The sequence below is a fragment of the Poecilia reticulata genome, chromosome 22 (genome assembly GCF_904066995.2).
Source record: "Poecilia reticulata chromosome 22, P_reticulata-male-v2, whole genome shotgun sequence".
In the NCBI taxonomy this organism is placed as follows: domain Eukaryota; kingdom Metazoa; phylum Chordata; class Actinopteri; order Cyprinodontiformes; family Poeciliidae; genus Poecilia; species Poecilia reticulata.
This window is the reverse complement of record NC_088851.1, coordinates 15964894-16026899: the sequence shown is the minus strand read 5'-3', so window position 1 is coordinate 16026899 and position 62006 is coordinate 15964894. Positions and strand designations below refer to the sequence as shown.

The 62006-nt window shown below is 37.8% G+C and overlaps 2 protein-coding genes and 1 long non-coding RNA gene across 9 annotated transcripts; 2 read left to right on the top strand and 1 right to left on the bottom strand.

Annotated features, from left to right (window-relative positions):
• The first annotated feature begins 29262 nt into the window (after positions 1-29262).
• nkx2.2a (NK2 homeobox 2a) lies at positions 29263-44902 on the top strand. 5 transcript variants are annotated; one of them, XM_081603250.1, is made up of 4 exons: positions 29263-30717; positions 31361-31693; positions 41114-41157; positions 41248-44902. In XM_081603250.1, exons 1-4 carry the CDS (start codon positions 30453-30455, stop codon positions 41302-41304), a joined length of 699 nt encoding a protein of 232 aa, XP_081459376.1. In that variant the 5' UTR covers positions 29263-30452; the 3' UTR covers positions 41305-44902. The 5 variants fall into 5 exon arrangements, with proteins under 5 accessions (XP_081459376.1, XP_081459375.1, XP_017158146.1 ...); XM_081603249.1 differs by having other exon boundaries at positions 41114-44902; XM_017302657.2 differs by lacking the exons at positions 41114-41157; positions 41248-44902 and having other exon boundaries at positions 29267-30119; positions 30355-30717; positions 31361-32626.
• Positions 44903-45000: 98 nt separating this feature from the next.
• Positions 45001-58845, bottom strand: LOC108165820 (uncharacterized). 2 transcript variants are annotated; one of them, XR_001776135.2, is made up of 3 exons: positions 56058-58845; positions 49983-50049; positions 45001-48275 (listed from the first exon to the last, which is right to left on the bottom strand). It is a non-coding gene; the product is annotated as an uncharacterized LOC108165820 (long non-coding RNA). The 2 variants fall into 2 exon arrangements; XR_001776134.2 differs by lacking the exon at positions 56058-58845 and having other exon boundaries at positions 49983-53110.
• A 494-nt stretch (positions 58846-59339) lies between these two features.
• On the top strand, positions 59340-61055 carry nkx2.4a (NK2 homeobox 4a). Of its 2 annotated transcripts, none has more exons than XM_008399562.3 (2): positions 59340-59871; positions 60307-61055. In XM_008399562.3, exons 1-2 carry the CDS (start codon positions 59502-59504, stop codon positions 60996-60998), a joined length of 1062 nt encoding a protein of 353 aa, XP_008397784.1. In that variant the 5' UTR covers positions 59340-59501; the 3' UTR covers positions 60999-61055. The 2 variants fall into 2 exon arrangements, with proteins under 2 accessions (XP_008397784.1, XP_008397785.1); XM_008399563.3 differs by having other exon boundaries at positions 59343-59871; positions 60334-61055.
• Positions 61056-62006: the final 951 nt, after the last annotated feature.

The following is a 62006-nucleotide window of genomic DNA, read 5'->3' as shown; positions in this document are numbered from 1 at the left end:
TCACACAAAATCATAAAAAGCAGAAAAACTACCAACTTATTTTGTGGCTTGTTATATAATATGTTTTTTTTTTTTGCTAGATTGTTAACTCTCCCAGCTAATGTGATCTATTCAAAAAAAAACTTTTCTCAGCATTGCTACACATGTCTGTATGTTCCCATGGTTTTTGTTTGGCTCTCAGGCCTTGCCTGTCTGGATCTGTTGTCAATTAAGAGGAGGGCCCTTAATTACTTTCGGAGCACTTTAGACTCGATGCTGATTCATGGCTGTCGTACTTGGAAGTCGGCCAGAGAAGTTGAAAACAGTGGGTCACATGTGGAAACCGATATAAACACTGCATTTTAACCTTGTTATTCCACAACCTCTATGATTAACTTTTGACTTTTACTTTTAGAACTGCTTTTTATTTATATTTTAAGTGTGTTTTCTCTAAGAAGTATATATTTTTTTCCCTTTAAGGCACCTGTGATTTAAAAAGATTTCTAACCTTAACTGACCCTTTTCTTTGAACAGCCATGTGAGATTACTATTGTTGCACGAGTCATAGCTTAAATATGCCAGATCTAAGAAGGAAAATTGTGCAAGAGGACATTCAAGGCCTTCTGTCAGGCACAGTGTAATATTGTTTTCCGCCAAACCAGAAATTACGGCCTTGGAGGGGCCTTTTCTATGTCAGGGATAGGGGTACTGTATGTCTTCTGACAGTTACTCCTTTTAAGATTAATGAGCTTATAAAAACCCTGTGTCTTCTTTCAAATGCCAAGCTCAATGTCAGTCAATGTTACCAGCATAGTCTTGTTCGTCTGAGAAAGAAATCCCAAAGATGGATTGGACACTGTTGACACAGCGCTGTAGAAACAAAATCTGGGGTTTTATGTCTCTAAGAAGGTGTAGGATACTGAGAATAGAAGAAGAGTATTTTTTGTTCTAAACAGAAAAACCTTATGGTTTTAGTATGAGTAGGAAAAATGAATTATTAAGTCACATAGTTTTTTTTTTTTTTTTTTTTTTTCTCAGATGAATATACAGGGGGTTCAAGGATCTTTTCATGAATGATATCAGTGCTTTGACCTCACTGTACCAGAGCCAGACGCCCATAAATACGTTCCCTTATTTCTACCCTGCTTTGGATGCCAGTTGGGCCAGGAAGTGGGTTTGTTTTGGGTGTTCTCAGTAGCTTATATTCCAGCAAAACCTGCACTTTTCACGTTTCTCAAAAGACAGCTGAGCCAATTTCCTGAAATGCACCTGAATTCCTGCTTGTGGTCGTCTGTAATGTTGGTGATCTGTTGAAAGCTGTTGAATCACGGTCCAGTGTCCACATAATGGAGACTTGTTTGTCCCCCTCACCACACGTGTGGACTGATCAGCTGGACGTCTCTTTCTCCTCGTTGAGTAGCTGAAGTTTTGGAAGCAAGTTCAAGAAAATACATGTGAAAAACCTGAGTTGGGATTTGATAAAGCGAACGGTAAATCTTAATCAAGGCGTCTTAAACTACTCCAGTTTTCAAACTGATAATAGAGATTTTTTTTTTTTGCATCTTTAATTAAAATGCTAAAAAGATAAGCATTTACTGTCTTTAAGCCCAAATTAGTTTTAAAGCCTGTGATGCAAACATAGCAGAGGAATAAGTGAACTTCGTTCCGTCATACCGGTGCTGAAATATTTGACATGTTTGCACTCAGTAGGGATACATAGACTTGCAACCAAGCCCGGACTTGCTGGCCAAGGAAAAACCCCTTAGCGCCCCCATTTTCTTCAACATGCCGCTTCCTGAATGAATGTGCTGCTTATAGCGCTGCACTCCCAGTCTCTTGAATCACAATATTCAGGCTCTGTAGTAATTTTTATTCAGACTTTTTTTCTCCTATTAATCATGCGTTCACAATTCACAATATGGTACAGTGGCTAGTGGATATTTTTTACGGTTTTGAGCTAGACATTTTCTACTATGTCAGTGGTACAAAAGACCCAGATTTTAAGGTAATATGAATTATTTGGAAACTCTACAGTCTGTGAAATGTGCAGTGTGCTACAGAGGATTTTGAGGTTGAAATGCACCATTGATTATGATTAATTTCCGCCTTTTGAATTAGAGAATTTGTCAGCCAGTCTGTAGGTTCTAATCTGTAAACCGATCATTTCCACTGATTCCCAGTGAGACGACATGATTCTAAGGTGACTTGAAAAAATATCTCACTAATTTTTACTTGTTTAACATGTATTTTTATTATTATTATTTTAGGGGCTTCTTGGAGAACATATAATTTGTGTATTTTTAACATGATCCTGCTGAAAAACAAAAAGGTTAAAATTACTAAACAGAAAAACCAAACACGTATGGGACAGGAGTCACTTTTAAACTTTAATTAAGGTCTACAAGTAATCTACAAGCAATGTTATTGTGTTATCTTTGGAAAATATCCATGCTTTTTTCATTTAGTTATTTCTTTATTTAACAAGGAGGAAATACATTTTCCACACATTGCAATGTTTGTTTGGAAAGCTTTTTATTTATATTTTTCTTTTAATAAAGACTGACATTGATTTTTATCATACATAAAGCATGAGGCAAAAAATTATCCTGGAGAGTGCATTCATTGGTGTTGTTCAGGATGTTGAGTATTAATTACCGCCGTTAATGCTCAACAAATTTGGAAGATAAGAACCAGACGAGCAAGTGAAGGAACACATCCACGAGTTTTGCTGTGACCTGCATGCCTGTATGCATCTTATCTCAAGATAGGGTTTCTATGAGCTGCTCCCAAGCCTTTCAGGAGCAAAGCCATGTCAGTGTGCAAAAGTGCAAATACCATATGTAGGTGTGTAAAATTTATGAGCATAGTATTTAATAACTACCCATATAAACATATCAATTACTATTATCAACTTATTAATGTGTAATGTATATATTACTAATATAATACTTAACTTACAGCCTGAATTAATATATTTATTTTAAGTTAAATTATATTTTGCACATTTTGTATCATCCATCTATTTGTTATGGCTGCCTAATTTTCACAGGATTTGTAACTGCAGCAGTCATTGATATAGAGGCAGGCAGGGTACGTCCTGAAGGCAAGTCAGTCGAGAATCAGTGATTCTGAGTCTGAGGTAATTTTTTTTTTCTCAACAGGAAAAGGTAGACTGCTAGAAGGTTCATCTATTAATCAAGTTGGGAAGTTCAAGTATCTTGCCTCTTGTTTATGGGTGACTATAGGATGGATTAGAGATGTAAAAAAAAACAGATTGGGACTTTGTCTGCCGGCATTCTCCAGTCTGCTCTGGTAAACAAAAGCTGACCCATAAAAATAAAGCTTTCAGGTTTCCAATATATCAATGTTCTCACCCGTGGCCATGAAACATGGATTGTGTTTGGGCTTTATTCATGGTTATCTTAAGCAGGCTATCGTGTGAGAATTTGGCCTTGAAGATTGTCCCTCTGACTTTGACACTTTCATTTCAGGCACAACTGAGGTGCTATAGTTACTAGATAGTAGAGGGTGCTGCAGATAAAATTTGCCGGTGTGTAAAACTGGTAACAGAAGAACAGTCATAGAGGAAATGTATTCCTAATAGACATCTTGCCAGATATTTTGACCTCATAAGAGTCAACATTTACAAGTATTTCAAACATTTTTTAATTTTTAGTCCCTTAGTGTTTTTATTCAACCGTGCAAATACTTTATAAAAAAAAAAAAAAGCCGTTCTTGGCGGATTCCTGTTCTACCTGTTTGATGAGCAATACATTTTTTTCATATCCTTTGAGTCAGATCAGGTTTTTGTCCACTCAGCCATGCTGGGAGACACATTCAGCACTGCAGACAAAGTCCCTGACTTGCTATAATTTTAACTAGAAACAAATGTCAATCTGAAAGCCAATAGAAAGCCATGGAACTGTGACTCAAGTAAATTTGTGTCACAAGATTTTTTAGCGGATTTTTGCTTTTATTTTCAGTCTGATATCAAAATTCTAATTGTACCTAGATCTAGGACAACCCAGCAAAGGCCCGCAAGACCAAATAAAAGACATCGGGTGTGGTTGCACAACTAGGAGTTTAGTGGTAACAGTTACAAGTAAGATTACGAGTCCCATCCAATAGTGTTGACAGCAGCTGTGATAATGATGGCGTGTGTGGTGGAGCCCACATGAGATGATGTTATTCTTCGGAACAGCTTTGGAAAATGTAAAATAAAAAATAAAAAAAAAACTGAGCTCACTCAATGTCAGTGTTGATGTAACCATATTTGAGTTGTGTGCACCCATATTACAGCTAATTATGGGTTTGGCCTGAGGTCTCAGTGAGTTTCCTAGACAACACGCAGCATTATGAGAAGTCAAGGAGAACGTAGCTTCATCCATGATAATTAGAGGGCGTTAAGCTGTGTTGAAATCTGCAACATCTGTCAGCCCCTTACAAACACCAACAATTCATCAACTCATTGCACTTCAAAGAATCTGTTCAAGATGATGAATCAAATTACATTTTTTTTAATGTTATCTTTATGGCTATTTGGCGTTATCGTGATGTTTTGGTTATTATTGTAGATTTCTCAATGGAAAGTTTGAAGTGGGGGGGAAACTTGTGTTGATAAATCAAAACCTTTTTTGATGTGATTCATGGTCCAATTGTCTCAAAGGAAGAGTCTTAGTGGAGCTTTTAAAGTGGGCCCAAATGCAGCAGACCACAACCTGCTGCCACTTCTCCAAAACATCTATGGAGATGGGTGCTCAAGTCAAGCATCCTGAATTTCTAGAACGAAAGAAAGTATTCAAATTAAGTGGCACATGGGGAATACTGTGATAAAAATTTCAGCTACGAATGACAAACTTTAACTTCATCAAATATTATACCCAAGCAGTGACTCGTGATTGTGATGTTGCATGGTCGTAATGGTGATTGCGATGTGGCATGATGATGCTGGGGGTGTTCTGTTGGAGATGACGATGCAGGCATGCAGAACTGGGGTTTCTATGCCCTCTTCTCTCAAAGCAGCGGAGAGGGAACCAATTAGACAGCTTAATTAGCGACCCCAACCTGTCAGATTGTTTTCCCCAGGAGCTCTGACAGACCGGGTTCAGCAGATCCACAACCAGCAGACTGTAATTTATTTTGGATCCAATGTTCCTTCAAAGGCACAGTCTTTTACTCAGCAAGTCTAAGACATTCAGTTGCATGTCCTCCTGAGTAAAGACGTAAGACAAAGAAATATGCTGTTTTGTTAGTCCTGTAATGTCACTCAGATTCCATCTGTGGAGCTCGTCCTTCCTGGGAACTGTGCATGAAAATGGTTCAACCTATAGTGCATTCTGGAATATTGAAGATGTTAACAATCTCCTTTGTTTCTGCGTGTAATTCAGTGCTTTTCGTTCCTCCTGTGACTGAGCTCAAATCTGCGTTGAGTTTTTTTTACACATTATAACTTAAAAATGTGTATGAATCCGTCTGAGACTCTTTAGAATACTTTGCAGAACCACACCAAGCCAATCAGGCTTTGCTTCTTTTGGATTTGCGCATATCGAGACGGAAATTTATAACCCGTTTTATTTTTGGAAAGTACCTTGTGCTCAGTCAGATTTCATTGAGAACATGAGTGAACATTAAATCTGTATTTTAAAAAGGCCTTTCTATCATATACATTGAGCAAAATCATTCCACTTCCTTCCAGAGGGTGAACATCTGCCTCAGTTTCAGGTCTTCAGGTCAGCCATTCTTCCATGCTTGTTCTGTACTTTGCTCCATCCATCCTCTAATCAATGTGCTTCTCATATTTCTGCATATGAGACAGCAAGATGCTACCAACAGGTTTCTCAGTGTTGATGTTGTCTCAGGAGGACATCCAGAGTTAATTTTCCACCTCACCGACCACGGTGCATTTCCTTCTACCACAAATTTGATTCCTACTTTGTGCTGTTCTGGTACATAAAATCCCAATAGAAGAGAAGCTGCGGTTTTGATGTTCCAAAATGTGAAAAGAAAAAAAAAATCAAGAAGAAAGATCACTTTGCTGTTTTAAGTGTGAGTGGATTGGGAGGTAATGGAGTGTCAGTGATACTGTCTGCAAAGAGAGACCCCCTGAAACTGATACCCACCCTTCAGTGACTGTTTAACCAAACCAACCGAGACGTTATTAGCGTTCTGGAGCTAAAATGTTTGAGCAAAAACTAAAAATGGATCTGTCACTGTCTCCTTGTCTTCAGATGATTCATCCTTAGCCATTCTCAGCACTGTGTTATTTTCTGTTTTTTAATGGAGCCTAGGCAAGTGGAAGCAAGCCCAGGAGGACAGGTTTGATGGGCTCCTTATAATAGTTTAAACGTTTTCTTTTCTCGTCATGCAAAATTGATGGAAAAAAAAGTCATCGGTTTTTACAGCTGAACAAGAGATAAGGTAAACATAGGTTTTAAAAAGTAAAGAGATCGTGTTCCTCAATATGTTTTAAACGATGTTGAAAATTCAATGTATGCAAAAACAATTGCTATGTCATAAAACAGGACCAGTCCCATTACTGATACAATACCACAGCGAAAAGGAGGTAAAGGAGGAACATGGCAGTAATTTGAACTCTGACCTTAAAGGACACAAGATAAAAAAAACATTCCTCTGACTTGTCTTTTCAGTCGATATGACAGTTCTATAGGTCATATCAGGTTCTCAGGAAAAGACGAAAAAAAATAAAAATCTGCGATCATATCTACAAGATGGTGCAAAGTGATGACACGTTTGCAGAATCAGCCTGTCTAACAAGACATGGTTCACGGGTGACTGAGGAGACGTAGCTGGTCGTGCGTCTCATCGTCTTCAAGCACTGACAAAAAGCTCAGTTGCATGGTCTTGTCTTGTACGACATACAGGATCAAACTATGTTAGAGACGGACATGGTGTAATGGGAAGCAACACCACTAGCATCTTTTGTTTTAAATACTTGACTAGGGGGGCTAAGAAAAGTGAAAACAGATATTTTATGATCAATATTATTAGCATTTATTTTTTGCGCTAGGTTGTTAAAGTTGTGCATCTAATTGTACTGCCTGTTTTAAGGGTGCCAGATCTTTAATAATCCCAAGAATATTTATACTTAAAACTAATAGACAAACCTGAATAAATAAATACATACATTTTGCAATGTGGGAACTTTTTCCCTCTTCTCGTACATATTTTTGCATTTATAAAAATATGCATATATGAGAGGCGTGTGGTGGTGGGGACACAGCTTTGTTATATAACCCTGAAAGAATAAGAAATTTGCTATTTTTGCATCAGGCATCCTTAAATTACTTACTGACTAGCAGTAAACACAATATTCAAAAAGTGAGCCTTTCTCCTGATATGAGAGACTCATCATTCAATGCATTAGAAGTTCTTTATTTGCTCAAGCCGTGGTTTAATGGAGTAGTGGTGTAATTTATAGCTCAGCGAAGAGTCTGAAAAATGTGCTTTCTTTTTCCAGACCTTTCCTGCATCTTCACACACTTCACACGGACAGATGAGGACGTTTCAAGGGTGAGGCAGAAAGACAGAAGAAGCAGGAGGTAAAAGAAGCATCACTGAGGTTCATCGCCTGCTGACAGAACAGAGACCTTGGGGTGAATCGACTCCCTTTCTCTGGAGTTTACACATAAACACATCCAGTGTGCAGGTGGAAATACGGGTGTGTGAAGAGGGTAAATAAATATCCCTGCCATGGGGCTCTGAACATTTAGCAAACAATGGAATTTTTCACACAAACTTGGATTTGAACTCTGTGTGGATAAAAATAAATTTCTGCTAACAATAAAACTTGAATCCTCCTCCGTGAAATATGTGATTGGAGAGTACTTTTTCAACTTCAAGTGACCGAATCAGGGACAGACTTTTGCAATCCCACATATTAGAGTTTCAAATGTAAAACGTCTTTCCACCTGTGGAAAATTTCAGTACAAAAATCAGAAATACTGGACATAATACTTCCATATTATATATTCCACCAGCTGGTCTAGGCGTTGCCAGTTCAGACATCTAGGAAATGTAGATCTAAGAAGTCTCTGAGCTCTCACATGTTGTCATCCTATGTAGTATCCACTAGATGGCAGCATAGGCTTGCATGATGAATCTTCATGGTTCAAAGATGCTCTTGACCCTGTGCTTGAGTTGAAATCAAGCAAATAGATGTTGAAATATAAAAACAAAACAAACTAATTGGAGACCTATTTAAAAACAAAATAATGCATAATAAATGTCAAATTCTTCCTTGGCTTTACAGCAGTCTAGCTCCATCTTATATAATCTGATCTTATTTTTGAATATTTCCACCGGTATTTTGACCATTTCTATTTGATGTTGAGATCCAGGCGTGTGAGGCTGGAAAGGCTCCTTGCCATCTCTATAATCTTCAGCTCCCTCCAGAAATACCAGGTTCAAGTCAAAATTCTGGCCCTACCACTCCAAATCAATAACATTACTTCCAGTAAGAAGAAAATTTAGAATTAAAATATTTTTTAACAACAGCAGTTACTCTTTTTATATTGTTTCACTGTTTTTTAAGCTAGGTTAGGTTTAGTGCTAAATGATTATATTAAAATAATCAAATCTAAATGCGAATGACTAAATGAACTGAAATGTACATACATTCATTTTCTGTTAACTTAGCTTGTATTACAAAAGGACAAGGTTAAATGAGTTGCAACATGAGTTGATTACATTATATTATATTATATAAATAACTTTAAAAACTATCCAATTGAAAATAAATTGGGATCTGTGAGGTCACCAGCAGGTGGCAGTCTTCACCCAGAGAAGAAGCTTATTAGTATTTATTTATTTATTAAGTGAAACTATAATTGTTTTAAAAATGAATTATTTCTGTATGATAAGAGCTGATTGTTTGTGTATACATCACTAACCTTAACTAGAACACACACACACACACACACACACACACACACATACATATATATATATATATATATATAGAGAGAGAAAGAGAGAGATTTTTTATTTTATTTTTTTATTTACACATCTTCCAACTTTTTTTTTGCTCAGCTGCCTGTGTTGTGCTGTGGTGGAAGCGGTGCAAAAATAAATACATCCAGAAAAGAAGAATAAAAGATGGTGTTTACTCTCTGATCTTTCAGAATGTAGACAGCATTTACTCCTGTTATTGTTTACCATGTGGTAGTCGCAGGCGTAGTTCATGCTGCCAAGGTCCTCTTCTGATTTGAATATGATACAAAAGATGAAACGTTTGACCTCACATTGTCACCGTTAATCACTCCATGTCCTCTCATGAAAATGTCTCTGACAAACGATGCACAGTCCACACGTTGAGTTCCGGGGGAATGAAATAGCTCCATTACAAATGTCCCTGCAGAGCTGCAGAGCTGCAGAGCAGGAAGTTCAAAGGCGCCCTGATTGATGTACCACTGTATGAAAAAAAAACATTGACAGCAATAGCCCACATTCCTCATCGGGTTCGGCAGTGTCAGCTTCCTTTTCTCTCCATCCTTCATCTGCTCACCGCCCCGTCCCCTCCACGATGAAAGTCGAACAAATCTGCTGACATTGATCCTGTCTCCTCGGCCGGGCTAATTTCATTCCAGCCGGAGAGAGACGGCTATCTCCACAGATCTTGACAGACAATTGTATTTACTATTTTCTTTTCACAAGCCAATAAAGGGGGAGCAGTTATTGCATCAGATTATATGAAAAACCGTTTAATGATTCCAATTTATAACTCTAGACTGAATAATGATACAGTTAAGAGCTGACAGGCCATGATAAATGAAGGCTCATATAAAACATATTTAGAGTGAAGAATGGCTGGAGATGAATTGCGCTGTGATACAAACTCATGATAAAGAACAGTAAGAGCCACTAGAAGACTTAATAATGTGCTATTCATTTTGAAGTGATTTTGCTGGTTAATAAAGGAGCACAAATTAAAAATATATTTATTGTAGAAAGATGTCTCAGAATATTACCCCCATGACGCTGCCACCCATGGCTAATCTAATCAGGGCCCATCTCTTTAGATTGAACCTTTCAACTCCTCATTTTCTTTTTTTTTCTCCTTGACTGCAGACTTGGTGCTTTTCAGTACACATTAGCCGCTTGATGTACATACAGTACGATCGTTTTCGGTAGAATACATTACAGAGATGGGGACTCAAGTCACGACTTGGGCACAAGTCGCACTTAATTCATAAAAACAAGGCCTTCAGACTTCACTTTGAGTTGCGATCTAAAGATTTTCTTGGACTTTAATGGACGGTCTCCATGGATGATCTTTCTCTAGTTTATCAAACTTGAAAGTAACCCAATAACTGCAGATCTATTTGAGTATATAATGCTAGTGTTGCACAAAGTTTTGAGGCATTTCACTAGTCATCTGCTGTACGAGAAGCAAATGAACTTACCATCCACTCTAAGTTTGCCTGTTTTTCTTTTATGCAACCATCAAGAAACATTTACAGGAAGTGCACTGATAAAGATCCATATATTTTCCATCTTAAGAGTGTGCTGGATTTACTGAAAAGGAACATTCACAGACTGTAGGCTATCAGTGGTTGGTAATGATGCTTGCTTGTTGTGCTGTTATATTTTTGACCATAAACTGAAGTGTTTATGAATAATTTTTAGGTTGTTTCTGATCAAAACAAATTTACATCACACAACAAAAGAGCTTTAGGTCTGCTTTAAATGAAACGTAGTTCACTTTCTGGGAAAGTCTGTCTCATTTGGACATGTAAAAGAAAATGGATGCTGGTGAAGTCCAAACACACAGACTCCTAGAAACATGGATCTTGATTGCCTGCAAGTGAATCTGGATGCAGTTTGGTTATAGGAGCAAACGTAAACAGAACATCTAACAAACCAACGCAAAAAAAATCAGCCTGTTGTGTCTCTCTTGTGTATACAGCTGGGTATTAGTGCTTCGTTCGTGGCTCACACTGGGCAACTTCTAGTGAAAAGTATTTAGGTTGGAACAAATCAGGACTGACAACCCTGGAGGCCTCTAGTCACTGATACTCATGGACACAATTCTAATTAAATTCACATATTATGGTAAAAACAATTATGAGTCTTTTAATAATTACAACTATGGTAAAATGAAAGTACAGCCTGAAGCCATAATCTAATGACGCCCGTTAATGTGAATACTTTAGTCTATTCTAAATTTAACAAAGCTTTTACTTAAATCTTTTTGACCCAATGACATAACATTTTGCACAGAATTAAAGATGAACAATAAATGAATTATTATATGCACAGATCGCTTTATAGGCTGCACAGTGGCGCAGTTGGTAGAGCTGTTGCCTTGCAGCAAGAATGTCCTGGGTTCAATTCCTGGCCCAGGACTGCAAATATTTCATGAACCTCAATAATACTTCAACAATTAGGAAAAAAAGAATTTATAAGCATTTCCACAAAGTCTCTTTTTCCTATATGGGAGGTATCTCCACCTTTCTGTTCGCTTCGTTGGGGATCAGTTATGAGACAGGATTGCTGGTTCCCTACAAAAGCTTTAGATACATTTGCACATCTTTGAAGCTATTTCACCCACTACTATTTTACATAATATTGTTCATCTGCCTAATACTTTGTGCATTATACTGTACCTTTAGGCTCCTCAAGTCACAATTTCAGTTTCTTCCACTGTCACCATTTTAGTTTCTTTTTATTGTCTTTCCAAACTGGAAAGAAAATTTGAATCCAGAAAAATGCCATTTCTCTTTTTTAATTGGATCAAGAAATAAATTGTTCTTGGGTCAGTATTAACTTGCATGTATTGTTCAACCCTGCCAGACATTGCTCAATTAAGAGAAATTATTTTGATTGATTGCCACTGAAATAGCCTTGTAAAAATAAACCAGTTCATTGTTCAACGCTGTTTGCTTCATTCAGAAGGCCTGGGTTCTCAGCTACGGAGAAACTCTGTATAAGTTTTAACTTTTAACGAATTGCTAATGTTTGCCCATGACAGTTTGACCATATGAACCTTAATGAAAATTGCTTCAACTGTAAAAATGAAAATGAGAAAGCCCAGATTGTGCTCTTAGCCAGAATTGTTCTGAGAGAAATTGCACAGGAAGGCAATGGCAAGGCTACTTGAACCCTTCAGAAGTCAGCTAAAATCCTATGCAAGATTAATTCACTCACAAATCAATTTTGATTGGTTGAAGTTTCTTAGCTTACATCATGCTTTTTTTGTTTTGCCCATCAGAAACAAGTCTCTCTGAGAGAACGCCCACTTTACACTTATAGAAGATTCAGGATAACATTACCAGAACCTCAAAGTTTGAATAAATTTGGTGTTTCTCTATCTGTTTGTTGTTTTTTTTTAAAGACAAAAATAAAAACATGCATTGTTTTACAGTGTGGAACTCACAATTGTTGTCCGGAGGATAGAATGCCTCTGAAAACACTTGTATCTAAACAAATGTGTGTGAGAGAGTGCTAATTTATATAGGGTTTCAGAAAAAGGTATTCAATAGACATGATGCAGACAGGAGGAAAACTTGCTTGGAGGGACCAGGGGGCCCAGGTCATACCAAGCAGTCACCAGGAGTGAGCCGACACATACCTGAGCACTGACCTCCAGGCACCAAGGGACCAGCCACTGGCATGAAGAGTGATGGAGGGACGGACAACATAAAACTAACAATATGACACTTTAGCACATATGTAAGGCAGTCAGTGTACAGCTTGTATAACAGTGTAAATTTGCTGTGTCTATTATTAGCCTTTAAACAAAGTCATGTGACTCAAGTGTTAAAAGGGCTTAGACGTGAATGGGGAGCAGGTGTATTAATTTGATGTTATTACCCTCACACTCGTTGAGAATATTAGAAAAAATACCCGTTTCTTTGCGTTAGGATGGTTTAGGCTATAAGAAGATTGCCAACATCCTGAAACAGAGCAGCTGCTTATTTTAGGGTCTTTAGCATCCACCAGCTCTGCAGTAAAGTCATTGTCACGAAGGAGTGGAAGAGGTTTGCAGTAGCAACCTGCGAAACTCCAGTAAACTTCATGCCCAAGAGACTAAAGGCAATGCTAAAAAATAATGGGTGGTGGCCACACAAACTGTTGACACGTTTAGCTCAATTTGGACATTTTCACATCAGCATGTACTCAGTTTTGTTACCAGGGGTTTAAAGAATAGTGGCTGTGTCTTGAGTTATTTTGAGGTGACAGCAAACTTACACAGCTACACAAGCACCGAAGCACTGTCAAAGTGTGATATCTTCAGTGTTGTCCTACGAAAATGCGGCAAAATTTAATTATACTAAAACATTAGGGGTGTAGTCACATTTGTGGCACACTGTACTTCTGAATGTCTCTGATACATTAGCAGCTAATTCACTGAGGAGGCATAATTTCTGCTGCATTCCAAATGTACAACTCAGACCACTACACCAAGCGTAAATTACCTGCACCAACACAGTATATTGAGTACTAAGTAATTAAAGCTGGAAATGGAAAAGCTTGCATTTCATATAGTCCACAGCTTTGAGACATCCTTGACTTGCTGCGGTAAAGTCACTCATTAAATACAGTTCATATCATTTAAATAGATGGACTTCTGCACTTTCAGACAGTTGAATGTTGTGGGAAAACCACAAAGGAGGGCTGAACCTTTTAAAAGTACGGTGAAGGACTTGACTTTCTGCAGAGGTCATGGGACACAGGCTGTGAATAATATCTCCACAGTTTATTTTCATTCAAAAACAAGACATTGAACTTAGTAGATGAAATGCTCCCACATTCTTGCAGGGATTAGACCCTCATTCTAAAAACACCGACATGTAACCGTAACCCTTATAAGAAGGTTTGAATGATGTCTTGATTAAGATTGCAACTACTTAAAGTGGGTGGGCAGTTTTCATGTTCATTGGACACTGCAATCGGGCTGGTGATGTTTTATTCTTTCGTATGAGAACTTTACAGCACAACTCAAACAACAACACAATATCATAAAAACAGATCACACTCAACATGGGATTCAAATCACTGAAGGGGGTAAAAGCAAAAAACAGTACCTTAATTCAAGTAATTCTCTGGAACATAAAGGCTGAGATTTCAGTATTGACATAAGTGGCTTAGCATGTCAAATGGATATTAGAAAAGCTTAGACAGTGTGCACATGTTTGCATATTCAAGTAGAACGCTTTTTTTTCAGAATTCTCAGTTCTTAAGTTCTCAATTTAAACTTTGTAGTCAGGTCTCTTGGAAGATGAAAATTCCAGTAATCTTAGTGTTTTTCAACAGAAATCAGGGTGAATAAAGACCTTGTTTTCCAGTTTGATCATTAATTCAAAGTGTAATAACACCACAGGACAGGAAAAAAAAAAAAGGTGAAAGATGAAGGACACCAAAGCAAAGCAGCCAGCGGTCTATAAAAACACAGAATCTTCCTCTCAACAACCGCGTCCTTGAGATGCAGATCAACCGTGATCACCTGACAGTTCAGGACACAGGAAGGGCTAAGCTCTTGTCGACCTCTTAGAGCCAGCCTAGCAACACCCTCTGTCCTTTTTGTCTCTCTCTCTCTCTCTCTCCGGACACCCATGCACTGTCTTTCTCATCTTCACCACCTCCCCCAGGCCTCCCACCCAGACCCTCAACCCTTGGAGAACGCCGCCAAACCAACGCAGTAACAAGGAGCTTCTGAATGGACCTGAACTGGCCTTTGTCTGGCCCTGCTGCAAAGTCCCTTTATTTACACAGTCTTTAACGCTATATGTTTTCTTGCCGCTTAATTGCATTGGCCTTTGCTGCCCCTTGGTCAATCAATACCTCCTCTCCAATGACATCAGCCGGCCTATTCATCCAGGTGATGGGAGTTTTGTGGGAAGGTCGGTGGGAAACAGCATCCATCCATCCATCCATCCATCCATCCATCTATCTATCTATCTATCTATCTATCTATCTATCTATCTATCTATCTATCTATCTATCTATCTATCTATCTATCTATCTATCTATCTATCTATCTATCTATCTATCTATCTATCTATCTATCTGTCTGTCTGTCTGTCTGTCTGTCTGTCTGTCTGTCTGTCTGTCTGTCTGTCTGTCTGTCTGTCTGTCTGTCAGTCCGTCCGTCCGTCCGTCCGTCCGTCCGTCCGTCCGTCCGTCCGTCCGTCCGTCCGTCTGTCTGTCTGTCCGTCTGTCTGTCTGTCTGTCTGTGCTGAAGAACAACATCCCCATATCACATATTAGTGATCAGGGTAACGTGAATTTAGTTGTACATCATCACTTAAGGAGTTGCCGATTTTGAGCCGGAACAATTCAACTTTGATTCATGCCACAGTCAGCGCCATCAAAACAACATTTTCTGAACTTTGCAAAGAGAAGGGGTTGACATGCCATCACCACTCCCGAATGCGTGTGACCAACACATTAATCATAAGAGGTCCAATCCTCTCCTGTGTCCAATTCAGCGGCGATTCTCTAGTGCAGCACTGTGGTAATGTTTAGACAGAGCTGGGCATAATTATCTTTTTTGTGTACTTTAATAAGGAGACATCCGAGTGCTAGGATGACAGGAGTGCACATGCACACGCCACCAAACTACCGTACAGTGATATTATCCCCTTCATTCTGTGTAATTAAAACATAAATAATTAAATGCCACTAACTAACGTAACTCATATGCAAATTTAGATGATTTAGTGAGTTGAAGAACACAGGGATTTTTTTTTTTTTTTTTTTTTGCCAAATGGGGGCCATTTAAAGCTGACCTTTGGAAATGTTATTTTGAATGCAATGTGATGGCGCTGTTTAATTTGAAGAGGTGCTTATCCCAAAGTCAACATCTTACTTCTGTTTTCCTGACGCACACTCAGTCACCATATATTAGGCAGTAGCCTGGCAACCACAAGAGTAGAGTCGTACCAAATGGATATGTTTGCAATATGACGGGCCCAGTGCACTCCTTACTGCTGACCTGCCTGCCATTTTGTTTCTGTCCTGTGAAGGTGTCAGTGATAAACGTTACCTTGTCTCAGCAGGTGTGCCTGTATGGAGGGCCCTGCGGCACGGAGGGGGTCACCAACCCCAACAGTTTTTTTCCCCAGTTATTTGAATAATGGGCCATTAGGACGGCTGGATATCCAATGTTAAAGTAGCCGTATGTGTCTCCTGGATAAAAGACATAATTACCTGAAAGAGGGAGGATGTGTTGGTGCACACTTTTCCTCAGCTGGGCTGCAAGGCTCAGAAACTGGCACACACTCCTGCCATTAGATGGCGACAAAGGGAAAGAGTAGAGTTGTTTTCAAGAGGTGAAAAGACTCATCAAGGATTACACACACAAACAGCAGCACAAATGTTCTGAAAATGTTAATGCAAAATCAAATTAGGAACACCAATTATATCTTTAAAAAGAAGTTTTGAAAAACTTTCAGATTAGCCATAATTTGGGACATTTAAATCCATTTAAGTAGAATGCCATTTGATTCTTCTACTTCTTTTCTGATACGGGACTTTTTTTTCCAGATTCATATTATATTTATAAAAACCGATTACAGTTCTCACAATGAATGTTTTCCTAGAACACACCATACATATTTAAAGCCATTTTTAATATTGTCTTTGTTGAATTTCATAGTATCATGATGAAGAGAGAGTTGGCAATTTGTTTTAAAAGGAGGAAGAGCTGTCCTTTTTTATCATCATTGTGGATCCCTTTTGCCTTTCAGAAACCTGGTTCAAGAGAGACTTGCCTTGCTTTCACCGAAAACGTGGATACAAAATTTAGAGTAGTATTCATATGAACTACAAAGATTGCCAATTAAAGATGAGTTCTTTATCATTTATGTGCCCTTGGGTTTTTATTCCTCAATTGCTATCACCTTATAAAAGCATCCTTTTAGTGCAAAGAATGGAAGCCCATTTTCATGACCTCCTCTAATGCATTTCCATCCATCTTCACTGCCTCAAAAAAAGTTTTCACCTCTCTACAAAACATGTTAATTGCCATCATGAGCCTGGTATAAAGAAAATATCTACACGTTAATTATCCAAATATGTTGGCAACCCATCTGCAGAAAGCCATTGAAATTACTAAATTGTGTTTTCTCCTTTTCGGCTTTCATTTTGGACACATTGTTAATCAAAAGGCTTCAGAAATGTGCAGATGGGTAATCCTTATGTTTGCAAGGAGCAGCTTGGTTCAAGGTGACTGTTCCATGCTCCCAAGCCCTTCTGTTTCTCCCATTGTGTTACTTTGGTTACATATCCTGATGGGCTGTTCACTGTACCCAAATAGGGACTTTGCTTGCACACATGCAGACTCCCACATAGGAAAAAAAAAAAAAAAACTCACACAGTTGTAAAGATTCATGCACTCTTCTCTACATGCAGCTGAAGCTATAACCACAGTGGTATAATTGATTTTTATTTATGGTTCACTAATTAGAGTCAGGCTTTAAGGTATAAAAAGTGTTTTCTTAGAGTAAGAGAAGAGTTTTCTTGCCTAAAACACGAATAATTATGCAGAAAATAAATAGCTGAAAGTTACAACGCAACAAAGCAAACTGAATGCTTAACCTTTTAGATTTTATGTGGCACACTGACATAAAATTTAATAAATCTTTCAAATTAATGTTTTTTTTTGTGCCTATAACCAAATATTAAACAAGTCGAGGAAACTTGTTTTAAGGACGTATTATCATCTTTACGTGATTCATGTTATTCTCTGTATCTCTAAGCTAATTCGGTTCTGACATTTAAAGCATTGGATTTTCAGAATTACTTTAAGGTGTATCTCCGGCTTGTTAAGCTGGAGATACAGCTTAACAAACCAAATTCAAGACCTGAAAATTTCAAAAATATGTTGATTTCATTTTTTTTTTTTTTTCAATTTGATTTCCTTAAAAGAATTTGACTTAGGGACACTAATATGATCATTTTACATTTACTATAGCTATCAATTTGCACTACAATACAGAGTGAAAGAGTAAAAATGGAAAGAAGTTCTACTTTCAATGAAACCTTGTGTTGCTCTTATAACTTCTGGAAGATTTTATTGTGTCATGCAACAGTAGCATTTCTTTATGGTTTTGCATTGGGTTTTTTTTTTTTTTTCTACTAAATGTATATGGTATGGTAAGGTAAGGTAAGGTAATTTTATTTAAATAGCACATTTTCAGCAACAAGGCAATTCAAAGTACTTTACATGAGTTAAAAGGAAATACAAACAAAATAACACACCAAAAGAAAGAAAAAAGAGGAAAGAAAACTAATCGAATGTTGTTAATATTCTAAGTTTACAAACCCAAGGATCAGTTAAAATGTCTAAAGAAGCGAATAGTGAAGCACAGCAGTGTCTCAGAGATTCTTCGGGGCTGTCATGCATCCTTTAACACAAGATACTTGCATAATGTGAAGGGAAAGAAGAACAGAAGAATGCGATCAAGTATGAGAAAATTCTAGGATAAAATGCTGGCTGTGAAGAAGCCTTAGCTTGAGCGTCATTGGACCTTGGCTTTTTTTTTCCTGTGAGATGTCTTAAAAAATAAAAGGGTGGCTGCCATAGTTTCCTTAACTTGAACTTTTTAGAACACTTCTGGTGGAATGTGAAAGGGTCGACTGCAACACAACAAAGAAAAAAGAATGTAACTGAACTGGACATGGCAAGGAAGCAAATGCTTAGATGATTTGTTAACCTCATTGTTGCTGTAAAATACAAGAGAAATCCTCCACTTGACATACCTGCAAGAACTCCTTCTATACTTTGTTCTCTCAGCTTTAGGGTACTGTTAATTTCTGTTTGCTTAATAAAGTTCAAACACTTAAGTCGCTCTGTTGGATTTTTTGCGCACTAAGTGAAATTCTAAGATTTCCTGTGTTACCTTTGCCAAAGAGGTTTTAGAAACGTATTTCATGGAAAGATACATTTGTAAGAATGAACGACCTTCATGTCTCCCCTTTTATAATTTCAATTTGTTTTGTCAATCTTTGGGTTTCTATTGAAAAACAAGAGTTATATTCATGCAGCCCTGCTTCAGGGCAGACACACTGTGGAAGGTAACAGACAATATCTTTGTAGTGCTTTGAAACCTTTTCTCAAAAGCGGTTCTGTTCTGCTGAAGAGAAGACGCGAGGCCAACCTCGGGTTTGCTTCCAATGATCTATCCTTGACTTATACTTTTTTGTTTTGGAGAATGGCGGTACTGGAAGATTAAAGTAACTGCACTATTACTATCAGTATTTCTTAGCTTTAAGTTTTCACAGAAGATTCAAAATATCTCCCGCAAATTTACACAGGCCGTCTGCATTGACAGACTATCAGATCTGATCCACTTTAAGGCTCGTCCCAATTCATTTGCAGGTCTTTATTCATTCACAATTTGATTTGAAAGGGTTTTTCAAAGGCCTCTCCAACAGAGAATGCTTCTTACTGTAAAGGTGGTGTAGCCCCTCGCAGCTAAATGACCTTATTGTCTCTAAACCTGTGGCGAGCTGCACCTCTCACAGCAGTACCGTCTCTAACCAAAACATAAAACTCAATAACAACACCACCATAAGAAACCAGACCCATTTCTACTTTTAGGAAAATGATGAGAGTTATATATCATACCTAAAGGATCAATATATTATATATTATACCAAATGGATCATATGTAACACATACCGTAAGTTAAGTTTTTTTTTTTCTTAAATAGCACCACCAACTTGCACAGATTTGAATTGTAACACATACGTCACGTTAATATTTCCGTATTAGGAAATGAATTGCCTAAGCATTTTCTTGCTTATTGGCACAAAATTTACTTTTTATTTGCAACTTCCTAACATGTCTGATGCTTTTTCTGGTCAAGACATTCTTCATTGCCAGTCTTCGAAACTCCAAAGTATTTTCTACAAAGTGTTTCTACTTTCATTAATGAACGGGAATTCAAATGGAAAGGAGAATAAGAATTCATCAGCAAAAACTTTGTAAGTGCAGTAAAATTAAAAGGTTATTATTATTATTATTATTATTATTATTATTATTATTATTATTATTATTATTATTATTATTATTACTCCCAAATGAGATCTTCTTCCTATTGCCACCGCAATGAACATAAAAATCACGGAGAATTTCATAGGATGAGTAGCAGGCCCAGATTTTTAATCTCCAACAGTGGGGACAGCCCTACTGAGTTGTGTTTGCTCATCAAAGGAGTTGTATTCATCTGTGATGATATCTAGGCATTATTTCTGCCAAACATATCAAGCCAAGAACAGATTCTCCAATACTTATCTTTCACAATTCTATTTGACAAATCTAAACTCACATCGTAGAGATGCCAATAAGATCTGAAATCTGATTTGTGATGCGTTGTCTTCCACTCTTGGACAATTTGCCAAATGTCAGGAAATTGAGAATATTGCAAAAATGTTTGAAGACCCATATGCAGGTAGATGCCTATTAATATTTATATTTCTTTAACCATGGTGTTAATATTTCAGTCACTGTTAGATTCTTGTACACTATTTAAATTTGCATGTTCCAATGTCAATTACGACATTTCTTATGAGGCGAACTTTCTGTTGTCCTACACTGGATCTCATCAGCAGATTTGGGGCATGGTATCCTGTATGTGCTCTAAGGGTTTAAAAACTTTTATTTCTCCAAGAAAATTTTTGCCCTGGCTTTTGCTTTCCAAGGTTGATTTGGCCTGCATGTGGTTCTGTATATAAATCATTGGATTCACGTGTATCTGAATTGCTAGACCCATTTGGTTCTTCACTCACCAAATCTTTGTTGGGGATGTAATTAGGGTGTTTGTGACGTACATTTGAGCTAATTTAACAACTCTCAAACTCTCTGTCATGCCCAGTGGTGAACTCTAACGCATCTTGAACACTATATTCAGTGGTGCAACTACACATTATTCAGGTGGATGCGAAAACATAGATCGGCGTCTATGTCTATTCACTCTCAATATTGGACAAAGCTGGAGAGGATATAACAAGGCCAGTCTAGCCAACTGACAAGCAAAGCAAACACAGACTAAGAAAATCAGCTAACTGCAACTAGTTAAATGAAAGCTGCAACAAAAAATACGTTAGTTATTTTTCCAAGTATAACTAAATAAAATCTAGAACTTGTCAAGTGACTGTTTCTCAGTTGATAAGTGTGAAGATGCTTGGGTGCTCCAAATTAGAACTGCAATGCAAAACCTTTGAAAGAAAATGAAGGAACTTAAAGTTTCAAGAACTTTAGGGAAAGAACAAGTGGAAATAGGGCCTGATATGGGTGAGACAGTCTCAGAACCACTAGTGGTTATGTCCATCTGGAGGACTCTCCTAGATTCAGAACCAGGTGACCTGCTTGAAGAAAGTCTCTGAGAATGAAATTCTCAGAAGGACATCCATAAAAAAAATTAATAACCTAACCTGATATATTTAGCAAAACATGAAATGCAACCATAGCTCTGAGCAGTAGCCAAAGAAGAAATTGGAGAAGATTTGCATTGTAAGGCCCTTTCACATCCACTCCTAAGAAGATCTGACTTCTGCTTGGACTTTGTCCACCAGGACGGCTTAAAGTGCTTCATAACAAACATCCTATATGTTAACGGGAGTGTAAAGTTTGTAAAATACAGTGTTCCTCGTTTATGCTATCAGAAGAAATTGTCAGTGGGAGATTTTACCCAAACAATTTCAAGATTGTAGAGAAAAACATCTTAGTATGAGAAACATGGTCTATTTTGGCCAAACTAAGAGTTGATTTGGTTTAAGTCGTACAATTCAGCTAGTCAGCGGAAATGGGCTTCAGATCAGAGAGTTTCCGGAGATTAAAGGTGAAAACTTAATTGTTGATTTACACTACAGTGGCTATAACAGCGATATAATGTTTCCACCTTGAAAAGATAATTGAAGTCCACAGCGTTGGAATCAACACCTTTAGGAGACCTTTTTGCTTGTTGAAGCCACATAAGTGTATAATGATAAAGCTGTCTAAGATCAAGGCAGCTTTAGAGACATAAATCTGGTCCTTGCCTTTCAATTTGTTAACAGTACTTACAGCATCTTGAAGGATATAGATCCGGCCAGTTTCTTCATTTGTGTCTTTGGATTTCCGCAGCTATAGCATCCACATTATCCAGGCTTTAGAATGGCATCTGACTCAGTCTGATGGTTCTTAAGAGAAGATTGTGATTATTTAGGTCTTCATCATTATTTGCGGCTAAAAGGTTTTCACACGTCTTACCCAGACAGGGCCTTTTCTTTTATAACTGCATTGCTCGGGGGCCAACAGGCATACAGAACATGTTGGCTGGCCCGTGACCTCAGCAGCAGCATTTACAAATGGCTATATGGCTCCTCAAGGCTGAGCACTGACCTCGCACCAAAGGCTTAGCTCTGAAAAAGAGGTATTCGAGTATAAAGTTATTCATGTCAAGTAATGCCCACAAAACCCTTCCATGCAACCCATAAATCTGATATTTTGATGGAAAATACCAGACATTTCATGGGTGCCCTTGAGGAACTTTTTTTTTCTTTCGCTCAGTTAACACTTGGACAGAACTCACCACTTTCACTCTCATTGTTCTGTTTCTTCTCTTCATCCTCACTTTGTAATAGCAGGGCAAAAATGTTAAGTTTCATCACCCTGCACTCAACTGCTCCTCAAATTCACAATGTTCTGTTGTCATTTGAGAGATGGGCTATTTCACAACTGCGCAGAATTGGACACTTTGTTGGAGAACAACTCAGTTCCTCTTACCAAGAGCTAAAAACTGCCATCTACTCGCCTTAATGCGGAGGACTTTGTGATCTAAACCTCGGTGAGTGCATGTATTTGTGAGAAAAAAAATTACCCAAGCCTTTCATGCTGATGGGACTGGCTATGATCGCTTATGAGAACAAGTGCGTCCTCAGGTTTAATTAAACTTTTTTTTTTTTCAAAGTGTATCTTCCTGGTGAAATCAACCTCATCCATTCCTGCATTTGTGTGTCGAGAAGCTTGCCCTCTTTTAGTCCTCCTTGAGCAGTCGATACATTAAAACTTGAACTGATTGATTTCAGAATAGCTGTGGCATCAGTGTTCTTACAAAGCCATTAACCACATCTGAAGTATGTTAGTCATCAAGCTCTGGGCCTGGGATTGATAATAGCTTGACCGCCAAGGCCTATCTTACCCATCCTTTTTGCAGGAGGTCTTGTATTTAGCACCTAGAGCACTTGTGGCACATCTCAAACAGCGCGGGGGCATTCACAGAGCGGCTGAGTGGAAAGCTTTCTTTTTTTTTTTTTTTTTTTTTCACATTTGTCTCAACCTCATGAATACATTCCAACTCTAACTAACTGCTTTGCCTTAATGTGGAATTTCAAAGAAGGTATGAGGCCAATTTATTTATATGTATTCTCAGCATCTTAGTGATACTCTTGAAGACAGCAGCGGTAGGCATGATAATCTCTGTCTTTCATCAGCAAAGTGGCCCAGCACAAAACCCATCAGTAGTGTATTCTCTATTGATTGATGGTCGCTCCTGCTCTACTAGGCAACACCATTATCATCATGCATAGATTCCAGGCTGCCCACAATAAAATCATTGTCTTGATTTCAGGTATTCACTCTCAACGTGTCATTATAGCACAATTGGTGTTTGCCTCATATTGCTTTCTTCCTGCCTGGACAATTACCTGCATTCCCCGCCATCATCTTTACACACGTGAGGCAATATTCACACAGGAAAAAAAAATGTGGCCTCTCCTCTGCTCATCTTTAGAAGCAACAGGTGTGAAGTTGGCTTAAGGAGACCTATTTTACCTTGGAAAAAAAAAAAAAACATTCCAAATTTTAAATTTCTTTCAAAATGTTTAAATACTCCCATAAGATGTGCATTAAACAGGACTTGATAAAAATGTATTATAGTTAGCAAAATATGAGAAAAAGCCCCTGAAAAGTCTACTTAAATCATCAAAATGTGTTTTAACGCAACAGATTGACTGTTATTATTAATAATAATAATAATAATAATAATAATAATAATAATAATAATAATAATAATAATAATAAATCATTATTATTATTAATATTATTATTATTATTATAGTTAACTCTGCTTGCTCTCACTGTTCCAGGTGTTTCCATTGTGGATGTTGCCAATATGTGTTAGTCGCATGTCCCTCCTGGGAGCTGACCTGGTTATCAATCATTGTATCAGGGTATCTAATGTAAACGCAACTGTGGTGTGGATAACATGCCACATCTGCTCTTTAGACTGCGCCGCTTCTTGGTTACCAAGCGATTTATTAGAGCGCCTGGGTGAGGAATAATAGGTGGCGGCGTAAAGACCAACCGGCAGCGCTTCCATAGGCGCACAATTATCTCTTAAAACAAGCTGTTGCGACAATATCATTTACCGTCATTGCGCACCGGATGGTTCCGTGTCCCCCCAAAAAAAACATCTCGAAAGGAGAAAACTTGCCATGTGGGTTTAAAAGCACCGTGCTCTGGAGGGGGATGTTGTGTTTGCGCTCAGGGCCAATTTATTGCAGATGAACATATGGCCAATATTTTGTCTCACGTCACACCAAGGGGGAAAACAAACACCGCACAATGTTAGCGAGTCAGCAAGTGCACAGCCACTTGGCCAGCTATGCAAACGCTCTTTGACAATATGAGAAGAGGAGCACTTGCTTTCTGGGTATATAAACCACATCAGGCTTATCTCTGCACGCACTCCTGACTCCCATTTGGAGATATTTCATTAACTCTGCTGCGCTGTCCTAACGCTGCCAACACAGAGACACCTTCCAGTTTAGGTAAGCGCATTGGCTGCTCCAGTCAGCTTTGCACACCGTCATTTGTGGTGGTACCTCTTCACGGAGACAGCTGGTTTTCTTTGTCTAGCATTGCTTGTTTTCTTTTATTAAAATAACTTTGAGCTACATACATCTTGATAAGAAGGACCCTGATAAGGCTGCGTTTTCATTCTGTCTTTGGCCAGTCTGTGTTTGGTACAGGCCCAGTCTGTGGTTTTAGGGCACAGTAGCTGGTGAATCATTACGCACTCACCTGAGGAGTCCATGCTTGGTTGGGCATTGTTGTTGAGATCAGAGTGGCCTGCACCTTCGAAGGCTAATGGTTCTCAAGGCTAATGATGTGGGCAAACCTCCAACAAAAGTAAAACCTAATCCTAACAAACAGAAAATAACTCTTTTATGCAGATTAAAGAAACGCAGGCTTTCTGCGGGAATACAAAATAAAAAGTTCCTTTAGTGATTTAGATCAGAGTCACAATTTAAGTAACTCAAAATGCAACTGCACCTTAGCGTTGTTATTCAGACTATTTTCTGTAATTAATCAAATTAACTTTGGAGATAGGTTGTTACCTAGAACAATGAGCGTCAGGTTTCTGGATTATTTTTTGCTAAATTATAAATGAATCAAGATAGCATTTACGCCTCCAAAAAATATCCACGTTCAGATGCATCTAGTGACTAAACAGGAGGAAGTGATTGAAGGTCTTTCTGGACACATTTTCTTTGTTTTCTTTTTGATTTTTATTCGTTCTTGTTTTCATTCGTTTTAAATCAATTTTGTCCTCATTTGAGAATGTCGAATTGATTTATGGAATCGATTAGTTAATAAAAATAACTTAAATATCTAAATTTAACACAAAAGTAGTTCTCCCGTCTCACTAAGACATATTAGATAAGTTTATTCCCTTTTGTGATTTAATCAAGTCAGGTATAGTGAAAGAAGAATGACTTTTCCCCCCTGTATTCAATTCTTTGAAAACTTTACAAAGTGGAGATCAAGACTTTTACAACCCAGCTGTATGTACTGTATTGTATCGTATAACTGTTAGTGAAACAAAACTGTGCCACTGGATAGTTTCTTTAAATGAATGATGAAACATTAAAAGAAAAATAATGTGCCTTGTGCAGTTTAATGACCATAACCTCTCCACCAGTTGTACAGGCTTATGCGCCTGTACAACCGACATATCGTTGCCTTCAAGTTGTTTAATCTAACGTTCACCCCCTGTTGTTTCTTAATTTTACCGGTAGAGACCGCTAGAGCTCTACAGATGTCAACAGCTGTTAATGTTATTGCCACTCTCACAAACAAGACAACTCACAAGGAGGATAAGTTATCTGCTGTTTCTTGTGCCATTCAGAAGCAGCCACATCAAAGCCTCCTAAAGAAATTTTTTTAATGTTATTTCAATAGTTTTTGGTGTGTGTTTTTTTTTTATGGCATTAATATCGTCCTGTTACAAGTAATGTTTGCCTCTTTGAATAGGAATCTGAGCTGAGTTCCCCCCCTCATAAGTGCCAGTACCAGTGCGACACTGAAAGAAGGAAGTGATTAAAAAATAATAAGCGTCTTTTTTTTTTTTCCAGCGATTCGTCTTTACACACACAGGGGAAAGATTAGGGCGAATGGCTCAGCGTGGCATGAAATTCGGCGTTACAAATAAACTGGTGGTTTAACAAATGAAGGCATCTCCTCGGGTCATGGGCGCGACTCCATAATCTCGCAGTGACATGTTTAATCATTATAGAAAGGAAGACGAATAAAGCTCTTTTTTTTTTTTTTGCCTGGAAGGGAAGGAAGGTTGGCTTTCTGAGGAATAAAAAAAAAAGAATCTTCCCCTGAAGCAAAGTGTCCCCGGGCTATCTTGGCCGCAATAAATAAAGCAGCACCCGACTTTACCTTCCTTTAATATATTGGCTTTTAATCATAGGAGGGCTTGTCACTCTGTACATTTATCACGGCTGCCCTGAGGCAGGCGGGGTTACCTTTATCAAAGCCCAACTCCTTCCCTCAGGCGTCCCAACACGCTGAAACTCAGCGATTAAAAGGGGAAGCACTGATCAACATTATTATGGATCCTCCCGCGGCATTCTTATTTGCGCTTTCAATCGAAAGATGTATTCAATCAGGCATATAAGCCCCCCCCCTCCCCCTTTCTTTACTTATTTGAGAACAATCGTGGGCATGAATTTTTAGGAGGGAATTATAATTAATCAGCCTGGATTCAAGTTTTTTTTATTTTTATTATTATTATTATTATTATTATCATCATTTTTTGAGGGAGGATTTGTCCGAAATATTAATTGTTTTTTGAATGACTATGGCATTGAATGAAAACACAACGAGCTTGAATACTGATCCAGTCTGCTCTGCAGCTCACATTAAAATGGGAACAATGGTTTTAGAGTGGTGACAGCAGGAATGATCAGATGAAACAAACAAACAAAACAAAAAAACAACAACAACAGATTGTTCTTGTGCATGCACTCTGAGCAGTTTGCTGCACAAAAAGTCATTTGAGAAATTGTGTCCTATACGTTTCTGCAGCGAAGTGATATAATACAGCAACTTTGCACCTCCTTTGTTGTCCTCTAAATCCTGACACATCTGCACCTGAGAGGCCCTCCCTAAGCATTATCTTCTGTGAGGAGTCACTCGGTCTCCACAGAGCTACAGCTGCAAAATTGCTTTAACTTTGAGCCTGTGACGGAGGCTGCCTTTAAAAAAAATGTTGCGTCCCCAATAATAGTGAAAAAGAAAACAAGCCATAAGAAACGCAGCACGTATCTGTTACAATGCATATCAATTTGTACATAATGAACAACTTGTTACTATGTTGTTGTTTTTTTTTTTTAATATATATATATATATATATATTTTTCTAAATGCAGATTTGCGCGTTCAATATCTTATATGTTAAACTGGAAGCGATTTTATGTCAAGACATCCTCTTTTGCAAAAGATAAAATAAAAAAATAAATAAAAACAGTCTGTACACTGGCCACTGTCACAGAGGCGAGAGGCCTGTTTGAACTACCTGCGAAAGTAAACAGGTAAACACAGTGCGATAGGCTCTCCAAGTGGAGTGCGTCCACTTAGCCAGTGCACATTTACCTTTTCTTTAGGAAACCCTCGGCTCAATTGATCAAATAGCAGCTTGGTATATCCCCAGCAACTGAGCAGAGTCTGGAGCCCAGTGCCTTAAACCAAAAAAAAAAAGAAACACTGCTACTTCCCTCCCCCGCCCTCACACCTCCTTCCTTGTCACCGTCGCGGGATGTCACGGGTGACAACCCAGCGTGCTCAAACATACCCTGATTTGGCTCCACGCACTTTTTAAGGCACTGAGTAAATCTCAGCGAAATAAAGCCCCGCATGGGCCAAGAGAGTTTCCTGATGAGGTGCGCGCACTGAGTCCCATGCTGCCTGTCTGGGCCGTTCCCCCGTGATGCGTGAAGCTCCCTGGGTGTCTGCTGTGGGTTTGCATGTCCCTTCACAGTTCGGATTTAGCTGTGCAGCATTACTCGCTGGATCAGGTCAGTAACCTCTCTCTCCCCCAGCACAGAGAGGCTCAGGCTCAGGCTCAGCTCCAGTTTGTCCATGCAGCCCGCTCAGCTCAAAGGAGTCTTTGTGGGATGTTGAGACTTGTGATTAATTCTGTCAGTCCGGTAAAATATTTACCTCAGGCCCATGCTCTACTTTGAGAACAAAGAGGGATTGAAGGCAATATCTAAACATGTATTATTATTATTATTATTATTATTATTATTATTATTATTATTATTATTATTATTATTATTATTATTATTATTATTATTATTATTGCTGAAGATATATGTATGTATAATAATAATAATAATAATAATAATAATAATAATAATAATAATAATAATAATAATAATAATAATAATAATAAAATTACAGCAAGTTTGGCTCTTCTGCTACATTCTGCTGATCCACAAGGAACTAAAAAGACACAATAGTTGCTGCTTCCGTAAAGGAGACAGACTGTGTTCCTAAGTCCGTGTGTTCAAGCAATATGTGTGTGTTGAGATGAAGGACTTTCCTTAATATTGTGGAAGGATCCTGGAATTGAATGAAGAGATAGTCCATTGAAAGCAGTTGAATGCCATGACAACTACGAACAATCTCAGATTTATTCCAAACAGTTAGAAGGCATTGTGCGCGGGGCGTCAATCATCCATTATTTCGGGCCCTGAAATAAATGCAAAAACTGCGGCCGGACAAAAGCTTCCAACGGGAGCCGGACATTTGTCTACATTTCCCCCATTGTCTGCAGCTTAGCAATCGGTTTGTATTTGTGTTTGCCCGGGCCCGACCACCCAGGATGCGCAGAGGACCTGCTGAAAAACGCCGCAACATTGTCACCCACATCACATAGCCCTACTCTGGATGAGGGAGGCTGAGGGAAGAGAGCGAAAAGAGGGGTTGGTGTGTGTGTGTGTGTGTGGGGGGAGGGGGGGGGGTAGTCTTGGAGGGGAGGAAAATAAAGTAAGCAACAATGATACTCAGATTTCACAAGGGGGAAGAAAAGAAGCAAGATGGAGCAACTCAAATGAAGCTACACAGGCTGAAAGTAAATATCACACTGGAGAGATTTATCATGACAAAAATGCAATGAAAAAGAAAGGTGCATAAGTTTTTCACATTATGAACCATCACAATATTATTATTATTATTATTATTATTATTATTATTATTATTATTATTATTATTATTATTATTATTATTATTATTATTGTTATTATTATTATTATTGCAGATGAGCCTTAAATGCATGTTTAGCGTCTTGTTTTAGTTTCGACACATCCTCTTGCCCTAAGCTGTGGCAAAAATATTGACATAAAAGGTTTACATAAATTATCCACCATTTAAACGACTCCTTTCCTTTCCTTTCCTTTTTGTTTTTGTTTGTTTTCTCTTGAAACACACATAGCCCCCGTCTCTTCAAAAATGATGGATTTGTGAGTCATTTTATTTTTTTTATACTATAAAAGTAAAAGGCGAAAGCTTCACTTGGATCAGTTTGTTAGAACGGGGCTTTTTAAGTATTGTGAGAATAAAGCTACTTGGAGGTTCTTTGTATGTAAATAGGGTGTAAAAAAGGCCCTCCCCGTCTTTGTAATTAATTGACACGTTATACCACTCATCATGCTCTGAAGCACCAATGGTAGAGGCTCGGATCTCCCCAAAACCCACAATTTCACATCTGCAAACACTGTCTTCATCCACTTGACTCCTAAGACCCGCCCACACGTGGCCAACCTTTCGCGTTTTTTAATGCTTTTTCACTGCAGGTTCATGTGTTGAGACCAACCTTATATGGACTGATCAGGACAAGGTAATGGCTTATTTCCCTCTAGCACCCAGCAGTAGCACAGTATCCATGAGCCGCATATAGCACTTCAGCCACTTTGGCATCCTTCCTGGACTTACAGAGACCGAATCACTGCTTCTTGCTTTGCTCATAGGCGATGGTTATCCACAGAGGCTGTTTTGACTGTACTTCAGCGTAGAGCGATACTTACTCATCCAAATTTTTTCTCTGCTATTTTTCCCCCTCTCTCCTTGTTAAGTTTTGTTTTTCTATTCTCACAACAGCGGATTGTTACGGGGGAAAAAAAAAAGCTGCCGCAAGCAACTTTTCCCTGCATATTTCCCCCCCTACCAGAATATGTCGTTGACCAACACAAAGACGGGCTTTTCTGTAAAGGACATTTTGGACCTTCCTGACACGAATGACGAGGACGGATCTATCACCGGAGCGGAAGAAGACACGGAGGGATCAGAGACTGCATCCACGACGAAAAACGGTGGAGTTTTGGTGCAAAGTCCTCTAGAAAACGTTCAAAATCTACCTTTAAAGAACCCCTTTTATGACAGTACTGACAATCCCTACACGCGATGGCTTGCTACTACGGACAGTATTCAATATTCATGTAAGTAGACTCATATATCTCCTCATTATTTTGTTATTTTTGATCCAATGCGGGTAAATTAAGTGATAATTGATTGCATGCACGCTCATATTGCGCCCTAAGGATGCCCTTGGGTGGCGAGCGCTGTTCATCCTTATGCATCGTGCGCTGCACGTCTTAGAAAACGCATGCAGTGTTAAGGCTTAAGGCACTCTGCCTTTGCAAGTACTGTTCGAGTAACAATAAGCAGGAAAAAGCAAAGGGGCTTGAGTTGAATTTCTGTCTCTGCTTTATTTCCAGCATCAGTTTTTCTTTTGGTGTAAAACCAGAGTGTTAAATTGTGAAGTAACCTTTTAGAAGACAATGCACCTTTCACGCTTGGCTGACTTTCTCTGTTTTCTTTGGCAGTCTGGACTATTTTGCCTTTTTGGAACAATGCTCTACCCTGATATTAGTTTCTTCAGTTGCATTTTGTCAAAAAAAAATATCGCGCAGTTTCTATCTTTATGGAGATCCAAGAGTTCTAAATCATAACATGCACGATAGACATTTTCTCCCCACTAGATCTTACTGAAAACGCATCCTGAATGTTTACTAATCCCTTAATGGCCTGTGTATTTGTAAGAAATCTCTCTGAAAACTTCCCGACATAACATTTTGACAGTGTTTCTCCCGTTTCTTGTCGCAGTGCACGGTTTGTCCGCCAGCTCTCAGGACTCGGCCAAGTCTCCGGAGCCGTCTGCGGACGACGAATCCCCCGACAACGACAAGGAAACCTCCAGCAGCGGCGGCAGCGACTCGGGCAAGAAGCGGAAAAGGAGGGTGCTGTTCTCCAAGGCGCAAACCTATGAGTTGGAGCGCCGCTTCAGGCAACAGAGGTACCTGTCCGCCCCAGAGAGGGAGCACTTGGCGAGCCTCATCCGTCTCACCCCGACCCAGGTGAAGATCTGGTTCCAGAACCACCGGTATAAGATGAAGAGAGCCCGGGCCGAGAAAGGTATGGAAGTGACCCACCTCCCTTCTCCTCGGCGGGTGGCCGTGCCCGTCTTAGTCAGGGATGGGAAGCCTTGTCACACTCTTAAAGCTCAGGACTTGGCGGCCACTTTTCAGGCCGGGATTCCCTTCTCGGCGTATAGCGCTCAGTCGCTCCAACACATGCAGTATAACGCGCAGTACGGCGCCGCGGCCACACCGCAGTTCCCCTCAGCACATCACTTGGTGCAAACGCAACAGTGGACTTGGTGAGAAAAAAATTATAGAGACTTGGTTTGGAGGGTGGGCTGTAGGGTGTTTCACCGCAAAGAAAGGAAGGAAGGAAGAAAGAAAAAAAAATAAAGAAAAAAACAAAAAAGACTTTTCATTTTTGCAGCTTGACTCATATATATACTACTACCATTTTTATTCGGGGCTCATGTGTGCGCCGTGTTTACATGTTTTCGTTAAGAGAACTGGGTCCAAACCTCTCCCTTATAGATTTTATTAAGAAATGTCAATGCTCTTCTTGTGACATATTTTTGTTTTTTTTGTAAAGTATGTTGTGTGTTGGTTGTAGAGATGTTTTACTTTTTATTTTTATGTTCCTCCCCACCCCCTTTTGTCCCTTCGTGTTATTATCAGCACGTGCGAACCACTTTATAATTATAGAAAATTTTTAATTTCTTGCTTCTTTTATGGACCGAAAAAAAAAATATTTATGGCCATGAATAAAAACTGGCAAGTTTTCAGCCTTTTTTGTTTTTCTTCCTTGTAAATATTTGCAGTCAGGTGGTGCATTTGGATGCAGCTCGGGATTTAAATTTCCAAATTTTTATTTTTTTGCGAACATGTTGTGAGATGTGTAAAATAATCCGTGCTGACGCCGCAGTTAAAATGGACAAATATCTTCATTTTTAAAGTAATAACTTTTAAATAAAAATATGACTGAAATGAGGCTTTGTTTTGATAAGTGTCCCGTCGATTTCATTTTTTTTTTTTTTTAGAAGGGCGGAGAGAGCCAAATACTAGCGTGTGGCGCAGAATGGGAATAAATCTCCAGCGCACTTCAACTCTTTTCCCCCCATTTAGTCAAATTTAATCCGAGGAATATTTTTTCTCTGTCCGAACACCTCGCCCATAAAGAGCCTAAAGTCACTTGTGAAATGGGACTAAAATCCACTCACTTAATATAAGTGGGCTTCTCCACACAAGAAGCTTTTGAGTCAAAAGCACTCCTTTTTGTCAGCACCCCCGGCCTTGGCTGTAGAGTGGCATACAGCGGAGGGAAAGCAATTATTTAATGCAATAAATGTTTTGTTATCTTATTAAGCGCTAAATTGCAAATATAGCTGGGGCAATCACTGTGCTGTCTTGGTTTAATAACTGAAATTTGGGGTTTAATCGTGTGATAAAGTTATTATTATTATTTTTTCCCCCACACGATCGTTTTCACGCTTTAGATTTCACACTTGACATTAGAACATATTCTAGACTCGCAGACGGTGTTTTCCTTGCGTGTGGGAATCGCAAATGGGTAACCCGCGAAGCACACTGTGGATTATCAGACTCCGCTCAATATCTTGAGTAAATATGATAACCCCCAGTAGAAAAATCTATGCATTTTGTTGTTTGTCCCGGGACAAAATTCTAACCAGCAGATGTTAGGCTCGCCCCTATCATCACCGAACAAACAGCTAAATTAGGCCAGATTTGCTAATTATTTACAGAATCCAATCTCAAGGGGGGTGGGGGGTGAGGGGGAGGCTACTGCTTTTGTGAAAGAAGGGGGTGTGCGGGGCAAACTCAAAAGGCTTTTCTGTTTCAACACTGGTTGAGCTTGTAGGTCAAACAAATAAGCAACTTTATGAGATGTTTTATTATTACTAAACAAAAAAAAAAAGACGTGATAATAACTAATTAAACAAACAAGTTATTGTGAAATGTGCGTTTTTTTTACGGTGCGCATTTATTCAGAAGTGCTATCCAAAGATTTTAGGGAGAAGGAAAAGAAAAAACGATTGAAGATGCTCGTACAAAATGGATGTAATCTAATTGTTTTATTTTGTTTTCTTTTGTTTCATTTTTTTATATAATATAAAAACTTAGAAGTAAAACAGGATTCCTGGCTTTCCCACGTTGGATTCTATCCACCTGACTCAATCGCTACACAATACAGTACACAAGGCAGTAAAAACAAAACAAAAAAAAAAGACAGAAAGAAAGAAAAGAAAGAAAGACAAAAGCGGACGCAGGCCTTGGTTGTGCTGCATGTTAGAGGCGTGCATATTAACTAGCAGCACGAGTGGAGACGCAGACAGCGCAGATAGACAGAGTTCCTCGGTGCTGTTCAGAGTCAGGGAGATGAATCCTTTGGGCTTTTTGTCCCCCGCCTGTCACTTGGTGCCATTGTGATCTTTGCTGCACACGTTGCGTCCCATATGGGCAGCTGGGTTCGGAAGAGGAGAAAAGGATCTCTCTCACAAGCCTCCAAATTGTATCAAGCTCTCAAGTAAAGCATTGTTGTCTCTCTCCCTCTCTTTCTCAAAGAAAAACGAATTCAAAATTCGTGCTATATCTATTCTGGTCGGAGAGGCAAAAAAGAGAAGCCCTATTCACGCGTAACAGGGAGTCCTTCTTCCTTGATAGAGCTATGCCAACAACAGCCTTCTCATTTCTCTTTGCCTTCCATCCCCTCTTTCTCGAACGTGAAAGGGTGATTATTGTCTAAAAAAAAAAAAAAAAAAAAAAAAGTAGCGCAAAAAAGTATTTTTAATTCTGGACAGTGATCGGCCCTGTTTGCGGCCAGTCTCGCCGAGGCCTGGTTGTAGATGAAGACATGGGAAAAAAATGACACTTCAATTTAAAAAGGTGCCCCACTGTTCGTCTAAAAACAACCAAAAATAAATGTTGGAAGTCCTATTTTTCTGCTCCTGCTCTGAGTTGCAAGGAATTTGTTGTATGCGGGGAGAAATTACAGACAAACTGATTAATGTTAGGAGCATTCATTTGCATTTTGATTTGTGTGTGTGTGTGTGTGCGCGTGGGTGTGTGTGTGTGTGTGTGTTTGTGTGTGTGAGAGAGAGATAGAGAGAGTGTGTGTGTCTGCGTGTGTGTGTGGGTGTGTGTTTGATCACTGAATCCAGTGGTCTGGAAGATGCAGATGTTTTTCCGTGAAAAAAAATAAATCTGGGAATAATGACAGGTGTTTTGCTGACTGATGCTCACATCTCTTGGAAAAGCTGGTAATTACCCGTAAAGATATAGAAAAAAATTTACGCACAATGATTTATATTTATATTGTAAAAAAAAAAAATCTACAGATTTGAACAGACGCAATCCGTTCAGACTCTGCATTTACCCTAAAACAAAGCAAAAAAAAAAAAAAAAGAAACGTTAAACTCGCAACTTTTTCACCTTTGTGCTGGTATTAACTCTGCAGGAAATAACTGAACTCCTTCTGCAGCTCTGTAACAGGGTCACATTTATCGGAAATTGCTTTTGGCTGCTTGAGGGGATAAAGCACTACGATTTTAAAACAAGCATCTTGTAGTTCAACCTGCGTGGATAACGCTATTATACACCTTGCCACCATGCAATACTGGAGGAAATGTGCACTCGGGACACTCGTGGATCCTCGTCATCCTGCACGTTTGAACCTCCACATGAATCATTTCTCTATCGTGCACATCTCCGCGTAAACGAGGATTTCAAAGCTATAATAAGCGGCGCCTCCTTTTTTTTTAATTTAAAGGAAGCGATCTGGGTTTTATTGCCTTTAGAGAAGATCCAGATTAGATTCGCCACAGTGGTGCAGATATTAAGGAGGAGAGAGGGGAGCGGGGACTGTTGCGGCGGGCCGCCACAAGATGGAAGCAGAGATCTGTGGTTGGCGTCCTGCAGCTTTTACCTGCGAACGTCCTCCAACATCCTCTAATTCCATCACTGCAAATTACTGCAACTAAATTCCAACTGTTGAAATTAGCGTGCACTTCCTCCCTCCCTCTCTCCGTCTCCCTCTCCCTTTAATGAACACACATAGAAGCAAACTTGACTGCCGCTTTAAGTGCATGATTGCGGTTTATGACATTGTTATGGATCTTGAGAGCATAATCATATCGCTCTTCAAAACAAAACCAGACAGGACGTAAACAGTCCACGAGCAATTAGTGGAGTTTGCAGCTCACGCTTGGAAAATGTTGGAGGGAGCGAGCGGAGGAGAAGAGGAGCTCCGGGCTTCTCCACGGTGTGGCGCAATAGGATAGGGAGACAAAGACGGAGGGGATCGTCACAGTTCAACGACAGTGAACAAAAGCAATGAAATGAGGAAAAAAAAAGGTCCGCACTGAGTAAACAAAGAGTATTAGTCAGCACTTGCCATATTAAACAACAACAACAAAAACATCTACAATTTAAATCGATATTTAACCGATAAGGATGCTTTTTTGATCTGCTGAGAAGTTTCTAGCTAACTGATGTAATTTGTGTAATTTGCATATTCATTTAGTGATGCAGAGTCCGGCTCAGGCTGCAAAGATGGGTCAAACGGCGTCGAGGCAGCAGCATCATTTTTTTTTTTTTTTTTTTTTTTTGCACCATCTCCGTTCTGCATCGCTAGGCTCATTCATACCTGCAGGTGGCCTCATTGAGCCATTACTGTTTGACAGCTGGAGCTGCGGTGAGCAGCTCGACATGATGAGTGCAGGGTTAAGAGGAGAGGAAGTATAATATCTTCTGGTCTCCAACAGTTTCGAACCGCTGTTATAAATTTTAAATAAAATAAAAACAGCCTCTTCATTATAATGCTGAACAAGAGTTGATTGTTCACAAACTGCACATAAGCTGTAACCGGGAGTGCCTCCAGACAGTTTCTAAAGGTTTGTCCAAAAACTAAAAACTAGATCAGGGTTTCAGGGGCTTTACTGTAGGAGGAGGTTGACTTTCAGGAAGCGGGAATGAGTGAGTGATAGGACTTTCAAAGGTGGCATTTTATACGTTTAAAAATAAGACTGATAAGGCTGTATAGCCACCAGGTGATTTGATTTGTTTGATCTGAATCCATCAATATGCAGCTATTTGAAAGTGATTATGTCACAAACACTAAGCCTGACCTTTAACTGTAATTGAAATGCGTAAAATAAACTCGAGTGGGCAGGGAGCCAAAACGTCCTCTGATCTCGGTGACACTTCTTGCTACCAAAATGAACATGAACAATATTTTTAAAAAAGCATAAAAATATGAAATTCAGAATATTAAATGAATAATTTTGGTTTTATTCATTTTGAACTCTCAAGAAAGAAAGTTGGAGCCAAACCTCAATGAGGGAAAACTAACGTACTGAATACAAGAGTTTAAACGAAATAACATTTTCTTATGAGATGAAGAAAATGAGTGCATCACAGCAGGAAGGCGCAGTCACAACACAAACAAGTGCTTCGTCTGCACCAGCAGGACCTAGTGAGTCCTGAGCTGACTGACGACATCAGCATCTCTGCTTTAACCCTCCTGTTATATTGCAGATCAAACTGACCCATTCTAATGTTTACAAACATGGGGAAAAAATGTCAAAAATATATTTTTTTGGTCATTTTCAGATTTTCAGTAAATGACCAGCAAAAATTAAAAGGTGACAACCCTGGAGGAGGTGGGACTTATATTTGATCATGACTGAACTACAGCAGGAATTGACAGCAGTGGCCATCACCACTGAGGTCAATTCTAAGTCTGATGAAAACACCAGTGATGTTCCTTCAAGCAAGATATCTATGTCAAAAATGGTGAAATCCAGTGATCGTCATCTCCATGTCAACGCCAAGAAAGCTGTGTGCAGCAGAAAACACGATAAAGACAGTGCCAGGGACTACCAGCATGCCAGTAACTCCTGTCAAAGACGGCTTAAAAAATCTGGACAGCAGGTGATGCAAAGACCAGCCATGCATAGAACGTTTTCACTAGAAACTTTAAGATCAGGGTGGCAGGCTCACTCTCTCGCAACATAACCTGTGACAATTTCTTCACATTGCGCTAAAAGAAATGAGAAATGTTGTCCTCATGAGCCCTTTGCACAGAAGTGCTGCAATCAGCACTTGAAAGGAGCAGAAACCAAGTCTGATCCTTTACTACTATGCTACTAAACAGCGAGTAGATAACTTGGACAAAGTCACTGGGCCACACAGCTCCAGATGAATAACTGCACACTGGCAGCAAAATAATTACAAGTATCATTTTTTATGTATAACCCATTGATTTTTCAGATTGATTTTTCTAATGGACATTAAAGAATTCTAATTGTTTTGTTTTTGTGAAACAAGTGAATTATCCTCATTCGTGTGAGAGGTAATGAACATTATTGCAATAAATATTGATTAAAATTGTTAGTAATGAGAAGATACAAAAATGTTTTGGAGGAAAATTTTGGAATCTGACACAACTACAAATTGATAAAAAAAAGGAGATAAGCCTATTTTATGACACTTCCAAAATAATTGTATAATTATAAAATTTGTGTCTAATTGATTATATTTTATTTGTAGACTTTAGACTCTCTAAAGGGAGTTTTTTTGTGTTTGTTTATCTTGTTTTTTGTCTTGTCGAATGCATACACATCGCTTTAAAGTTAAATAACTGTTTGAAATTGTTCTGCTGTGGGCAAAGTAAAATAAAAAATGCCACAATTTGGAACGTAACATTAGGAGTATTTTTCAGTTGTCATAATGTTACGGACACATAAAAAGAAGTGCATATACATTATAAACTAAATTTAGGAGAATGTCATTTGCTAGCCATTAAAATGATTTAATGTCAATAAAGAATATTTCAATTCAACATTGACCCTATTTTATCAATTTGGTTTATTTATTATATTACGGTGGTAGATTCAATCTAAATGTTTAGTATTCCATCAAAGATAAGAAAAAAGGTTGAGTCATCATTTTCTTCCTCATTCATTAGTAATTAGTGAGGTGGACATCTTGATGTTGGAGTTTTATGAGTAAACATAGCCGTTTAGTTGAAGCTAAGAACTGCCATGAGAGTTGTAGTCAAAAAAGTTTCTGTCCTGGAGGAAAAAAAAAAGGAGATGTAAGTTTGAATCCAATTATAGCGAGGTACTGTGCTGAACTCAAACACTGTAGGTCGCTGAGCTCCTTAACCCTGATGCAATTGTTGCCAGTTAACAGTAACCCAAAACTGTGGTTGTCAAGATTTTGCAACTCATCTTGCTAAAATAGATGTAAAAAACTTATTCTCCAGCCGAAGCAAGTTTAAAAACAGTGTTGCACTGAGATCAAGTTTGACAACAAGCTGAAGCTGAAAAGTTGTTGCAAATAAACATCACATCTTAGCTGTTGTTGCCGAGGAAAAAAAGGTCAGCCTACCCTATGAGTCTGTTTGAAAAGGTTGAAAAGTTTATTGAACTTGTGTTTCTTTTTTTTTTATTCCTTTATCAAAAATGAATTAGTATCTTCAGTTTCTTTTTAATATGGAAAGAAAACATATTGGGACAAGCACATATCATTTTCAATTGACTCTGTCCAGTTAAAAATGTATTTGGAACCACTTTAAATTATTTAAGCTTTTAAGCTTTTGTGATTTCAAGTCACATTTTACCTTTTTTTGCTAGATTATTTTAGAACTCTGTGTAAAAATTCAAATCAGCTCAGCTCAAATCAATAATATTAATGTAGAAAATAAACCAGAAGTTGTACTGGCTCTCATCTGAGTTTCTTCAGCTCATATTCCAACTGAGGTTTCACAATCACTCACCTTTAATTAAATTTGCCAATTAGTAAAATGCAAAACTGAAAATGCAAACGAGAAAAACCCCACTGTTACTTCTTTAAATTCAGTACTATTTGTCATGAGTGGGAGTGCTGTACATATAGCCATAAATAGATTATTTTTTTCTCTGTCACATCTGTTTACATATAGAATGCTGAGACAGTGATAAATTACACAAATAATCTAAATCTGTCCTGCCCACTTGAATCAAGTGACATACTGAGTCCGTAAATAAGATATCATGCCTCGGATGAATAAATGAACCTTCTGTCTGCGTCTAATACCACATTCTTGCACAAAACAAAACATGCCATCAGCAATTCCTTCAAGACGCTGAGCGTGCAGTTCTTCCATGTTAGTGGTTGCTTGTTTAACGTAGGGTTAAAGTGCTGGAAACGAACAGCAGCCAGCTCAGTGTCATCTTTGTGGAGAAGGAGTAAGCGTCAAGGTTCTTGACTCTGCTGAATGTGGAGATTAGGAAAACAGATGAGCGAGCAGAAAGATGAGGACACTGACCAGAAAGGTAATACCTGAGAGCTCGGAAAAAATTGCTTTGTTTTTTTTTTTTTTCTTACCTTGTCATCTCCATCAGTGCTTGCATGCATGGAACTCATGTCCTCCTTCTCAATAATCAATTAAAAAAAACTTCAAAACTGTTATGTGGTCTTGTGTCCTGGTGGCGTGTTTTTGTTTTTTTCTTTTTCCTTCCAATATCATTGTACATGAATGTAACATCAACTACAGCAGTGCACACATCCTTAAAACATGCTCTGAATGTTGCTGCATTATAGCTTAATACATAAAGAGGGTTTGGCCTCCATTAAAGGCTAACAGCACAACTGTTTAATTCAGTTGTATTTTTTAAGTAGCCATACATATGATGATTAAATGATTTATTCCTCAGATTCAGCTGTGTAAAAGCAGAGCTGGTCCAAGGTTGTACATGGCTGTAGAAAGAATTTGATTTGGGGGCCACCAGAGCATTGAGGTCTCTTTTACATTGTCCATGCTTAATTATTTTTCATCTTTGCACAGTTTGGTTACAAACTAACTAGTGAGCCAACAATCAGTTCCTTGAATTAATAACTACTTTTATTTTTAAATTTTTTTTTAAATGGCTCCACCACTGTTTGTGTACTAAAACATAGAATGTCTTAACCACACACGCTCAAGAAGAATGTATAGATTTACTATCTTAAAAAAAAACAAAAAAAAACTATATCCTCTATATCTTGGGCAAGTGCCGGTTAAACATGTAAATAAAAAGTTGTATTATTTGATGAAGTAATCTAGAGTAATGTAACTCTTTCTTCCTTAGCTATATGGTGATGTCATCCTCTATCAGCACATATGTCACTCTTCAAATTAGAAACTGAATACAAACATGATAACTCATAATATTATTGCATTTCTGCAGTCTTTACCTTCTAGTCTTAAATGCATAGCATATTACATTATTATTATTATTATTATTATTATTATTATTATTATTATTATTATTATTATTATTATTATTATTATTATTATTATTATTATTATTCATAATTCCATGGTTTATGTCTTTAATCTGTATGAGTTCTGGTAAAAAAAAATTGTGCTTCTGCCGTTCAGCAATTCAGCCTTACTCCCACTTGTCTTCTTTTCTTTCAATTTCCCATCTCATAGGACTTGAGCTGTCTTGTATAAACCCATCAGTGTGCTGCAGTCAGGTGGGCTGGATGGGGGGCAGCGCCAACAATCAGGTTCCCAGAGTTGAGTGTTTATGCCTTTCCCTTAATGGATTGTCTCACCTTCTTCAGAGGATGAACATGAGGTGCTTGAGATGCCAGCACTGCGAATGGATCCAGGGGCTTTGAGCGTGATAACGAGCAGCTGTCATCTGTTTCAGATGTGCTTTAATCAACACGTGTGATGATCAAAGAGCGGCAATGTGGCAGTTTTAACAATTGAGATTGTATAATTAACTTGCTGTTTTAAAGGGATGTAAAGAATATGAAGCAAACTCTGCTCCGATTGCCTTTGCGTACCCAAGCTACGTGGTGAATTCATCCGTTCTGGAGCTGCACTTGAAGGACATAAATACAAGTAATTATATTGATATTCTCTAGCAGACTGTGCTTAACGGATAGGATGTTTCTGAGTATGGCACTATCCACTCTGATTTCTCACATTCTTTATTTATTCTCCTTGTGGTGTGGGGATATTGAAGCAATATTTGGACCAAAGGCACCGTGGCAACTATGTTTTCATCTTAACGCAGAACTGAAAACTGTGAGAGTATCATTGCTGGGCTCTAGCATACATACAATCAGCCCTCAATATGGTAAATATGGTAAAGAATTTTCACCACATAACATTAGTCATGTGCTCTGGTGGAATATTTGTCAAGCTTCTTCTTGCAACACCTTTTTCGATATTTGGCCTGGTGAAATGCAACACTGGGAAACAGTCAAAAACCAGTTGTTTTTTATTGCTTAGATGTTGCTGTAAGAAAATAATGCTGATATAGTTTGACCTCTGAGAATGTCAGATATGTGTTTCAGTTCTTTTATGATTTAACATGTCACAATGTTTTGTAGACTGTTGCTTCAACAAATTTTCAAGTTTTTTGTGCTGCTTGGAACAATTGTCCCTTTCCATTGTAACTCTGAAAGCATTGTTGTTTGAATTCAAGCATGTTGTAAGTAACACGTGTACCCTGTAATTTTTTTTTATGTATTTACAGTTATGAAGAACATTTAAAATTGTACTTTCATGTGTCTTTTTTTTTTAAATCAGCATGCAAACTTTTAGAGATTTTTTGCTACAACTCAAAATAAAATGAAATTAAAATAAATTGTTTCCACAGCCACAAAATATCTCAATATATATGGATGAATAAACACATCGTATTTCTATGGGATACACAAGTTATGAAATTTACTAACACAAATAAAGGAATTTGAAATGTGTAAACTAAAACAAATGTTTTTTGTTCAAGGTTTTTTGCAGGTCTGGTATATTGTAATGACTTTTTAAAAACTCCTTTCAGTTGTTGCTGATTTTTGTCTTGTTTTTGTGCCATGAAAAAACAGTGTAATATATTGAAATATTAAAAATAATATTTGGTGCAACAGTGTTTTTTTGGGGTTGGGAGGTGTGGAGGGTTCCTGACCTTTGCTGTTTCGTAGATGGCTTTTACTTCTATCTGAAAAACATATTTCAAAGTAAAAAATTACCTTTAGATCATATTATAATGTTCATCCCTCATTAAAGACATACCTGGAGTGTTGTTTTGATTCTTTCATGCATATTGGAGAAAACCTTGAATATCTCATGGCAGCCATTTGTGGGTGCCTAAATGCTTGCTCATACAATGTGCTGCCTATTTTCCCAAAGCTCCTCCTCAGAGCTCCAGTCTCCAGCTGAGTGTCTGCCTCACATAGTGCCAAAAGATGATTTAAGCAAAAATATCACTTTTGACAAAAATTACTTAGGTCATTATTTTAGGAAGGTTACGACATAATCTACTTCTCCAGGAATATTGAACATTGACCTGTCAGAAAGAGTAGGAGTTGTTTGGGAAACAGGCATCAAATTGTGAAGTTAAATGTCTGAAGTTAGTTTTGATAAATACACCATATTTATGACAATTGTAGTTACTTGATGGCAATGTAAAATAGCACGGCTGAACAATGGGTGTTATGAGAATCTGTGCTTATTTTTGTTTTCCACTAGCCTACGATCAAATTAACTGAAAGACATAATAGTAAACAAGTAGTTTTGAAAAAACTTCATACAAAAGAAAGTCATCCTTCAGCTTCAGATGCAAAATAACTATTCGGCATTGACATAATGGCTGCAGGTGTGCTGTTTTTAGTTCAAATATTGTTGAAAATCTTTTAACTATTTGTTGAATTGTGCATTTGCAAAATAAACACATCCTTCCTTTTTGATATCTGTTAGCCTCAAATAAAGTGAAAACCAACAAACAAAGTGGAAAATAACCTGATTTTTGAAATGTATTGCATGTTGTTGCTTATTATTTTGGAAAAATCCACATTAGTAATGTCAATCTATTTTGTAAGTCATAATTATTATTTCTATTTTCTCCCTACTTCCATTTTGCACATGGAAACTATTTTTTATACCAATGCACTCACAATATCAAGTATACATTTTTCTTTTGTTCTGGTTATGTTTTTATATTAATTGTGGCAATAAATTCTCATAAAAATGTGAGTATTTCACATTTTATTTAATTGAATGTCACATTATTATATAAAATATCACAAACAGGTTGCCAGGCCAGTGGTAAAAACATTTGCTTTGTAAGGTTAGTGACTAACTGGTCATTGAGTTTTCATGATTTGAAGATAAGGGTTGTCATGTGTTTGCTGAGAAAAGCCATATAAACATACTGTACCTGCACAGACATTACAGTCCCTGTTATTGGGTCTCGAAAGTCAGTTGGCCTCTTTCCATCAATGAAATGAGAGCATATGACTGTGACTTTGGTCATATTTTCCACAGTAAACTCCTCTTGCTTTCCAGCTCCTGTCCAGTGCTGACATTTTTTGGCATTCCTTTGGGGATTACAAAATGGAATTTATAAAAAAAACTGTTCATAAGGTGATGATCATCACATCATGAGTCACTCTGGCAGACAACAAAGCAGCAGTGTTTTGTTGTTACCTTAACTCTATTCAGAATAGCATTCGACTCATTCACTAAAGAGACAAACAGGCTTTACTGCTCCTGTTTGACTGAAACTAGCATGGCTGCGGCACTTGTGCAGTACGTTGTTCTAAATTTAGCATGGTGACATCGTTTTCGGTCAGTGCCATCGAGGCATGTTTGCTTGTGTGTACTTTGTGAAAGTTTTAAACTATTGGATCTGCTTTTAATGAGGATAGAAGTGTAGAGTCGAACAAGATGGTTGTTAATGTTACAGTTTTTCTCAGTTGCATTGATGAATTTCTTGAACGGTCATTGACGTCTGCAAAACGGTAAGTGTATTTCTCAAAACAATTTGTATAAACAGCAAAAGACCATGGACCGTCCGCAAAAGCCAGTCTCTGTCTCTAAATTATTAGCTCAACTCTCAAAAGTCAACATCTGTGTCAATGAATATGTCAGTGCCTTAGAACGACATGTCCTTGTTTGCGTGTAAGGATAAGATAGTCAAATTCCTTTGTCATCTTATCAACATAACTGGGTATTATAGAAAGATCTGTGATGGACTGGTGACCTGTGCAGGATGTAGTGCACCTCTCACCCTCTGGACATAAGACCCAGCAAAGATACAAGGGTTAAATCTCGACAAGATTTGCATATACGCTTTTACAGTAATTTGCTGATCAGCCATTGTGCTACAAAAAGGAAACGACAGCACTGCAGAAAACACAAAAGTAGAAATGGGAACATAACACAATCTCCTTAAGTTTACATGCGGTGCTGTAGGAATTACAGTGAAGTCTTCCTCCGCTTTCCATCTCCACGCTGAGAAAAATTTCTCAATCACTCAGATCCCGACATGCTTCGTCTGAAACTGAACAGTGAACACACAGATGCATGATTGCAAACCATTTTTATTCGCTCACAACTTTCATACAACAGCAGAGTCCACCTGGGACACACCCCTCCGTCACATCATGCCTCCCTCCCTTGCATTCTCTGCTTTGCTTGTACGAAATGGTCAAAGAGAGAATGCCACACTTTTCTTGCGTGAAAAATGCGTCACACTTTCCATCCGGGAGGTATTAACCATGCACCAATCATTTTTTTTTAGGAGTTATTTGATGAAGAATCGTACAAACGTAACTCAACGAGTCAGATAAGCATTTAGTAAAATTGTATTAATTGATATTGTTTACTTTCATCTTAAACTTATTTTATGCAAAAAAAAAATTCTGTAATTTCATTGGCTCTTTAACTTCTAAGTAGATTTTTAATTTATCATACTTATTAGTTTTAAAGACATTTTTCTTTGCAGTTTTTTTAACAGACCATGTCCACATTATAATGTTAACCCAATATTGTAAACAAGTTTACAATATTGTTAATGTCTTTAACAATGCACATTTCCTCAGTTTAGCAAGTCTTCACTTTTTACCAGTCACTGTTGTTTCTTTTTCTATTTATTGTGTCTTCAAACATTTTTCCCTGCTGCAAATCACTTGCTGCTATCTTAATTGTTTCTGCAGAGTGCAAATAAAGACAGACTCACTGATGGATTAAATACCAAACACTAATGCAAGACATTTGAATTTCATTGGAAATATGTTTCTCATTCATTTGTTCAAGAACAAAACAAATGTACTTTAGACAGGCGCCTCACAAAACTACTCCTTGAAAAAGTAATGAAAACTTCTGGACATTTTCTTGTGTACAGAGATGATGTATAACTTTTAAAGGCTCAACCAGTGGGTCCAAGCATCCAGATCAGTCTGGCAGTCTGTCTCCCAGTACATGGCCTAGATCTAAAGAATAAAGTTGGTAGTAATGGAGTAGAGTGTAGTAACTGCACTTTGCAACACGTTTTCTTCCATGATTTACCATGATTTACCTCATGACAGGAATTCCTGTCAGAGTTTATGCTGAGCAAAAGCGTCCCCACAGCATGATGCTGCCACTTCCAGGTTTCACCCTTACATTAGTGGAGGGTGTCTTAAGTTGGTCCTTAACTGCAGCTGTCCTGCATGTTTTAGGACTGACTTTTCCAGGGAAATGTTTTTACACGGCAAATTAATGGGACTTCCTTCAACAAATAGACTTCCGCCTACTTATCACCTTCTTGAGGCCAAACGTGTAGTGTGAGACAAGTAGTTGTCCAGTCAACAGATTCCCCCAGCTAACCATCCTCTCTAGAGCTACTCTGATTTTCTAGGCTCTTGTTATGTTTGGATGCTGGATGAATAGTGTTCTGTAGCTGCGTTTCCATTACACATGTGCACAAATCTTTGTCTATATTCTGCTAATGTCGAAAACTCCCAATTTTGCAATTTCTGTGTTTCCCTTAAATTAGAAATGGAATTCAAATCATGTGTGAATAAGCTCGTTCACGCAGTAAGTCATTAAAAATCATGGTAGCAACGGATGTAGACCGTTACATGAGATATTTATTATTGAGCCATGATGCTAGTGCTCTTAACCTGTCAGCCAGCAGAGGCAACTTATTCAGGCGTTGGAGTGACAACCCCGTAATACCTGGGAGCAACTGTCTGTGCAGTGTTTTTAAGAAATTGTAGTGCGCGATTTTACAGAAGATGTATGGACTCAACATGTTCAAACAAAACACAACTTTTTGTGAAGTGTGCAGTGCTGTGAGAACTCTGGTGAAGCCAGTTGCACATTCTCAGAGAAAAGCAAAAAAACAAAAAAAAACACAGAAGCAAACTACAAACCATGAAGAAGACGACTACTTCTTCTTGTCTTCTTCATGGTTTTTGCCAGCACCGACCTGTTGATCAGCTAAATCATGTCGTGCAAAATAGTGTTTCCATTGCAGTTCTGCAACATCTACTTCAATACAGTTGAAAAAACACCTCATCCCAACTTTTTATTGAAAAATGTGTTGCTGTTTTTTTTGTTTGTTTTTTTTTTTCAAAATTGGTGTGTTTCCATTTAGTGAATTTATTTTCACAATTTTAGTTTGCGAAATTCTATGATTCATAGAAACACAGCTGCTGACAAGTTGTGAAATATTATTTCATAAACTCACTCTGCTTTAAATATCTGCACAGCTCCTCCTCTTAACTGATCCCGTGGGTTTGCTTGTTCACCACATAGATGCTGTTTGTTCACCTGTGTGGTGCCACTAACTTAAGAGGCCTTCACTGAGGCCTTTTATTTACTTTTGTGACTTCTGAAGGCAGTTGATTGCACTGGATCTTATTTAGGCTCATCAAATCAAAAGGATTGAATACAAGTGTATGCAGCCAGTTTAAAATTTTTTTTTAATTTGTAATAACCTTTTAAAACCATGAATAATTTTCATTCCAGCGCAGAATTATGCACTACTTTGTAGTAGTGCAGAACATAAAATTATATTTAAAAAATCCTCTGGAACTTAAATGTGACTAAATGTTTGAGGATTATGAGAATTTTCTTTTCAAGACACTGTATGTGGAAAAAAAGTCAGTCAACCAATTACGTATTATTTTCCCACCAGAAGGCGAAACATAAATGCTAAAAAAAATGAGACAGAATCTCCATAATGGCATGGACTAAATAACAGCAGAAGTTGTACAATCTAAAAACATTAAGCCAAACACTTAAATTTGATATTTGTAATACCACAGAATTAAATCTATGGAAAAAAAAACCTTTTCAATTTATTCACAAACATTCATCCATCTATCCATTGTCTAACCATTTATCCTTGAGAGGTCAAGGGGGGCAGGCGCCTATCTACAGAGGCACTCATAAACATGATAAGTAGTAATGGTTGCAGCTGCTCAAGGCGGTAGCCTATTTTTAAAAAAGCCGTACATGTTAAACTCATTCCCATTTGCAGCCGCATTGCTCTTTTTAAAATGCAAGCAGCACTGACAACAAACAAGAGTAAACGCTGGCACGCTCATATGAAATCATCACATGAGCAGAGGAATCCTTGACTGCGCTCGCAGTCGAAAGGAGAGAAGAAGAACAGCCTGCTGGGTTCTAGCACACAACGACGTGATGGTTTCAGAGGAGTCAGCCAAGCATCTCGAGTGGTGGAGCAGCGAGAGGGCAGCCTCGAGGAGGAGAGCAGGTAGCGAAATGATCAGGTGGACAATGTGACATCAAGCGTGCTCGGAAGCGGTCGGGCAAGGAAGGCTGACATTCTGCTGCATAAAAGGAGCCACTGGAATGAGACGAGAGAGAGCAAACAATGAAGGAGACACACATCAGGCTTTTTGTTGCCAGTCACAAACTACAACAGCGTTTAGTTTGTTTATAAGGTGATATGACTGCCCAAATTCGTTCAAAACCTGCCAGCGAGGAGAAAAAAAAAATTCTACTGTATTCTATCACAAAGTAGCAGGCCATGCACAAAAGCAATAAAGAATTTTGCAACATGTCAAGTGAACTTCAGCATTTTTTAAATTTTATTTTATTTTCATGTAGTTGTAACTTGCTCTCCTTTGCTACGAAATTTCCAATTTCAAGTTCAAAGTTCCTGGAAAATGTGATGCTACACTAAAAATACAAGATTTTGATTGACTGTGAACTAGTGTATCTTTTCTATATGAACCCAAGTTTGGTGTTAAAAAAATACCTAATTGTCAAATTTAGAGTTTACATAGATTGTGATTTGTCACCTAGAAAAAAAGAATACACCTTAAAACAAGATAAACAGGATATGGTATATTTTTTGTTTTTTTTGGTCAACTTTAGGTGTTATTACACTGACTTTGAAAAAAAAAACAAAAACACAAGAAAGGTTAAAATATTGACTCAAGCTAAAAGTGAAAAGTGATTTGCATGGACATAATAAAATGATTTATTTCTCATATCTTAAGTAGGGACTCCTCTTCACCCCAGTTTGTTAGGAAACACAACTAAAAGAGAGTATTTCCTATTTCAGTTTTTTTTTCCCCCACATGGTTTTATTACACATACAGTAAAATTTTAGCATGTTGTCAAAGCTGAAGTGCAATTTACACACAAGGATTTACTGACTCAAGGAAATTTGGGCATTTGTGAATATTTAATATTATCCAGTTGATTACTTATGTATTTTGAACTAGTTGCGAGAAACATACAAAAATCAGAATCTTTATCTTCAATAAAAAATACATTTATTTTCTTTTTATGACAAAAAAAAACTCATCTTACTTTTTGTACAAATTTTTGACTTGCTCAGTATTGAAAAAATTAACATTTAGCATCCATAGCATGCGTTCTTGTGAGGAGATACGATAAAATGCTTTTACTTATTTCCTCTTTTCTGTGTTTTGTTCCATTGATGCATTTTGTTTTTCAAAAACATGCACACACCTGCACACTCACGCCTACACACGCATGCATACACACACACATGCACACATCTTCAAAATTCTTATGTATTTTTGTACATATATATAAATGTCCATTGTAGCAGTGTTTGCATGTATTTTACGTAAGAGAGGAGATATCATGTTGCTTAAAGCTGTAAAGCTTAAAACAATATAGTGTCTGCAGACATTTCTGAGAGGTATTTTACCCTTTTGTGTTTGTTAAAATCAACACCGGCACCCTGAATGTCCCCCTCAGACAAAAATGCTTTGGAAACAATTTTATTTCCGCTTTTAATTACTGAAAAGGAATTTTATTTTGCTGCAATTGTATTTTACAAACAATATTCTATGTCTTTGTCTACCATCTTTGAATTAATAAAATACCTGATAGCAACAACATCATTAGTACATGCAAACAAATTCAAATTTCACCAAAATCCTTATGTATTTTTATCAAAACTATACCTGCTGAAATTGTGATAAAAATGTGTATGCTGTGATAAGTGGTGAAATAGTGTGATATTTCCTTTTGTTTAAATACATTTATAAAAAAGTTGTGTAAGTGCAGTTACCTTCTCCGAATTCCTTTTATGATGAAGACTTTCATGTTCAGCAGCTGAAACAAGCAGAATTAATTTTCTAAAAAAAGAGAAAAGCTAATTTAGTATTTTTTCATACAGCTTAAAAAAAAGAGAGAGAGAGAGACTGATTTAGTTATGTATTTAAAACGCTCCCACGTGGTGTGGTCTCGGATCTGTCCAGATCTGAAGTAGCTTTGAGATGTGTTTATGTGACTTCATCTAAATAATGATGGACTATCAGGCGGCCTTCTGAATAAAAGGATCCCAAAGTGGGGGACAAACAGGCAGGTAAAAACATCTCATTGATGTGCAGCTTAACGATTTAGAAAGTTTCTGTCTCCATGTGCAGCACTCAGAGAGCTCTGATACTTTGGAGTAGAAGATACATCTCCAGAGTGTTAGCAAGGGTGGGGTGGGGTCGGCAGCAATTGCAGTTATTTGCATGCATTTTGGATCTAAAACCTGTGTTTGTATGATAGAATATCTACAGCTACAACAATGTGATGGTAGACTTTACCTATGTCAAAAACCCTTTCATACATTTCTCTAAAAGAAAAAAAAAACAAGAAAAGGAAAGAAAAGAAAAAGAAAACATGGACATTTCTAGGAGTTTTGTTCACTCACATGAACAAAATGTGGCTTGGCAGTAGAATATTTGTGACACAAATGAACAAATATGCTCAAATATGTTCCTTTTCTGAGAGACTTATCTCCACTCTTCTATGTCCTCCTGGCATAGATTGACTGCCCTCATTCCATCTCATGTTATATTCATTAAATTAAAATATTGTTGAACACTTCAGTTATTTCATCAACTCAATTCACTAAGTGAAATTCACAATATGGATTAAATGCAAAAAACAGATGTTTTCAAGCCTTTTCTTGTTTTACTAATAATGATTTCTCCACTTAATACCAATGAAAATATGCAATTTAAGATTAGAAAACTACATCAGGCCAATAAAAAGATTTTTCATGAAGAGATTGGTGCTTAGAACTTATTTTTAATACCTGTCAAGCGGTACTTTTGATCTGACAAACGGGCCTCACTGACGCCCTGAGTCTCATTTATTGAATATGAATGCCTTGACTTGAGTCTTATAATATAAAAATAAGCACAATTCACAGAACATTAATCTGTAAAAATATAAAAGTTTTTTTTTTTTTTATAGGACGTGCAATTTACAGTCTAAAAAAGTTAATCTTTTTGCAGTGCTGCTGGAATATTTCAAGGAGAAATACAGCCAGTAGATGAAGGTATAATTTAGTCAATGAAGCATGATGACCGTGCCAATTGGTGTCCGATAGATAATTGGCACGTGTCCGATAGCGGAAGGCCTGAGAAGATATCACTGAGGGCTTCTGTATTCATAGCTGACTGATGAAAAACAAAACACATTTTTTTTGTAATCTTGCACTAATAGCCTGGAAGTGTGCAGGTTGTAGAATCCAATGAAATGGATCATATGGAAGTTTATCATCAACACGTATGAACACAAGAAACCAGCTTTGCATATCTTCTCAGTGCAGGGACAGATTTGTGTAAAAGGATTAAACATCAAAGTGAGCAAAAATACCGTTAAGTTGAAACTGAATCACCAAATCAACTAAAATCTGTTAGAGGTTTGAAAGAGGAATCATCAAACTTGGATTAAAATATGCTATAATGACTTTTGTACTTGTTTACTTTTTTCTGCTTAAGTAAGAAATCAAATACAGTACAGTATTATGTAACACCTTTTAATTTGGTAAGAAAAAATATATATATAAATAACTATGCAGTACTACAAAAAACAAACCCCTCATTTCCATTCAAAATAAATGACATGTATGCCGGTACAGTTTAGTAACTATTTCTTCAGTGTCATATCAGCATAGCATTTTACATTACCAAGCTACAAAAAGTAATCACTACATGTAATATATAGTTAGTGTTGCAAAATGCATGTGATTAAATACATTGCCGCTCCAGTCAGACACACTATAAGTTTTGTGACCAGAACATTTCTTTATATTTTCATTTAAAGTGGATGAAATTTTGAACATTGCTTCAGCCGTGAAACAACCGGTTCCAAAGTTTAACACAACAAACAGACATACACAAACTTTTCCTATAGTAGTTCTCACTGCTTGGATCTTAAAATCCCTCATATTATAAGATCACTGTCTTTGTGTAAAGAACTTATAAATATTGGTAGGTGGTATATTTTTTATCCAATTTATATAGAAGTTGTGTAGTATAAAGATCTACTACATCAAAGAAATGTAACATTTGAATTGAAAGAATAATGCATTGTGTGATCGCAAAAATAATTCTATTTTACGTGTAACTCTCACAGGATGTTTATGGATGTCAAAGAGGGGATGCAGTAAACGTGTATAGGTTTTGACCAATATAGTTATTGTTGTTAAAGACAGAAAAAAAAGGCATAAACTTGGTACAATATCCTCTTTATGCGCTATAACCAATATGGTGTACACTATGAAAACAGCTGATGAGGTCAATCTTTTTTATTTATCTTTATTCCATTCACCACACTTTCTGGAAACACTTAAACATTGTTTGTTTGTGCAACGTGAACATCACTAAATGTCCATTAACAAAAACAAACAACCTTATGAGTTTTGCTTTTTTTTTTTTTTGAGCTTCAAACATTGCTTCCAGACATCAATGTGGATTTTATTGTATCACAACAACTGATTGCATTCAAGGGAGGAAAAAAAAAAAAAAAAAAAGACGAGAGAAAGATTGGCAGATGCATTTGGACATACGAGTAGTTGGGTGACAAAGCTAGAGCGAGCTGCGTTTGAGTCACAACTATACTCTCTAACAGCTTTGTTTACCTGCCCTTACTGCTGCCACAATTAATGCAGCAGAGAAGTGGACTGAACCAGGTACCCTTGGAACCAAGCACCCAATCCAAGTACGCCATCCTGCTTTGTTCTGCAGTACATTTGGTGATCTGCATTGATCCGCTGCTGTGCCTGCATGTGTTTTTTTTTTTTTTTTTTTAATTGTTGTTACAAAAGAGAGCAGCTATGCTAAAATGTTGCCACTTGAAACAGCACGGAGGACACTGGCACTCATGGACACATGTGGATTTGAAAGTTTTGGAAGCAGCATTTTCTTTGTTTTTGTTCTGGCAACAATGACCACAGTTCGTTCTTTTTTTTAATTTCTAGAGAGTTTTGACTGTTAAAGTAGTACATCTCACAAAAGACACCTCAAAACCTCTGAGGATCCCCAAGGATGAATTAGAGTTTCGGTTTGGGCGAACTCAATGGGAGATTAGGTTTGAGAAGCTGAAATTCATTATTCACACTGAAGCAAATTTTACCTTCATTGTTTTGTGCATAGAGTGCAGAGAAAGGATTCACTTTGAAGCATAGAATGTCTTTTCATTTAACTCTTTTAGAGCATCATACAGTGGATACTTGGGAGACAATTCAGTTTTTAAACATTGATTTATTATTTTATAATCTAACTCCTTCTTGATTCTTAAAATTCTTTTTTTTTATGTATTTTCTACATCTTGAGGTTCTTTCGAGGTTATTTGTATAATAGTTGATTTATTTGGCTTTGGTGCCCATATTGTTGTTATAATCAAAAATATGGAGGTTTAATGAATCACAAAAACACAGACAACAAATATTCTAATTTTGTTAAAGCTTTCAGAAGTTTATCAATAATTATACATATAGCCTCTTAGGGTGTCCCATGTGTTTTTATAATGTATATAAACCTATCTAAATGTGTTTTTTCTGTAAGTTAGAAAAAAGCCTTGAGTGTATGTAATGCAGGAAATCGTGTTCTTCATTTTTTTTATTTCTGTTGCTATTCTGTGAAATATATAAAATAAACTGTTAACTTTTATAAATTTCAAAGAGTTATTTCTTTCGTCAGCATTTTGCATATTTAGAGAAAACTCATTTTGAGACATTGAGAAGTTTAAGATGTAGATATTGTGATTTCTTTATATGTCCCTCATCTCCACCACACTAAATGAACTGCTTTGATTCTAGAAGAAGAAAAAAAAACGCTAGCACTTTATTCCCATTACAATACATTTAATTCTTCCGTTCGCCGTTTTCCCCATGCTGCAAGAATATGTCTCCGCATCCCATTAAAGCCCATATTCTGCTTTCTTTCTTTCTTTCTTTCTTTCTTTCTTTCTTTCTTTCTTTCTTTTTCTTCTTTTTTTTTTTTGGACCTCTATTAGCATCATTTCGTTCATCAAGCCACATTAATTGTGAATGAATGCAAACTCCTGCAGAAGAATACGGCCTTCAAGAGGTCTGTCACATACTTTCTCCACTTGGGAGGACCTTTAACCTACTTACCAGAGAAGCCGCAACGTTTCAAGTAGAGCGGCTGAAAGATATGCACCTGCCCGCTTTTTACTCTCGCACTGCGCCGCGATTTAAGAGGAGAGAAAGTATTTGATCTAAATGGTGCAACAATGGCCGCAGGTGTGGAATTTCCTCCGCAAATCTCTGCAACAAATGAGACTCTCGGGCCGGACACGAGAGACCGGAATCTCAAATTTAAGATTATATTAAGTAATCTTGTTGTGAGTGCAAATATTCGAAGTTGGATTCTTTTTTTTTCTTCTTCTTTCCCTTCACAAAAACAACAAATAAATGATTTGTATTGTGTATCTTTATCAATCATTGATTTCCCGACAAATTTATTAGTATTTAGGGGAGCTGTGGGGGTCTGCCGGTCATGTTTATTTGTAATCAAAATCACCTTGTCTTCAATCATTTATTCAATTTCTTTATTGTTTTAGATTTGTATTCCAATTGTTCTGTAGGAATTTAAGCCAAAATTAGATTTTTAAACGTCATACATTAACGTTCATGCCTTAAATTTCGTGTATTTGTTGATAATTTTGAGTTCTGACACCGCGTGCGCTTTAGACCTCAAAAATGCTGGAAATAATACCAAGTTGCACACAAAAAGTCTACATTCGGTTAAACCTCTCTATAGATTCACTTTCAAAAACCTTAAATAAATCAATAACTGAATAAATAAATACAATCCAAGGAAACTGATTGTGCGTAAATTACGAACGGAAAGACTTACGTGCATGGACGTTGATCTAATTCCTAAATCATATAGAACCAACAAACAACAACAACAAAAATAAAAATAAAAGATGAAGTACTGTAAACTATGTTTACTGTCACCTACTTACTATCTGTATGAAAATTTAAACTCCGCCGTGTAGAGACTACAACACGTGCAACTTCGAATGGAGACGTTCGGGGCTCTAAGTATAAATACATTCTGCAGTTTCCTGCACTCTGTCCTCGGCCGGTGTGTGATTGAGTTGGCGGGTCAGGACCCTGGCCCTTCAGCCATCTCCACGCATCTCTCAGGGTATTGAACTCGCATCAACGAGATGGAAAAAAAGCACTTCAGGAACCAGGCCGCCTGGATGCATCTGCTGCTTTGAGCTAAGGGAGGAGTGACGGTATTGGAAAAAGGTTGTCAGAGGGATATGAACTAGTTATATTCATGCTTTGTTATCGGGTTCTTGTAAACAACTGCTAAACGGCCAAGATAACAGACTTACAGGTGGAAAAGTAATAGTGTCGCTGATGTGAATTAAAATCCCTTGATTTGCACAATAAACGTACAAATGTAGTTTTTTTTTGGTTCTTTAAGGAAGTAATTTCAAACATATGGAACGTTTCATTGTTAAATGAGCTGCAAACATATTTCTATCCTTACAGCAATGAGCATGAGATATTATATCCAATAACTTATAAGGGAGATACACTCAACGGGAGTAACATTTTGAAAGCGATCTGAACGTTACTGCCAAAAAAAAAAAGAACAAAATGCCTTTTTCTTCGCAGTTTCTTTAACTCTTATCCTCAACAGACTCGTGTTTAATATGGAGGTAGGGCAAATAGAGTCTGCCGTGTGTCAACACACACTGGATCATATAACATAAATATCTCCAAAAATAATTACAATGAAAACAGTTTCATTTGTAAAAAAAAAAAAAAAGAAAAAGAAAAAAGAAAAAGAAAAAAAAATCCCAGAAATTGACCAACCTTGTCGCGGTTCCACGTTTATCTGCCTCCAGCTGCGTTCTTCGCATCTTATTCCCTTTTTTTTTTTTTTTTTTAAGTTAACATAGATTTAAAAATAATATTAATAATAATTAATTTAGGGTCTAAGCCGTTCTAACCGTTGCATGCAGCCATCGAGCTCCAGATTTTTATGGGATCCTGATGTGGAGGGGGGGTTTGCGGACTGCAGGGTCTTGCTCTCTGACTCAGTAATCCACAAGGTTGAGAGGTTTGCCTCATTTACATAATGTTAGAGCTCTGGGCTGAGGCCTACCTTTCTTTCTTCCTTCCTTTCTTTCTTTCCTTTTTATTTTTTGGACACACCGTTCCCAAAGAAGAGTTGGAAAAAGGCACACGGTTGGGACAACACACACCGGCAGAAAGGAATACTTAATTTTTAAATTAAGAAAAAAAGTTTTTCTTTAATTGTAAATAGGGGGTATTTATTCACACATATTACGCGTCATGTCAGAGATTAGTTTTGTTTTGTTTTTTCTTATCAGTGCCTTTCTGACAAGCCCTACTAACTTAGCAAAGATGAGGCACTTCAGGTTAAATCCGTCCTGGCATCCGGAGAGGGAGAAGATGAGTGGAGGAAAGAAAGAAAGAAATCCGGCGGCAACAACGATTTATTACGTTCAGGTTATCAACTTAAACGATGGAGATTGGCGTTCTGGCTGTGCCGCTATAATTGATGGCTGACCATGTCACATCTTCATTTGCTCAATTAGGGTAGGTAGCTGCACGCTGCCATCATGCCATGGTAAATTTCATTAGTGGCTTGATGCAGCAGAGAAGAGAGCTTCCTCCACGCAATAAAAGGAATTAAGTAAATATCTGCATTCAAAACAAAAAAAAAAGCTCATTCATTCTCTAAATTGAAAATAAACCTAAAATCGTGATTATCCCATTGCAAATTAAAGGTCGTTTTTAAATAAATCATTATTTTTACAAAGTTTTAACCCGTGTGAGAATCTAAATCTGAAATGTTCGTGCTGTTGTTCATCATCACAATTTGTTTTCGCTCCTTGACCTCTCTCTTGTTTCGCTCTCCCTCCCTTTCTTCTCCTGGCGCCAGTCAGTTTGCTCAGAGATTATAATGTCGGGTGAAGACTGCGGACCAGATTTGAGGATTTAAAGCCTCCAAAATAGTATCCAAAGTGAATCAGTTCTTAACATAACCCACCCGTTTCTTAATTTATTTGGGCTTGCAGAACACATTTTTCAAACAAATTCCATCTTCAGTCTGTTTAACCCTGTAGCCCCCAAACGTACCATTTTGATCCATGCTTTCTGGAGTGATGTAACATCCCTGGGTTATTCTACCTCTTAAAAAGTATTTTTACTTGCATGAGTATGGTAGGTGTGTCGTTAGATGTAATCAATCAGAGTTCCAGTCGCTTTTATAAGGCACACATTTTTTTCTTCTCTTTTTGCTATCATAATCACGTGCCTATAAAAAGCCCTTTGTGCCAACTCTGATATGAAAAGAAACAATATCTTACGAAAGAATATGCTGTTTCAACAAAAAGTTGGTTTTTTCCTCAAAAGACTGCCTTCTCGAGTAAAGATGTCAATAAACGTATTTTGCACGTTTCCACATATTTTAATACTCTCACTTATCAATTATGACATAAAGAACTTCAGAACATCCAGTGATGTTTCATAACATTTTTTGTATTGTTAAAATCACCCAAAAAGCTAAATTGTATGATACTTTAAAAAAAAAAAAATGTAAAACATTAACCTGCAATATTGTGTCCGAAATGCATCAAACACAGTGTATCTGTTCCTTAACTTATGTGGAACTGATAGAATATTTTGACTTGAATATTGTTAGATTTAATTCTGCAATGCTAAATGCTATCATTTCAGATCTCTTCACCATACTTGGTACTTTCCAAAAGCCATGCTGTACCAAGAGTAAATATGTTGCTAAACATGTTGTATAACTATACCATATATTTTATGAGGCATGTATAAAACTTACATGGTCCCAAAAGCCTAGTGTATCAATTATGACACAAAAATGCAAGCAAAGCAAATCAGGCGATGTTCCAAAGATTCTTTGGTCTTGATGATTATTTATTATTTAGGAGTTGACCAAATGTATATGTCCATATACAAGTAGTTCTGAAAACACTACCCCTTTAGAAAAGTTTGTGCTTTCTTCAAAAGCTATCTCCATAAGTAGACACCTGTATTCAAAAGGCACCCATAAAAATAATATGACTGCAAAAGCCTTATGTATTATTAATGATACATAACACTATTTAAAAGTATATGTCATTTTTATTTTTGTGAAAGTGTCCAATAAACATCTTCATTTTGATTACCAGTAAGATAGTTGATTATAAAACATTATCTCATACTTTGTCAAAGTTTGTACTTTTCTTTAAAAAAAACCACAGTGGAAATAAGTTGATAAACTTATTTTAAAAGTGTGTTTTGATAACTTTTTGATTATCATAACATGACTGCAAAAGCCTAATGTTTCTAATCTGATGTCAAAATGAACATAAACTTGCAAAATATCCCTCTCTCCCCCAAAGTTTGTAATTTAAATAAAATAAGCCAATAAACAGTTCAATCTTTTAAAATCTAAACTTTCAGACAATCTTTGAAGCATGCTTTAAATGATAAAGTCCATATTACTTTCTACGAAGTTCACCAGGTAAATTAATTATGTTAAATAAATCTTATTCAGATTTCATAATATAGTAAAAGAAAATTGCAACAATGTTTGAAGATGTATGAATAGGACACACACACACAAAAAAAAAAACACAGATTTTGGATCCCTAATGTATTTCCCTTCGTGCATCTTTGTCATTTTGATCTTATTTGGGCTTGCCCCTCTCTGGTGGGGTAAAATGATGCTCAAGAAGACCAAATGAGCTGGTCATGCAACTTCATTGTGGCTCTTTGATGATACTCGGTGGTCCTTATGTCTGTTCAAAGTGCTCTCAAAGTTTCTGGAAAGAGTGGAATTCCCTACTGACGCAAAATAGTCATATGTGGCAAGATCAGCTGGCGGACATAACACCACGAGCTCTTCTCACCTGGATAAAATTGCCAGAAAGAACATGTTCATAAACTCCAATATCAGTTTTTGGTCGTTTGCCGAAGTTATCACAAGGCAGAGGGTGTTTTCATGAATTATGTCCCTAAAAAAAATGTCAATGACCGTTGTTTGCTGGTTTAGGAGTTTTGCTCCGCCCCCCCGGTGTTTGTCGTAAACCTGGCTCCTGGCTCCAATAAACCCGGGCTAAGAGCGCCCTGGGCTCGCCTCCTTCTCCAAGGCGATCAATAGGATCTCAGGCGCACTCCAAGCACTCTCTTACGTAGACATCCACCAAGGAGAGAGCCGATACAACAACACGGTTGATCTGCTCAAACACAAAAATTCTACCTGCTTTCTGAATCATGTCGTTGAGCCCAAAGCATACAACGCCTTTTTCAGTGACAGATATTTTGAGTCCAATCGAGGAGACCTACAAGAAGTTCAGTGGCATGGACAGCGCAGGGAACCTAACCTCTTCACTGGGAGCCTACCGACAACCTCAGGTGTCTCAGACCGGCATGCAACAGCACTCGATGGGCCACAACGCCACCGTGGCCACCACTTACCACATGCCGCACACCGTCTCCCAGTTCTCCCACGGCGCAATGGGGGGATACTGCAACGGGAGCATTGGCAATATGGGAGACCTCCCGTCGTACCAGGAAAGCATGCGGAATACTGCAGCAGCTACAGGATGGTACAGCGCCAACCCTGATCCAAGATATTCCACAAGTAAGTTCGATTCTCATTTTATGTACACTTTCATCATTTCCCCCGTCCTGATAATAGAAATTGCATACAGTATGAACGCGTAAACCCCAGACGAATTAATGCTACAAACCATTAATTCTGTAATAAGGATAAAAGTTAAATTTTTATGATGGACAATATTTTACAAAAAATAAAAAATAAAAAATTAATGACTAAACTGAAAAGGAGATCATTCATTTCAAGTCTGGCTCAACCATTTATTATTATTATTATTATTATTATTATTATTATTATTATTATTATTATTATTATTATTATATCTGAAGATTTTTTTAACTTTTTTTTTTTTCAAACTTCCAGAAATAATTGACATAAATTAAAGACAAATAGTTCAGGCGAAATAGTGTTCTCCTCTTCTGTTTATTGAACGCACGTATATGTATGTATTTTTTAAAGTTTCTAGATTCATGGGACCTTCCACAGGTATGAACATGAGTGGCATGGGGAGCCTGACGGGGATGGGAGACGCCAGCAAAGCCATGCCAGCTCTGCACGCTGCGCCCAGGAGGAAAAGGCGCGTGCTGTTCTCGCAGGCTCAGGTCTACGAGCTGGAGAGGCGGTTCAAGCAGCAGAAATACCTGTCGGCACCCGAAAGAGAGCACCTGGCCAGCATGATCCACCTGACGCCGACCCAGGTGAAAATATGGTTCCAGAACCACCGGTACAAAATGAAGCGCCAGGCCAAGGACAAGGCGGCGCAGCAGATGCAGCAACAGCAGCAACAGGACGGTAACCTGTGCCAGCAGCAGGCGCAGTCCCCGCGGCGCGTCGCAGTGCCTGTTCTGGTGAAGGACGGCAAGCCGTGTCAGAACGGCTCCAACACACCGACGCCGAATCAGCAACAGGTTCAACAGAGCCAACAACAGAGTCAACAGCAGAACGGAGGTGGAGTGGTGCTCGCGTCTTCGGCCGGAAGCCTCGGGCAGCATCAAAGCCAGCAGCAGGTGAACGCTTTGGAGCTGGAGGAGATGTCGCCCAGTCCGCCTTCATTGCACAGTCAGCTGAACATGGCCCAGATAGACACATCTGCTGTAGATTACACCAGTAACATGGTCAGCTCAAACCTCCTGTACGGAAGAACGTGGTAGGACTTCCAAAAGTACTGTTACTGTCCAGTCCTATGTGAACCTGCGGATGAGCCAAGGAGATATATATATATATATATATATATATATATATATATATATATATATATATATATATATATATATATATATATATATATATATATATATAGAAGTAATAATTTGGTGGCAAAGGGTCAAACGGGACAAGGCGCACAGAGGCGCAAAGAGGCGCATGAACTGATCAGGACACATTTTCTTGACATCACTGAAGGAGGGAGTCTATTTTTGAACATTACACGAATAGCTACCCTTTACAGAAACCGTGTCGTTCCTGGACCTTTTTATAATTCATGTTTTGGACCTTCCTCATAATGTTTTAAACGTAGTCTATGTTGTTGAAACGAAAAGGAATGCTGCTTCACTTCTTTGTACTGATGAGGAGGACAGGTGGGATCAGGTCCGAACTCCACTAAAACCACCACTCCTCCTTTGGTATTTTATCATATTAATATTGTAAACTAATGTATTCATTTGATTAGACTTATTGAATAAAGTAGGTACTTGTATATTTGGCTAACACACACACTCACACACGCACACACACAAAAGGCGTTTTAACTGTATGATATTCGTTATAGCGTCCACAGTTATGTTTTCTTTAATATTTTTTGTAAGTTCAAAAAAAAAAAAAAAGAAGAAGAAGGAACACATGCGTGACGGCTGCTGTATATGTTTCAAAACCAAGTGAACGTTAACAATAAATAACTTGAAGTGTGAGAGCTATTCCTGAATAAGTAATTTTTTAAAAGGGGGATCTGTTTTGGAGTGCATTTTCATTATGTTGTTATTGAGACCAAATTGAGCTGGAAAGCAAGGTCGATGAGGGAGCCAGCATTGTTCAGGTGACATTTTGGAGGGCTGGCTTTCATGGGAGACATCACCTCTTTTAACATCTTTAGCACTTTTCAGCACATTTGAAACAAGCAGTTTACCCAATATATTTACTAATACATTTTTAGAAAATCCTCA

Excerpts from the sequence above, each read along its gene's own strand:
- nkx2.2a (XM_017302657.2), top strand. The coding sequence starts at position 30,453 with ATGTCGTTGACCAACACAAAGACGGGCTTTTCTGTAAAGGACATTTTG. Across the intron at positions 30,718-31,360 it reads GGACAGTATTCAATATTCAT|TGTTTCTCCCGTTTCTTGTC; the intron begins GTAAGTAGACTC and ends ACATTTTGACAG.
- nkx2.4a (XM_008399562.3), top strand. The coding sequence starts at position 59,502 with ATGTCGTTGAGCCCAAAGCATACAACGCCTTTTTCAGTGACAGATATT. Across the intron at positions 59,872-60,306 it reads TGATCCAAGATATTCCACAA|TTTCTAGATTCATGGGACCT; the intron begins GTAAGTTCGATT and ends TATTTTTTAAAG.